The sequence below is a fragment of the Porites lutea genome, chromosome 13 (assembly GCF_958299795.1).
Source record: "Porites lutea chromosome 13, jaPorLute2.1, whole genome shotgun sequence".
Lineage (NCBI taxonomy): Eukaryota > Metazoa > Cnidaria > Anthozoa > Scleractinia > Poritidae > Porites > Porites lutea.
In genome coordinates this window covers 11,750,719-11,822,807 of record NC_133213.1, presented here as the reverse complement: position 1 = coordinate 11,822,807, position 72,089 = coordinate 11,750,719, and the positions used below count along the sequence as shown (strand labels likewise).

The 72,089-nt window shown below is 39.0% G+C and overlaps 2 protein-coding genes across 3 annotated transcripts in view; both read right to left on the bottom strand.

The window, feature by feature from the left end:
- The window catches only part of LOC140922376 (VWFA and cache domain-containing protein 1-like), a 41,960-nt gene extending 31,215 nt beyond the window's left edge, over positions 1–10,745 (bottom strand). Inside the window, exons 1-3 of the mRNA XM_073372367.1 lie at positions 10,587–10,745; positions 8,228–8,812; positions 3,924–4,071 (exon numbers count right to left, since the gene is read on the bottom strand). Of these exons, the coding sequence (XP_073228468.1) occupies positions 3,924–4,071; positions 8,228–8,812; positions 10,587–10,745 (892 nt within the window). The remainder of the gene's footprint in view (positions 1–3,923; positions 4,072–8,227; positions 8,813–10,586) is intronic.
- Positions 10,746–23,313: 12,568 nt separating this feature from the next.
- On the bottom strand, positions 23,314–59,162 carry LOC140923721 (VWFA and cache domain-containing protein 1-like). Of its 2 annotated transcripts, none has more exons than XM_073373794.1 (15): positions 58,953–59,162; positions 40,466–41,050; positions 37,384–37,531; positions 36,133–36,431; positions 35,376–35,511; positions 34,300–34,576; positions 33,729–33,925; positions 33,442–33,522; positions 31,696–32,014; positions 30,507–30,677; positions 29,580–29,920; positions 28,441–28,591; positions 26,701–26,945; positions 25,004–25,143; positions 23,314–24,641 (listed from the first exon to the last, which is right to left on the bottom strand). In XM_073373794.1, exons 1-15 carry the CDS (start codon positions 59,109–59,111, stop codon positions 23,907–23,909), a joined length of 3,984 nt encoding a protein of 1,327 aa, XP_073229895.1. In that variant the 5' UTR covers positions 59,112–59,162; the 3' UTR covers positions 23,314–23,906. The 2 variants fall into 2 exon arrangements, with proteins under 2 accessions (XP_073229895.1, XP_073229894.1); XM_073373793.1 differs by lacking the exon at positions 58,953–59,162 and adding an exon at positions 42,837–43,084.
- Positions 59,163–72,089: the final 12,927 nt, after the last annotated feature.

Sequence of the window (72,089 nt, the reverse complement as noted above, 5' to 3'; positions counted from 1 at the left end):
TTTTTGTTGGAAGATACATTAGCTCCCAACTGTATGGCAGCTCAATGTCTTGGTTTGTTAGCGGATTTAGGCTTAAATATTTTGTGGCGTTTATACTTACTGGATACTTATTAAGTACGCGCATGATTAGAAATCGGATGTGTCCAGAATGGAGAATTCTCATCAATTTTCTTTTGGATTGACGGCGAAAAACTTCTGTCGAGATGGCTGATCTATATGAATAGTGCCTTTGTAGAATAGGCTGTGTCTAGACGACGAGTTCTTATTTCTTTTGACAGACTGTATCTGCATGTCTATTGCATTTTGTTTTTCAAGTCCGTGACTAAGGGTATCAATTTTTAAAAATACGCTGAAAGCAGTCTTTAAAATCTGTTTGAAAATAAATTTGGTTGACTTTTTTTCCTTTGAAGTTTACCATAGGACAGCCGGTTTTTTTAAAACAGCCTGTTTAAGTTAGGTTTGGAAACAGGTTTCCATTTAAATACCTTTTAAATGAGGTTAGTTTGTGAAAATACAGTAAAAACACCTAGTTTTAATCTTGTTTGGAGAGATTTCAAGATGTTCGTCATTTCAAATCACAATTTAAATTGAACTGCCTCTTAAACCTTCTTCAAACATGTTTTAACTATGCTATTTATAAGCTGTTCAAGGTCGTAGACGAGGAAGTATATTGAAAATAGTCTTTAAACATCCTAATTAAAACCTAATTTTGAACTTTACTTGTAAAAACTACTTTTTAAATCTTCGATTTTATGTTCTTCTTTCCAAAATGCAGTTTAAATACGGTATAAAAAGATTTTAGCAACTTGCCAGTACTCTCTTTCCGAAAATATAGTTTAAATACTGTATTTAAAATGTAGTTTTGACAGCAAACATATTTCAAATACAAGGAAAACCTGGGAAAATGTTATAAATATTATTCAAATAGATGTCAAATACAATTCAAACTTTTAACACTATTTTGGTTTTACTCGTGAAATATAATAAAAATACCTCAAATTGTGGTAAAAATAGTTCTTAAATCGTTAAATAGCTTTAAACTACTTCACAAACAGTTTTAAAATACACTTGATTTGGTGCGGGCTATGGACAATTAACCACTATGGTGGCTGAAATATTTTTACTAATCTTTTGTATTTTGGCTCCTATCGCCGAACGAACTCGTTAAAATACAGCATGACTAGTGAAAAAATGCCCTATACTACAGACTTAACTCTTCAGCCAGTTAGCAAAATACTACTTTAACCATTAATATTTCTCGTAATTGTATTTGATAAAAATCCGAACTGGAGGAGAGTATCATCACAGTATGGGATGAGGCGTGGCTCATTCTCACCCCCCGTCGGGATTTTCGCTGGCGCTTGTTTTGGTCGCTTTGTCCCTTTCTTTCCAATTTCTGGGAAAACTCAACCTCGTCCCCAGGGCGCTTTTCCCGGGCTTTTGAGGTGGGGCGGGAAAAGGCCCGGGCATCGGCCGGTCACATGACCACCAAACACCCAGAATTTATGGGTGTACTAAATTAGCATACGATCGCATACGATAAACAAAACATGCCAGATGGCGCGTAGACCAGAGTTCTTATCAGTGCTTCGCCGGGTCGGATTTTCCCTGAGGACCCTGAGTAACGGTAACTTTCCATCGCTTAATTTTAAACCGCTTCAAGTAAAGTGTTTCGAATCTATCCTGAAAGGCCAGGATGTTTTTGGAGTCTTGCCGACTGGATTTGGCAAGTCGATGCTATTTCACGGCTGTACCGTTCTCGCCACGATAAAGAACAACTAAAGTTACTCTTGTAAAAGCAACTAAGCACAAAGCCAACACGGCAACTAATGAGGTTCACGTGGAGAACCGAAATCATGGCCTTGCATGATCACAAAGTCGCAATAAAAAAAAAAGTCCAAACACTGTTTTCTTATTCAAAAGCTATTACCGAGGAAGGGAATACGCGCTCTAGTCAAAAGACTCATATTATCTTCAGAAAAAGACTATGCTGTCAGAGTCTACTGAGTCACAATGCAATAGTAGATAGTTGATGCAGCTGCAGTTTAAGCCTGCACTTCATTCTTATAATTCACATAATTTTGGATCTGCAAAAATCACTGTCCTCGATAATAATTTAACATCCTGCAAAGTAAACTGACGAGCTGGGCCCAGCGTGATACAACATTGCAGAAAAACATTACATTCACGGACTAAAGAAAGTCGCTTAGTTATTCAGATCCAGAAGGCACTTTGGAGAAAATTGGAACCCCTTATTCAGCCGCAATAAAAAGCTTATAACGCCCCAAAAGAGGTCAAAGTGAAGGCTCTTGCATCAGGGGGTAAATCTTGCCGACCAGAAACAAAAACCACAGTAAATCGATATGTGTACCATGACCTCTCAGTGTGAAACAAGCGGCTAAAATCACATCTACTCAGAGAAAAATGTAGAACCTTCCAGAGCATGATCTACCTAGCACAGGAAAAAAACTTATTGGAAAGAGCGGCATTTTGGCATGAGCTAAAAGTTTTGAAGGCCTACCAACCACATCGAAGCTTTCGGTTGGCATATCCTTTAATACAAGTAGACGCTTTGATGGCTGATGCGAAGTCGGTGAAAGTTGAACGCAGCGCTTTATAGAATCGAATATTCTGAGTTTATATAAGACGGCGTATTGTCTAGAGATTGAGCTCTCCGAATAAACTGATCCATTTTGTCTACGAATGTGACGCAACTCCTACATAGCACTGCTAACCTCGTATCGTCCGCAGAAATTTTTATACCACAGCTTTTATAAACTTTTGAACACAAATCGTTAGATGACCCGGCCTTGCAAAATATTCAAAGTATATAGCGACTGTCATGAGAACCGCCATTTAGCCTGCGAACTGGATTTCTTGCAGAAATCTTCGTTGGAGTGGACATACTTTCCGCCATTTCGATTTCGGTAGAATGCATAAATTATTTTCATATGGCCATTTTCTTACTGAATTACCTAAATCAATGAACCAATCAAAATAACGGATCGGCCGGCCGATGCAAGGGCCTTATCCCGCCCCACCTCCAAAGCCAGGGAAAAGCGCCCTGTGGACGAGGTTGGAGAAAACTACAGAGTGTGTGGACAGTCTCCATTTTATCCATTAAGCCAAAGACACGACCGCTAAACTATCGACTACATTTCTTTCATATGTACGGCAGACTACGTTCATGTCCAGCCATGTCGCTTTCTGGTGCAGGTATGCTGATGATCATGATTCCTATTAGGACTGCAACAGTTGGACCTTGATGCCACGACTGGTGATATGACATTGTAAGGAACTAACTACCGTGGAAAGTCTGGTAAGTGGACACCCTCCGGACGTGAAAAAGATGTACGTTACCGGAAAATTTTCCGGCCCGGAGAGCTGCTTTATGTTTGCCGTGTTTGCATTCAAGCTTCAATAATTTGCAAATGACACAATGAAGCTATCAGTTAACCAAGCAAAATTGACGGGTTTGTGAGCTAGGAACTGTGCTACTATTCGACATGTTTTGATTTGAAAATTTGCCTTCCGGCTTAAGAAAAGTTTCCGGGCCTTTGGAGAAACAGGCCCCCCGCCTTTTGAAAGAATCAAGGTTCCATAAGTGGCCACTAAAGATGTAAGGGTTTAAATGGCCGGTTACAAGAGCTTGTAGCCCGCGTAGCAGTCGTTTCCGTTTCCTTTAGGTCTTGATTTACAAGGACGAAAGTCGCGCGAGGAATAAAGAAGCAATAAGGTAAATGCGGGGGACAGGGTCGAGAAAGGGAAGGAAAAGGTTTCCTTCCCTTCCCCGCCCCTCCCCTCCCCTCCCCTCCCACCTCTTACTTCATTGAAATGGAAACGACTGCTAGCAGGCTAGGGAGCTTGGCGGGGTAAAACATGATAGTGAAAATAAATGTTAATAACCATTACAATAGACTTACGTTGTGCAATAAACTTGGATCCATCAATGTAATCCTTCAGGCTTTTTTTATTCTCAGGAACTGCTAGAGCTAACCTCTCACTGAAACAAGACGTGACATCAGAACCACCATCCGTTGAAGCTTCTGTGTTGAAGGAAACTACATTAACCTTAAAGAAAATGTAACCAAAAACCTACCATTTTTATGATCAATGTATAAATGTATCATGGAAGCACCGGCTGATTGATGACAGTTATGTAAGAGTTATTAGATATTCAAAATTCTTTAGAAAATCGATCAAAAAATGAACTGGTCTGCGAAAACGCCGTTGCATGGGCATAAAGGAGTTGCTCGCTCCTTTTTCAAACCAATGTAACTGAGCAGGAGCTGGAGCCTATAACCCGGCCAGAGCGAGCTACTCCCATGTGCCCATGCAAAACCAATAATTTTTCATGGTCTGTTTAACAAATAGATTCTATGTTGCCGTTCGTCTGTTCAGTAATAGATCACAGATGACGTCAAAATGTGGTTAAACAAAGAAGTGTCACACGAGCCGCAGGCGAGTGAGTCACTGATGTTTGAAAATCGCTGCTTTTTAGTGTGAGGCTTCATGATGTTGTTGTGTTCATTCACGAAAGAGAAAACTGGCAGCCAGTGGCAGGACCTGGCAGTGCTTTTTGCCGCCTTCTGTCAAGTCAACTTCCAACATGCTTCGATCACCAGTTGTATTGTATCCCGAGCGGGGTACATTGCTTAATGTATCACGATCGGGATACATTTGATTTTAATCGAGGCCATGTGACCAAGAATGTTTAGTTTAGTTGAGTGAAACTCTAGGAATATAACAATGGCTCATATACCACGATGGCTAAACCAATCAGCGCTCTAGGATTGCATTATCCATGGCCAATGGCTCAGCTTTTAAAAAAAGAGTTTTTGCAGTGATGTGAATGTTACGCGCGCTGGTCGTTACCCATGTTCTGTTAGACTACAGATACATGGATGACGTCACAGGAAACTTGTTTTCTTAGCTCAATTCACATGGTGGGCGGTTTTGAAAATGTTTGTGAGTTTGTGAGCAAGTGAAAGCCTCGAAAAAAGTTTGCAATGAGCTATTTACAGAGACAAAAAATAGAAAATTTTTGAGAAATTGTAAATGCCAAGACTAGGAATGTGTTCGAATAACCAGAACTACTTGCAAAATTAGACATCACGTCTTAAGGGCCGAGTTGACAACCTCATACCTGAATTTTTCGCTGTATCCTTAGTACTGCATTCTCAAAACCATCTCGTTAACATTCTCCACCCTCCTCTCCCATGGCAACAGTTTTCTTCAGTTAAGTAGAACTCTTAGGACCTCCCGAGTCAGCACTGAGGTTGTCAACTCGGCTCTTAAGGTATATGAAACGAGAAAGAAAGCTGATCAAGAAGGAGAGAAACCTTTACATCGACCTAGAGAATGGAGGAGAGAGGAACAAGGCCAAGAAAAAGCGAGGAAGAGGATCAACTGGTACAAGAAAGGCGGAAATGAGGCGGTTATTTTTGTAACAGCCTCACCCAATTCACAGCTACAGAGGAGATACCAGAAAGGAATAAAGCGACAAGGTTTCAAAATCAAAGTGGTAGAAAAACTGAGCTGGAGTTGCGATTAAAAAGTTACTCCAGAGGTCTGATCCGTCTAAATCACGAAAATATAAAAGAGGGGATTTCCCAGTGTGTAGAGGAGATGGAAAAGGAACGTGTGATAGACAGAGCGTGACTTATGACATAAAATGTACCAATTGTAATGACATTTAGATCAGAAAAAAATCAAGGAGCGCGTATACTAGAGGAAAACAACGCATGAAGTCACTGGCCAAAAAGGAAGAGAGGACAACCTTATGGAAACACTGTAAAGAGAAACACAACAGTGAAATGCAGAAATCTGAAATGAACATTCCGGTTCTTACTCCAACGACGCCAGGTTGAGGCAGATATCGGACGGTGTTCTGATCGATCAAGTAGAGGAGGGCTCGTTGATGAACTCTAAGAACGAATGAAATTTTTCCGCGTTCCAAGCGCGGTAGTCGCGCGTGACCACGTGAAATAGAATACACCATGTTGGCTTACATGACACTCGCGAACACGCATACTATTTTAAAGCATCTTACAGGAAAATTTTATTTACTCACGAGGCTCGGAAAGCGAAATGTATTTCGAAGATTTTAAAACTTCTAGAACGTTTTTATTATTTTTGCATTTTACGTTTCTCAGTCAAACGTGCGTCGAATGTGGTAAAGACGTGATGTCTTATTTTGCAAGTAGTTCCAAAAAAAAAAATTAGAAAAACGGAGGGAGAAAAGAGTACTTGACAACTTGAGAATGCCTAAACTGCCAGAAAACGTCACGACACCTAATCGTGTGTCATCGCTACGAGAGACTCGCTGATATGCAAAATATTTTCGGCATTAATCTGTTTTGTGCAAGTGAAGACGTTGAAAAACGTTTCAAAGAAACTTTTTACAAGTAAGATAACGGAAAAAAGAAGAAGAGACGAAAAGCAGCGTTTGCGACAAAAAAAAATGCCTAAAGTAACACAAATCCTAGAACAGTCAAGCGGTACGAGGCAGGTATGTATATCGGTCTTTCTCCTTTTCTGATCTTGGTCAAGAGTCACAACTTGGTCGTTAAGAGTGCACACCATGCAAATGACGTGGTGGTGCTCCTATTTTGTAGTTTTTTCTTTCTAGCGCGTACGATTTTCCGGGAAAGTTCAATGAAAATGAACGTAAAAAACAATTATAACATAACAAAAGTAAATCGCGCGCTCTGATTGGTCAGTTAGCCAATACCATTTGCCCGTGGGTGCATGGCAAGAAACTGAGCTAGCGCGGTAAAATTTAGGCCAAGTCAACAAATCTCCTCTCCTGAAGGTAAAATACACCGACGAAATGCACAGATGAAAAGTGGAAGTTTAAGAAAATACTAAGCTGTCGTTTTAAAGGAAAAAAGACAAAAGATCGAGCGACAAATTTGCCCTGGATGAATTAATCACCGTTTTCCTCGCGGCTAGAATAAATCGGCTGAAGGAAAATCGAGCTAGGGAAGATTTAAGGTACATTTTGTGTGTTTTTTATAGAAGAGAAAGTCTGTTTGAAATGTAAATTTATCAATTAGCATTGTGTTTTTGACTTTTTGGTCAAGCTGATGCTAAATTCAAGCAAATTTTTTTCTTAAACACGCTCAAATTCGAGACAGCTTTGTTGTGAAGTTTTCATCCCATCGATTAAAAATGTTATTTGAGTTTAAAAGGGCACATTACGCTGGAATAAGCGAATTTCATTTGAGTACAGAAACATTTGGATTTTCACATAATTTTTTTCAAAAATAACTTTTGTGTGTATTATTTTGTTCCTCAGTGTTCATTCATAACAGTCGTTCGGAACGGTCGAAAAACAACAGCTTCAGCGCCGGCTGTGTGTCGGGGAACTTCAGGTTCAACTTTGACTTTCATAGCTGGATTTCCCCAGACAGATTTCGATACAAAGCTAGTTAATTTCTTTTTAATTTCTTTTTCAATTTTTCTCATTTCTACTTCACATTTTTTTCAAAAATTGTCACATAAATTAGTTTGATAGTTATTTCATTTATTTAGTTTCAGCTTATTTTTTAGAGTCTTTTTGGTTGGTGTTCATAGTTGCAGCTATAGTTTTCCCTCAAAGTTTTTACCCTAATATTAAGAGCAAGTTGACAGATGCCATTCAGAATAACAACAAAAAAAGTTTTGCAATTTACCTGAAGACGGAGAACAGCTGATTCAGCGAAAGAAAAACTCAAAGGCAATTTTTTGAGAAACATAGAACATGATTTGTTTACGCGCGGGCAGATGGCAGCATACATGAACTCGGACCGATGACTCAACCGAAGGCACATGCAAAATAATGTTTTTCTCTTTTGATTATGTTATAAAATAAATGGTAAACGTTGCAGCTGTGCAACCATGGAGTTATGGATGCACTTGGGAGGTTTGCTAAGCACTCAAGAAGCTAAAGTCGCACTCGGCTATCGCCTTGTACGACTCTTACGCTTCTTTCGTGCTTAGCAACATCCCGCGTGCATCCATAACTCCATGGTTGCATGCTGCACGTTTACCATTTCTTAAATATGCAACATTTTCCCATGGCCTTTTTAACAAATAGATGCCATGTTGCCGTGGGTCTGTTCAGCAGTAGATCACGGAAGACGTCAAAAAAATTGTGAAAACATCAGTGACATCACCTTTAACGACCATGTTGTGGCTCTTGACCAATTAGCGCGCGAGAAATCGCTCAGTGTCGAGGACCCACCTGATCTTTCGGATTCAATGAGAATAACACAGTCTTCGCCGCCTCTTTAGCAATAGTAAATTTTTTTCCAGTCATAGACTCACTGGAATCGATAACCAACACAACATCTTTAGCTTCAGGGGTGGCTGTTTCTACGTAAAATGGTCTGTATCGAGGGTCGTATTTGCCACAAGGCTCTGAATCGTCATGAACTGGAAAACTCGTATGAACTCCTTCCACCGATGCAAAGTACTGCCATTTAATAAAGGGATTTTTTATACGAATGTCTCTCATTTCTCTTAAGATCTCTTCTGCATCTAAATGTCTAGGGTTCGGGGTTGCAGCACCGGAAATCTTCAAACAAATGTTGTTAAGGTCGACTTTGGTGCGGAAAAGTTCGTCGTATTTCAGGGTTGAGTTGTCGATTTGACAGCATTCTTTTGCTGTTGTGGGTTTCGGAGGCTTGGCGAATAAAGCTTCAACTTTATCTTTAAGTCGTTTTGTGACTGCAAATCTTGTTTGGAACTTGTTTCTGATGTTCACAGAAAGGTCTGCCGTGTTTCCTTCTAGTTTTTTCGTCTGATACTGCAGTTGATTAAAATATGTCTGTAACAGAATGACCAGAATTTACATTTGTTAGTTTCAGTACAAAGTCAAAATATCTTGACAACAGAGACAAAACTACAAGGGAAAAATGTTATATTTCGGTATCAACAACATTCTCATGATCGGGAAATCATTGCATCGTTGTAGTAAGTGCAGAAATGCATAACGAATGTGTTAGCTGGCGGAAAAGGTTTCATCTCAGCAGTGAGTAGTCTAATCATAATTGTGCAAAAACCACAACTTCATATATATCTGTATACACAGACACAACTTTACATATATCTGTATCCTGGATGAGTTGGAAATGTCTGCCTGATAACACAACTAGGAAGCGCCTTCGGGATTTCAACCCAGACTACGATGATTGGAGGCCCTAAAACTACAGAATACATTTACGGAAGCAACCTCTAAATTATTGCCTTTCACTTATCAGTTAAAAACGTATTTTCTTAGGTCGCAATTTCGTCCTTCGCGAGCAAATTAAACCACCTCTAAGTTTTTAGCTTACTCTACAGAAAATAAGCAAGCTTTTTGTCTTTTGGTTTACTCTTGATGTTATGACGCGTTCATTTACTATTTCGTAGTTAAGATGACCATATATGGTCGCAGACGGATGATGAGGCCCAGTGTCCTTTTGAGCCAACCAAAAAAACAGGAAATTTAGTATACACAATCCTTTCGAGTTATTTTTACTCATTCACGGTTTAGCTCTAAATTTATTGTGAATTAAACAGAAAATACTTTCGAATCCGATTACTACCAACTCATTTTGCATCATAGCGAACCGTGAACGCTGTGATTCCAATACTTTTGCTCTGATTTCATCCATATTCCAGTTTCTGGCTGAATTATAATCACTCACTTATATCCTTCAATATATTAAAAAAAGGAAACATACTAAAAGTTAGTACTTCCAGAAGGCAAACCAATAAAAGATCCGACACTGATATGGTTTTAGTCAGGCATTTAAAAAATTAAAGATCACCTAAATTTGTTTATCAGGAATTCTGCCAACAGATGTTCGTCCAGCAAGATAAAAGCCCAATACGTTTTAAGGTCGACTGTTGTGTATCTGAGATTTCATATAAATACATAATATATATATTCGCCGACATCGTTTTTCACTGTCACCGTCAATGAAGACGACAACAAGGACTTCAAGAAAGCAATAGGTAAAACAAAAACTCAGCTTGTACACCACGCTTTTCCTTTACATTCCTTTGCCGTGACTTCAAGACTACGACATAAAAATGACTGATTTCACTTTTTATAGAGGACGTAAAAAAACTTACGAAGAAATTTTCTTTCTCTTTCTGAACTTGGATATGGTTCTAAGGAATTCAACTCCCGAATCCAGGAGAGTTCGCCTGCATTTGACAAACGTATTATTAATAAGTTTGTTGAAATATTCGCGAAAGAGATTGAAGAACCCGAATTCACTTTCTAAGCGACGTATACTCTGATGTTTAAGTCTCTATAAAGGTGGTGTGCCGTGTCGAATTGTTTTGTACGCTCAACTCTTAAACCACAAAGCGGAATCAATCTCGAGCTTCCCTTTTGGTATGTCGCAAAATTAATTGTTAATGAACTTCCCACGTATAATCAGCCAGTTTCAGATTTGCACAAGTAATTAACTTTGTCAACTTATCGAATTGAGCTTAACTTTGATTATGTGCAATCATGATGTGTAATACACCTGACAGAAGACTGATCATTGAATATTAAAGTAGCTGAAGATCAATCAAAGCTGAAATTAGCAAAGATGTAGTCTTACTTGAAGGTCATCCACTCCAAGAGCATCATTAGCAAACGATTGCAACTCTCTCCAAATTAAGGTTGGATCTGATAAATTTGTACCGTTCCCCTGGGACACAAAGATGACACAGGTTACGAAAAAAAGAAGAGCAGAAAGCTTTCGTATCTCAGCCGCCATTTCCTTTCGGCTTTATATAAACAAATGCCCAATTCAACCATGCACTTGTTTGCGTCCTGTCATACAGAATGATTCAGCAGACTGACTACTCAAAAGTAAAATTACTGACATGCCTCAATCTTCATGCCCGAATACACACACACTTGCCCAAACAAGTGTCACGGGAGTTTCAAAAGAACAGTCATTATTTCACTAAAAACGTTGATTTCGATTTCCTTGGTTGATGGGGTAGCTGATTTCTGAACTACGCTGTAACAACTGACCAGTTGAAACAACTAATTCAAGTAGTGGTGACTGTTTTAACCATTCTAAACAGGTGAAAATGTCAACCCCCGAAAATGGTCAGAATAACCATGGCTGCATAGTTGTTTTAACCCAACGTTTTAGTTAATGTATGATAGGTCAAAATGACCCTGATGAAAAGTTGGTTTCTACCCAAGATATCAGTTTAAAAAAAATGTAACTATTATATTACGTTCCGCAATATTGTCTTTAAAAAGTATAAAGCTAAGAGTGACTTAGCTTGAGAAAACAGCCGACATTTTGCGACGCCACCATTGCCACGAAAAGTCGGCTGTTTTCTCAGGCTAAGAGTGATCGCTTCTCTTGGGGTTTATTCTCCTCTTTGCTTAGGAAAGTAGTTAATCAGGCCTTATGTCAAGTCGTTTCTAAACAAGTCGATCATTAGTGATATTAACTTTTAAGGGTTTAATCCTAGACGACCCTCAAGCTACCGAGTTTTAACCCTCATCGTGTTTAAATAAAGGTTTTGATTCAGTAATCGACTGATTGATTGATAAAGCCATTCCCATGATCATTCACCGACAAGTCATGAGGTGTTGGTCAATGGCAACCTCTACTCTGCAATACTCAAAGCAAATTGTTCCCGCGCATTTTTTGGTTGCGTGTTATACCCGCCAACAGGGCAGTGCATGATTTGACCTTCACTTACCATGCCGTGATGCTTCCTAAAACCGCAACGTTTAATTGCCAGTGAAAACTGATATGAAAACAAAGGTCAGATTCGACGCTATTTTAAAAATCTAATTAATTTCCAAAAATGGCTGAATCAGAGACTCAAACAAGTTCAGTTCGGCCCATAAAACGGTAAAAGACGGCAGTTTTCTTTAAATCTATTCATGAATTTAACTTCTACAGGGTAACATATGTCACCGATACATCAAGCAGTCAGCGAGATTTGTTCTTGACTTTTACTGCGCTTTACGCAAACAAACTCTAAAGTTCATAAGCCGCCTTCACAATTGCGTTTTTCGTCAATCATAATTACGACCACAAGCAACGAACCTTGAAACACAGAAACACAAAAAACGGATCGAGATCCACCAATCACAAATCACAAACCATGACCTTTTGAACCCGTTAAAGTAAAGTTTTGTTCCCTAAGAGGTCCGTTAACATGATCGACGGCAGCGAAAAACGCAATCGTCAGTTAGCTTTTAAACTTCAAAATTCGCATGTTTGTAAAAAGCGCAGTAACAATGCATTCCGTATTAAACAGTGACTCTCCGCATAATTTTGAAAGATGAACTGATGAAACACATATTATAGGTGCGTAAATTGCCATTTGGCCACGTCATTCAAATCAGACTATCTGTAAAATATCTGTTCGGAGAAGCAGATGTTGCCTAAAATTTTCTTCTGCTTGAGGACGGCTAAAAATTTCCAGATTACCATTCCATTCCTGTACAATTTTCGAAGCTCATTTAATAAATTCCTTATGATTTTCTAAGGTTTAATTTTTTACATTTCAGTACCCAGGTTAGGCTATTTTTCGTAGAAAAAAGGAAACCTAAAATTTTCGAATTCAAAAATGTGATGGAGAGAGGAATCAGTATGATTCCCACTTTCGTAATACGTTTAAATGCATCTAAAATTTTGGGGAAAATAATAGTAAAGCCCTTGTAATTTCGAAAAGACTCAACAAGTTGCCCTACGATGACCGAAAAGATACAAATTTTATAGCGCCGCTTAGAATGCATTTCTAGAGATCGAAAAGTACTCTGGGTAGCCTAAAAAGTGTTTTCAAAGGATAAGGAGGAAACAGTCGTTGGGTGCCCCTGGTAAATTCGACACTGCTGAATCGCTATCAGTCGTTGGCTGCGTTGGCTTGTACTATTCGCAAGCTTTGCTGTTTTGTTTTCAATTCTGTGGTGATATATTCGAAGTCATGACGGATGAATCGAAGTTATCCAGTTCCTTAAGGAAAACAAGTTCGAAGAGTCTGTAGTCGGCGTATTTGAAAGTAAGCGATGGCCTGAGTAAACATGCGTGATCATATAAAATCTGAGATAGAATGTGGTGTTCTAATCCATTTCTTATCCTATGAACATTTCTCAGAAAACGGAGTGGATGGAGAGGGTTTCTTCGAACTTAATACTAAAAACCCGTAAGAGGTTCATTTCGGCATGGACAAAGGAAACTAACATGGTAAGTATTATTGCTGTTCCTCATTTACCTACTTTACAGTATTACAAGGGGGAAATACTAAACAGCTTTTGCGGCATTCATTGCGAACCAGTTTTTAAGTGTTTTGTTTTCCATTCCCTGTTATAAAAAGCTTGAAATAAATTCAGTTATTTCCCGCCGAAACCCAAGGTTGGGTGAGGACGAAGTCATGGCAGATGAAGTTATCCAGTTCCTTAAGGAAAACAAGTTCGAAGAGTCTGTATTTGAAAGTAAGCGATGGCCTGAGTAACCATGCGAGATCACAGTTTTTTTTTCAGATCATAGGAGGGGTGGGGTGAACTCTTTGGTGGAGGTGGAACCGAACCGTTGGCTGGGTTACAAAGCATGACAATGGCGACTTTCTTTCCTTTTTTTAACTCTATAGAAATGGATTTTTTAACTAGGCTCAAAAGTTGCCATTTTTCTCGTTAAGTGTTTAAACTATTACATGTAGAAATAAAGCATTTGTAGGTTTTGCCATATTTATGAATGGTTTCCCATTTTCCTTTTCAGACTTCTGATGTTCACGGCGCTCGTGTTCCCATCGACAGCTGTAATACAACTGAATTGGGGGTCTGATGCCCTTCACGAGTCCTCTGATAAAATTAAGGAATGGGGAGAGGTGAGTACTGATTTTTTATTGAAGCTGGCTAATTAAAAGCCGGAATTAAGCTTGCTCAGTTCTTATTTACAGTGGTGTTCAGTGGCCATCGTACGAAAAGATTTTAGAGGGAACAAAATTAAACATATTATAAAGGTGCATTTATATTAACAGTAACCAATGGGCAGAAAGTGCGGACGGAGAGCTTGGCTCGGCTTTCCATTTCTGTATTCAAGTTAAGTGGTTTGTCATTAGTTTTTTCAGCGCTGGTTTTTTAGTTAGGCTTCCCCTGCTTGCAGCTTGAACTGAAAGTATTGACTATAATGGATAAATTAACCCTCCCTCCGGTCTTACCTTCTTATGCTTAAGGGTTGTTTGGCACGTAAACTTAAAATAATAAAAAACCCTTAAGTCAATTACTATTTATCAATGCAAGGATTTTCTCTCTGACGAATAATTTACATGTCCTTCTTTTGGTTTAATGTGCACAATCCTTTGCTTTTTGTTCACAAATTGCGACAATAAATCAATGCAATGTTTCAATTGGTCAGTAAGGTCAAATTGATAGGAATGCTATTGAACGTTGTGCAAGGTCAGGTCCAAAAAAGCTAACAAAACCTATAACAAAGGGTTTCCCAACCATTCCACTTTAATTAACTATGGTTCGATTGGCAGATTTTGGATATCAGAAGAAGCCCCAGAAAGCGATCTAGTGATAATGCACTGGAGCGTCCAGGAAGTGCTTCCCTGAAGTCTACTCAATGAACAAGTCCTCGAAAAAAAGTGAAAACTGCCTCGTCCAGTTAGACACAAGGGTGTCATTCACCACTTAAGACGCCATCAAAGACTCCAAGATCAAAGTCAGGTTTAGGTGGAAAGAAAAGTCGGTTTGTAATAAGGTTTTAATGATTTTATAACACTACTGAGGTTTAATTTCAAAATGCGGCCGAGTTTTGGAATCTTTTGAGATTTTCGATTTCAAAGGTCTGCGGGCTTAAAATTAGTCGCCAAATACGGGAAAATAGCCCAGTGTCAGAATTGAGCTGACTTTCATAAACAAGCGAATATAATGGCAATCTTCCACTTAAATTTTACAAAACAGATATCTAACAATTTCTCAACGGCATATTTTTTAGATTTAGAGAATAAAATATCATCGAACAAGCACAATTTTGATACGTAATTTGCATAATGCTAAAAAAAACCAATTTCTCGCTAAAACCAAAATCGAATATTCTATATGGGAGAATTCGCCAAATCACCCTAAATCCCGGTTACTCCCCATAGAGATATAGTAGTTCAACATTACCTGAAAGTTAGTCTGGTATTCTTACGAACGCTTCTAAAATAGACTGATTATTTTGATGTTATTTTACCCCCAACAACTGCTAATTGACTCCAGGGTCAATTGACGCGTGAACGTCACCTTAGTTTTACGCGTCGATTTGAGCTCGTTAAAAAAAAAAAACTGACAAGATTCTTTTCATATGTACCCGTTTTAATGAAATTTAACCAATCTTCAAAAGGAGAGGCCGTTCAATGGGTAATTTCTGTTCTTGAGATCTTCTAGATTGGAACAGGGCGTCTACGTCCCGTGACTGCGAAGTCAGAATAACATCAAGAAATAATTCTCGCTCGAATCGTCGTAATGAATCAGCTTTATAGTACCTTACCTGAGATAAAAAGTGCTCCGAGTAGGAAAACATTCTAGCGCAATTTGGAACCTTTACATCACGCAGTGTATTGCTGAGTAGCGACGGTGAGTAAACAAACCCGGTAAAGTATGATACCTCCGATTGCGTTACCACGGAATTACCAATGATCTCCTGCGAAAAATAAGTGCGCGGGAAACCAAAGCTCCCGGGATGTAGCAAATTTATTTTCCTGTATGTATGACTACTTGTTCTTTTATTTTCCTATTTTAAAAGTGGTTAACTAGGATGGTTAGCAAACATGCTGTCCCACTTTTATAAATGGTAAAGTGGGAATGTTCGGTTCCTCTAATTTTACCCCCGGAGTGTTCAAAAGATACATTTGCGACATTTGCACATCGAAGCACGAAAAGCAGTAAATTAAATTTTGAGGGGCTTTAAGGTATGGGCTATCAATGGACTAGTCACGCACTTGTCATAAGGTGCATCGCGTAGAAAATTACAGGCGGGATACCTCTGCTATTGTATTTCCATTAGTGATTTTCCATGCAGGATAAACATTTCGCAAATGCGATAGACTTCTGTTTTTACACCAAAAGTTTTTTTTCGTTAATTGTTATATTGAATCCCAAACTACGTTAAATTTCTTTTGTTGTTAATTGCATCCTTGCAACAACTAAGGATTTAAATTTGCTTTTTACTGCTCGCGCAGTAAAAAGTTATGCAAAAAACTTGAAGGGGATGTGGAGAGGGGGCGTTTTCTTTTGCTTTGACTACTATCTTTAAGCCTGGCACAGGCTACAAAAGACTGTCAAGCTCAGTATACGTCTTCACCACCGAGAGTCACTTGCCCTTAGATGCACAGAGGCCCTCATGCATCGTCTTCCGTTCCTAACGTTTTTTCAAAGAACAGCACCAAAACCAATCAGCGGCCGAAGGCGTAACTGGGGGTAAGCAAACGGACGTCACAGCATATTTTGCAAGACACCTTGTGCCTGTCGGCCCGGGAAGGATTGATTATACTATTAGAATATCAGGGTCAGAATTTGAATACTAGAATAGGAGGGAAGGAAGGAAAGGAAACCGCCGCACACACCTGCTTTGTCTGTTATAAATGTCTCGTTTGAAAGTAAAGCGTTGCAGCTGCTATTCAATTTTTAGGTGTGTGTTGCAAGTGTCGAATTAGTCATAGCATCTGAAAATGTGGCCAAACCTGCCGAAAAGAAATTACTTGTAGCATGATGGGTGCTACAGCTTTGGTATATTCGCGAGCGCGTTTTATCCGCTGCACTAGGGTCGCGATTGTTCTTAACGAAGGGATGGGGTGGGTCAAGTGAATAGTTCGGTGAAAGCTTGCTCTTTTTATGGGTGTGGGTTATATTTGTTCATATCAGGAGTTTAATATCTGCTTGGATAGAGTCGTTGTATAGCTTTTTTTTTCGGGGTTTCGCTGTAAGCTAAACAATGGAAAGTCAATGGTACATTCAGAATGGAATGGTATAGACTCTCATGGTGACAGTGCGACGATTAGATTTCTGGGAAGGTGACAACGATCAAGGCCCCTTTTAGAGTTATAATGTGACGGTCATGATGTGGAAACAGCGAGTCAAATGGCGGATGCCATGCAATCCTTGCGGGTGGGCGCCGTGTACCTGGCCTTAACGTTACCCCGCGGCAGCAGGAAACTCCAGCGTAAGTCGTAAGGTCAGTGATAGCACATAGATATGAGACTGCCAAACGTATGTTCTCTAGTTCTGAATCCCTCACATCTGAACAAATAACGAGTTTCTTTTCTCGTTGGGTCCTCACGCGTTGCCAATCGCATGCACCGGCTGTTTCCGATAAGGACGAGTAGGAGAAGGATGACGGAGAGGTAATTACTGAGGCAGCCTTTGGTGAGCTAAGGAATCACGTGATGGCTAGTGTACCTTCACCCGATCGTGAAAAGAGTTACAATCCTTGACACCTTCCAAAGTATTATCATTTGCAATTACCATTCTAAAGGATATCTACAAGCACTTCATAATCGACACAGAGTACATTACCGTTACAAAGTCAAAACTTGAGAACTTCCTGAAGTAGTATTCTTACTGCCAGATATAAACTGTTTATATGTCGTGAACAAAGGGGAAGCATTATTATCGTAGGTTGCCCTGCTCGCGTACCCTTGTATCCAGAGCTCTCTCGTTCCTGACCTAGCGACAGGTCCTAGCGGTCCTAGTGGGGGATGACTCTGGTAACAGCCATAAAATCATGCGTGAAATGTCATATGCCTAAGAATAAGCTATTGATAGCACAAATTGTTATTGAGGGCGCTAAAGTAATTAAGAACCGTAAACCACTGTAATTTACGCGTGGGTGCACTTTTTAAGAATTCGACAAGCCCCACTGCTACCAGATCCCTGGAAAGTTACAAGCTATGAAGCGTAATAATGACGTTGCGACCAACTGTCTTGCTCTGTTCTTGGTTCTGTCAATCAACAACTCGAGGGGAAGGAGTGTTTTTATGGCTCAAATGGTTGACCGACGGAAAAATAAAAAACCGCAGATTGCCAACGCTACACTGCGACACAATAGCTACGGTTCAATCATGTCCAGATTGTGCAGGGTTTGCTAATGAGACCGTCCCTTTCTTAGCACTTTTTTTTTTACCGGGGACAAATTTCTGGAGAATGCGCCATCATTTTTGGGCTTTAGGAGAGCAAGCTATCGCGGAACGGTATGTGGTCAGTCCGAGATATTCTTCCGAGAGGGTGCCCTACGTGCAAGTTCACCGTGGAGACCACATCGTTTTAATTGAATAACGTCTTTGGATACAATTGTTCTCGTTTACACGGGTTCGTAGATGTTTTACGCTTTTGGCGCTGTGGGATTGTTCCATCGGGGGGCGGGGGGAAGGAGGGGGTAGGAGAGACGTAAGATATCTTAAAGTTTGCAAAGTCCAACAATGTTAGCGCGTCTTTGCTTAGGTTTTTCTAGTCAGTCAAGTGCTTAAGGTGACTCGACCCAGTTTTTTTTGGGGGGTACCATCCTACTTTGAAGCTCTCTGGTATCCCCACCTTTACTTTTATCGTAAGTCTAACACATAGAATGGATAACATATAGATCAATCTACAATATAACATAAAATTTTTGGCGATGGAGGAAATGTCACGGGGTTATAATGCCACGCCCCTTTGAGGTCTGAGTCGAAAATCTGCTGTTGCCAGCATTTTTTCGTGAAAATCTCTCGGCTACACTTAGTGCCCATTAGTGCCTTGCGCTGAACAGAGTTTCACCAAAATCGCAAAGACCGAATTCGAGAAATTCAGCGGTTTCCAAATTTAGGTCATAATTTATGCGAAAATGATAAGTAAACTTTACACGGATTATATCTAATAAACTATGAGATTCATCTCTGTATTTTGGGCATCCTTATAACAGATGGGTCCTTGCAAGTCAGCAAAACAATTTATGGCCTTGTAAATGCGTGCGATTTCGAGCAAAGCAAACATTTAGAAATTATAGTTTTCGCTATTTGTTGACGTTTGTCAGCGTTTAAGAGTCAATCTCACGAAAAAAAGCATTTTCTTAAAAATTCGTACCTTTTTTCCTTCAAATTTTTTCAGGGCCACAATTGATTAACTAACAACCCGGACTCTGAATTTCATGGTCATTGAAAAACTGTGACATTATCTTCTATAAGCCCAAACTTGAGTAAACATTGAAGATTTTTTAGCGTTTTGGCTGAGTTTGTGCTTTGGGAGTTGCTTGGGAGTTGTCTATTGTTTCTAGTCTGTCATTATACAGCATTCTTGTTCAGCACGCGTACAATGACCGCGCTATATGTTATCCATTCTATGTGTTATACTTACGATAAAAGTAAATGTGGGGATACCAGAGAGCTTCAAAGTAGGATGGTACCCCCTTAAAAAACCTGGGTCGAGTCACCTTAACCCAGGCCTTATACGACCAGTTTTTTGTGCCGATAACAGTTTAACGGGATACGAGCCTCATGCAAAAGACAGTAGGAAGGAAGTGGACATCGGAGGGGGGGAAGGGGGTTACCCAGGGCTCAGTTATATAGGGGTGGATATTTCGTAAAATTCTTACACTTGTACTCTTGGACAGGTATGCATTGTTCAAAGTTTAAGACATAGTTGATGTAAATTTATAGTAACAAACTCATTAAAATATACATTAGCAAGATTTCCACGAATCCTATTTTCCGCTGGGGACAATCGTTTATTGCCTGGTCACGCAATCGGAGGTACCATACTTTAGCGGGTTTGTTTACTCACCGTCGCCGCTCAGCAATACACTGCGTGCTGCAAAGGATCCAAATTGCGCTAGAATGTTTTTCTACTCGGCGCACTTTTTATCTCAGCTAAGACACTGTAAAGCTGATTCCTTTACGACGATTCGAGCGAGAATTATATCTTGATGTCATTCTGACTTCGCAGTCACGGGAAAACAGACCTAGACTCTGGTCCGCTCGTAGACGTCATGCTCCAATCTACAAGATCTTAAGAACAGAAATTACCCATTGAGAGGCCTCTCCTTTTAATCCGTTTTTGAAATGTAATTAATCTTCTGAGGTTTGATGGGTAGCTCGATGCCCAGACGCTCACGCAGTGGAATAAGTATGGGAAGTTAGGGCTATAATAAAGTGTCCGCAAGCAGGAATTATTAAGGCAAAAACTTGATTTATAATATATACCTACGGCTTTAGACACTTTCCTTGTATATTTGACTTCCATGTTAAATGTTCATCCAAAATTACGCCAAGAAAAGTAACTTCCTTAACACGATCAATCGAAAAGTTACTAATATTAGAAGCTAAATCAAGTCTTTACCTGTTTTGTCTTGGTCTGAATATTCTTAACATTAATAGATAGCTTATTTGTATAAAACCAACATGTTATCTTTTTCAATTCTAAATTTACAACTTCCATGAGATAGGAAGCATCAGTATGCGAATAAAAGATATTAGTGTCATCAGCAAATAATATAAGCTCTAAGACCTTTTACAAATTGCTTAGATCATTAATATATACTAAGAATAACAAGGGACCTAAGATAGATCCCTGAGGGACTCCGCATGTAATATCTAAAGATGAAGAATTGTAACCATTATATTGCACAAATTGTTTTCGACAAGAAAGATAACTGTTAAACCACTGTAAAGTAATGCCACGTACTCCATAGTGTTCTAATTTCATGATTTGATTTATCAAAGGCCTTAAATGGTTCAATGAGTAGACCTTATTATTATCATGTGCGTTTGTTTTTATAGTTCTTATGAAGTTTCTCACGGTATGAAGTTGGGTTGTCATGGAAACGCTTGTATAACAAGAACGCACTTAAAAGCCGCGTTAAGTCCCGCTTGCTTGGAAATTAGATAGGAAATGAGGGGGCGATTAATTCTGCACGAAACAGGATTTACTCACTAAAGGTTTTTCGTTTCCTACTTTATCGACGGTCGAGTCTTCTTCAGGATATTTACTTTTTATATCGTATTCGACTTTGTACGCGTATTAGCGACGGCCGGAAATAAGTCTGCGATTGCAGGTTATACGCGTGTTAAATACGCGAAAGTTCTTGTTGAACGTGGCGCATCGCACATCATTTCAATGGTCGCCGAAAAGACTCATTTGAATACAATGAAAGACCAGTTAGCCTCGCCATCGAAGTTTTGCTAAGTAACATTCTTCTGTTTTTTTTTTTTTCGAGCACTGAAGTGTTCACTTGTTCCAAAGTAATCAACGCTTTCAAGCGAGAGAATTCGTGGACCGACCCTTTCCGAAAGAGCTCTAAATCACATTAATCTTTGTTAAGCTTTCTTCATGAAACATGCTAGGAACCCCATTTGTGTACTAAATACGAAGAAAAAAGTGGCTCGCAAGCGAGACTAATAATTGTTTTTTTTCTCACAGATTTAAGAAGACCTTCAGTTATCCCTGGTTTACTTAAAATAACATTCCTAAGTTTCACTTTTTTTGCGACGAAAGCAGTTATTGTAAATGGTAGTGTATTGATCAAGGAGACACCGATAAGCGTAATCAGGGTGGTTATATTCAGACAGCTCATCCCAAGTAACTTTTGCAAGCCTATCTTTAAACTTGGCAACATTATTTGCACTTTTGTCTCGAAAAGAAAGCCAAGAAGTTTTGCTATACGTTATTATTTTGATCAAGAAGCAATGTGAAAATAGTAAGACGGTCAGATATATCACAAAACATTTGCCCGATAACAGAGAAGTTGTTTAAATTATATGTAAAAGTATTATCAATTAGCGTAGTCATGTTAGAAGTTAGTCTTGTCGGACTTGTAATCAGTGGATAAACGTTCTTGAATAGATCCGTAATTTCTAAAAATTCTCCAGTTGTTTCAAGACAATGGTCGTTCATATGGTTGTGTTCGTTTGGGATGATCCGGATTAGGATCAGTGACCCGAGAGCACTTGGATCATGGTAGATCAAATGAACCGATGAATCCTTGTCCAGAGAGGACTATGTTATATTTTTTCGATTTCGGCCTATTGATTTCTACAAACAAAGACTCATCACATTCAGTGCAAGAAAAAACTATGTCAGCTCGACATTTAAAATCAAAATTGTCCGCTAAATATAGCCCTACATCCCGACCTGTCCTATCTTTACGTGGATTGTGGACAAAGTTATAACCTGAAATGTCCGTAAGATCTGATGAATCTCGAAGCCAGGTCTGAGTTACTTGCATCAATAAAAGTGAACCTCAACTCTAGACTCTTTGGCAAAGTAGTTTATTTTTTTTGATAAGTACAATGCAATATACAATATTAAAAAACAAAGAATGAGATTACAAAACTAAAATTAAAAAACAGACAAGATACAACTGGTGTACAGGATGTTGCAATAGAAAATGAATAGTTAAATAGATAGATTACAAAATAACCAAATAACAGAAATAACTAAACAAGTCAAGCATGTGTGCTGCTAAAGGCTCAAGGATTCACGGACACTTGAAGGCTCTAGCTATAGATAATTTGTATTTCAGAAAAGCTTTAAAGGCTAAGAAACTATATGGTTCGCTTTCTTTGGCTGCGGTGTAGACATAAAAACGAGCGACTATCAGGCAAAGATTAAGATTCGTAAATCTTAACGTTATTGGTCAAGGACACTGAGGGCGAGTTATTATCGTTCTACCAAGAAATAAAATGGTTCCAGAAGCAGAGGAAACGCTGGCATTCTACAAACAGATGCTGTACGGTCTGCTTCAATTCACACACATGACAGGAGTCACTGTCAGTAATTTTAGCCTTGAATAGTTTGTCGCGAGTGTACAGGATATGATGGTTTATTTTAAACTGAAACATAGAAAGCTTTATGTTTTTTGTGAGCTTGAATGGAAGAACGTATAACGCCGCAATTGTCTGATCTGTGAAGCCAGCCTCAACAAGAAGAACTTCTGATGTAGGTTGTTGGATACATAATACGCGCGTGCTTGCTGGCAAGAGGAAGGAGAGTTCTTAAATGGCTCAACTGACTCATCCCAAACTCCCGGGGGGGGCACTTTAGGAATTTCTGGGTGGGGATGTGCCGCTGGGAGCCTGGAACCCTTAACCTTTACCAGAGCTAGTTAAGCTGAATTTTGCTACCCTATACTAGAGTAAACTCCCCAAATCCCCCTATCCTAGAGTAGCTGTGTACCTAGTCTAGATAAAATCTTCAACCAACTGATCAGTTTCCTGAAAAATGATACCCTATTCTAGAGCCAAACGCTCTGATTTATATACCCTATCCTAGAGTAAACTGCTTGAAAACCATACCCTTCACAGCGGCACATACCTATATAGCCCATATATGGCAGTACCCCCCCCCCCCCCGGGCCCAAACTACCAATGCTTTGGTATTGCGTTACACAAGTTTGGCAAAGTAGTTGATAAGCTATCCAATTACGATGAAGGCTTCCAATATTAAAATGTAGACGCGATAAACAATTATTGTTTTCGCGCAACATTTCTTAAAACCATTTGGCTGTTCTTTGGTCTCTGAGATTGTTTTTGTCTTTCACACTTTGAGTACGATTTCAAGCCTACTGACTATGAAAGAAGTCAAAATATTTTAAAAGCCGTCTCTTTCAGAAACACCTTGGCGATATATAGTACTTATTTAGCGTTAACAACGATACGTTTAAAAAGTATGTAAGGGATTTGTAAGTCTTCACCTGACATGCCATACTGATCAGTGGACCTGAAATGCCTTGTTTGAAGCAGTGAAATTTAGTTCAGCAGTTCAGCAACCACGCTCTGAATGAAAGCAATGCATTGCAGCTAACGCTAAAATGGCCACGCTATAGACCTTGACACTGAAATTTGTTAATTGTCCAGAAAAAAGAAAATGATTTACTGTACTTTCACGGAAATGGGCCATCTACGGCTTTTTGCGAAACCTACAAGCAGGATTTAAGGCACTCTAGGAACTACACTTGAACTACAGTTTGATTACCATCCTTGGAATGGACACATTTGATGTACCCATCAGCGTCGGTGTCATCCTCATTATTTTCTGTTATGAAGTGCTCACTTGTTTCAGAAATGGGTGTTATATTGCTGTATAAAGGTTTTTCTTGGCCAGAAATAGGAAGCATGGAGGGGAAATCAGACCTGTTTTCTGACAAACTGCCATTTGAAGGTCGCCTTACTCTAGGAACAAGAGCTGGTGGGTCAACTCCACGTGAGCCAAAAACCAGTGGCCCTGTATTGGTGAAGCCCGTGACTTGCATTGGACTGTCTTCGGACAGACTTCGGAATGGCCTTCTTGTGCTTGGAATAGGGGGTGGCTCGCTAATGTCAGTTAAACTTCTCAGTCGAGAAGGTATCACATCAAACGGCCTTCTCGTAGTTGGTACAGGTGGTGCTGACGAGGCACTCTGGATGCTTATCTTTCCTTGTTTCTCGGGAACAGCTGGTTCGCGAGGATGACGTAATGGTTGCTGGGGAGCGGGCATATCGACAGCATTCTGACGATGCAACTGAGTCGGCCCTTCTTGTGGTGGTTCTATATCCTCGTAAACTCGAAAAGCAGGGTTAGAAGCGGAAAAAAGCAGGACGTCAGGGACATTAGAAATTCCTGGACTGGATACAGTCGGTTGCATGGATACACTGTCGCCTTTCTTCACAGGTGGCTCTGCAGAGTGCCGACAGCGTTTTGTTACCTATTCAGTTGAGAATAAAAGCAATAAGATTCTCAAATGAATGTATTTATCTGTTCTCTGAAGGTACAACCGTCTATCCTTTACATTCTGAAATTTTACGTACATTCATCAACAGTCTGCCAGAAACTCAGCTTTTTAAAATAATTTTCCAGCAAAGAACTAATTACAAACAGTCTATAAAAACCCGCAGTATAATGTCGACGGTACGGTAGTCACTTTTCCCCACCAAAATGACGCTGGTTCACGCACGCGCACACTAATATAGTGTTGAATTCCTCGAAGTCGTTCTCATGTTAGAATTTAAAGGTCTCTATAATCAGCCCTGTTTTTAACAATTTGATGGAATCAAAAACTTGGCTTACCAAAATAAGTAAGATGATCACCAGTGCTATAACAGGAATGGCACATCCTAAGGCAATTCCAACAGTAGCAGCCGCTGACAATCCACTCTTGTTCTTCGTAGGGGTCACTACCGTTCTCTTGATGCATTTTGCTTTATCAACTAAAAGCGTAAGTAAGCCAATGTATCACTAAGGCTAGCTTCTTATTAAGTTGAATGAAACGGAAGTCTACTTTAAACTTCTCACATGCCTCGCTTTTTATTGGGCTCACTGAAGTGATATTTTGGACTATATTTACACTATACACTGAAGAAGCCCTAAGGGCGAAACTAATGTACTCAATAACAAACAGCGAGGCGAGGAGTTTGAAGTAGAACTCTTTTTCATTCACCTTACTAACGCTAAGTTACTATCTGTCTGGATTTACAAAAAGGTACCTCCAGGATTTTTAAGCAACAGTCTCATTTCAGCCTTGTTCAGTACTTGACCATTTTTTCTGATGATGTTTTCAGTACAAAAAAACCCTAATAAGCGGCAGTAGGCAAAAAAACATTTTTTATTATACTGTTTATATCTTTCCCCAACCTTTCAACCCCTCTCCCCTGCCTATCATTTCCCATAATTCTCTCCGTGTCAATAAACACTATTACATTTGAAATCAGCGCGCGCTGTAGAAGTTGCTTTCCGTGGTCGGTTAATATTCTAAGTTTCTTTTTGGTCGCCTGGAACAAAGTTTTCCCGAAGGCATCATTAAGCGTTATTATGAAGGAACAAGTCTCACGATTGGCAAAGTCTGCCGTCGTCCAATATGTTACCGTATTTCGTCTCATTTTGGCTAAAATGACTGACTGTTTCAGAACGCGAGAGTTATTGAGCGAGAGTAATTTGATGATATTTCGCCCGTATTAAGTGTGGGAACATTGTGCCTAGTTAGTTGTGGATAGTTTTATCTGTGCCGCGAACGTGGTTAATTGTGTGATTTCCTGAAGTTGTTGACAGACAGAATTCAGGTATGTTGTAGTGCTCGCGTTATAAGAATATTGTGTTTAAGCATAAAAACGCTTCGTGAGTGTTTAGTTGAAGTAATTTGTCTTAGACAACTGATTCTGAGCTCAAGAAAAGTTGATTCTAGGTCTGTTTTAGTCTCGCTATCAGCCTCACTCAGAGTTTGAGAAACTGAAAGGTCATAATTTCTGTGCCTTAAAATGTTTTCATTTCATTACAAATCTGTCGCTTTTGCCAAGAGCGACTTTCCGTGTGTTGCTAGCGATTAATTTGTCCTTTTCAAGCCCTACCTGGAGACTTGCAACTGCTTTTTATTCACCTCAAGGGTCAAATTTCCAAAACGCACTTGAAATTTCTACAGGTACCTTTTTATAAATCCAGACAGATATATAAATGCACTTTTTGCACGTTTTTATTTTACTGAATATTTTCTATAGGGAACATAAAGAGTTTTGTGAATCTTCAAAACTATTTCAAGAAAAGTGTCTACTAGGCTTTCGACTTTGCGATATGCTTCGGCGATTCAAACAGGACAAGAATTGAGTCCCTGACATGTAATATGACATAGTAACGTTAAATGCCAATCAATGCATCGCTAAATTTGGTCAATGTTTGCAGTTTTAGATTTATGCAAGATCTTATAGTAAAGACGTAATTACTTAAGGATATGAAACATTAAATGAAAGAAAGGTCTGTCCAGAAAGTGTTCTTACGTTCATAAGTTGCAGACTCTGTTCCTCTGAAACAGCGTTCGGAGCTTGCGCAGTAGGGTTTTTCCAGTTTTCTGCCGTTCTTGTCGTTCCGGCACCAATAACAACTAACTATCCCATCACACCAATGCGAACTGTTTTGTCTCTCGCAATGGGGATCAAAGCATTTGTTAAGACAAATCGTTTTGGGATTTAAAGGATTATTGTTAGGTTGTCCTGAAGGTGCAAATGTTGGGCACAAAGGAAGGCTATACAAAACAAAGTAGAGGAAAGAAATCAGTCAGTTAGTTTCTTACAAAAGGTGATGACTCAACTGCATTTACAACAAGTTATATCTACCTGATAAGCATGAGACATTCTAGCCTTATATCGAAACTTTATAGATACGGCTACAGAACCTATATGACCCGAGTATGATGTACTCAAGCCTTGACATCCAAAACTCTACATATATACCACATAATAGATCTACCCCTGGATGAGGTATTCTAGCCTTGTTTCCAACTAAATCCTTAACTGTTCCTAGGTAATTAACCTTAAATCTTGTGAGTTCACTGCATTTTGACAGCCTCTTCTGTTCCGTCCTAAGTGAAATTCTTATTGTCTGTTGCAGCCAATTATGGGCAATTTGCCTACTTTCGTAAAAAATTGCTCCTTCTGACGACTACAGAAAATACCATAACATACCATATTGCTCTTTGTTTGTCACCCGACATTGTGCATAAGCATTGTCTTCAGTTTTTCTTGGGAATTTTAAAGGCCCCAAGAGAAACTGAAGACAATGCTTATGCAAAATTTTGGGTTTATAAACAAAGAGCAATATGGTATGTTATGGTATTTTCTGTAGTCGTTAATTAGCCATTTATAAGAGCAGATAATATAAGAGACTATGTTGCCATGTTGCTATATTGCTGTTTTAGGTCAAATCTGTGCTGAAATTATTACTTAATGCCTTTACCCATAAATAAAATGCTTCTGTAGAGTATTGAAGAAGATATCAAACTGAAATTTCATCAGGGAGCACTAGCCATAATATTTTTTAGTGATTTTCGCACGCAGGGCATTTGGTCTTGAAAAGGTTGGCCCAACTTTTCAAAGTTTCAATCTCTGTCCATCCTTGCAATCCCTAGCAACTGACAACAGGGAACAGTTTTAATGCCTAAATATCGTCTTAAAATAACAAAACTGGACCATTATTTTTAGAGTTCAATTGATGAGAAGACACTTTTAGCTTTTCAAAAAGATAGCAAATAGTGTGACATAGCCCCTATAACGTGAAGACTTTTAACTGTTAATGTTGTTAGTGATGTATATATTTTACCAGTAGGCTATTGGTTCGATGAAGGTTTCATATTGTAAAGATCTGTTGGTTCCTTTTACAAATAGCAAAAAATCACTTTGTATTTAAATGATAATGTTCATGATAATAATATGCGACCCCTAAAGCAAAAAAAATTTGACCAACATTTTACGTTTTTCGTCTGAATCTGACCAAAGAAGACCTTTCAGGAAACATCCGGTTTTCAGTTCACGCCCTTACTAGGTTTTAGTTGGTGAATTTCGTTCTAATTGGATTGTTTCACTTCGTCGTAATTTTGATTGAATAAAGCAAAGATTACAACTGCTGGTTAATTTTTTGACTCCAAGTCTCATGTTATTGAAAATTACTTTTAAAGCTGCATTTTGGCCAACCAGTAATCACCCTAACTTAATATAAAAGGACTTTGGATTATGTTGACTAACCTGCTGTTTGGAAACTGACTTCGACAATAAAAAAATTCCAGAGTGGAGGTACAGGGACATTCACACTTCAAACCAGTCAATCTGGAGCATTCGTTATCTGAAGAGCACGAGCAGGACGATGAAACACAGAGGGAATCTCGCGCGACAACACCTGTGCAGAGAAGGAAGCCAGGTTGACCTTACTTAATTACATATAAAGGGAGCTATAGTTGGTTACTTAAAAACCCTAAAGGCACCTTAGAATCAAGGAAAATTTTGAAATAATGGTTCAACGGTTGAATCACTCTGCCACTCATACTTCAACTAAATAAGTGCATATCTTTATCTTTCAAAGGTCAAGATTGAAAGGGATCATTGCTGAGCTTTGACAAAAAGTGTGGATCTCAGTACCATGCATGACCAAGCCCTATCAAGGCCGGTTGAAATATCGAGCATGTTTAGATGTTAATGGATCCGTTTGAATGTGCCTGAAAGTTTTAAATCATCAATGTCCAATCCAGTATAATTCTACTGTTCTCTAAAAGGACGTGTATATAACTTGCACCCAGCACTATTTTGTTATGAGATGGACCAACAAAATGACCCAGTTTAAAGCTAGTCCGATGTAAGCAACCATCTTTTGTGCAAAAAAGTGGAACCCTAGATCAATTTTGCAATAAGTGCCTACGCTATCTAATCTTATACTGTTTTAGCAACCTTTTTTAGCTCCGAAGGTCACTTTTTCGTCAATGCAAACTTATGACCAAGTGTTCTTAAACGTCTATTCCGCTGTAGCGCATTCATGCATGTTTTCTCATATAATGAGGGGAATGAACGCCATTTTGAAAACTTTGCTTGACATTTTTAAATCTTACCGTTGTACAACTGTAACAACGTTTTTGCCTAAAATTTTTCTTTTGAATTTGCTTAAGTATCCCTAACTTTGAATTGTAGACACTGAGGCGCTTTGATCATATCTTTGCTATATTTAAGACAAAAACTGATCGAGGTTCGCACGAGCGCTGAATACTTAATTGACTCACGTGCGTGAAATATCACCCCTTCCTCTCCCCATTTCTTTTACAAATAGGTGCCACATTCCTATAACGAGCAATTGGCCCTAAAGTATTATGTTACTAAGATCATATCAGTTGTCTAACCTAAGTAGGCGTTTGTTCCAGGTATTTGACTAAGCTCATATTTGCAGCCCTGGTTTGACTGTAATTGACTGAATCCATCCGGAGGCAAATGAAGTTCATAAAAACTCTGCTCTCTTATACTTTCCACATTTCGACACGTTCTCTTTATTAAGTAGCCATGGTTAATTAAATCAATTGCGATGCTCTTTTCCTTTTGGGTGATATGAACGTGCTCCACTTCGATAGCTTTAGCTGAGGGCAACATGAAATCCGGGTGCATTACGAGAAATCCAGAGTTGTCCATAATGAAACATGAGTACTGCAGTGATTGTGCGCACTTGGGATAAACTGTGGTAAGTAACCTGAAATATGTAATTAAAACTCACTTAATGAACGAGAGGCTCAGTGGCTTTATGGCATATTCCATGGACTCCAATTGCAGATAATAAGATGTGGATTTTGAGCCCTGCCGGGTCATTACGTTGTTTTCTTCTTGGGAAACAGTTTAACTCTGACAGTGCCTCAATTTATCCATGTGTATAAATGGGTACCGGCGAGACGCCTCTTTTCTTTATCTTCAATTCACGTGAGTTCCACTATTTTCTCCAGCACTGTCAAAACAGCTGAGCAACCGCCCCCTTTGCTGTCCCATTTTCTGTTCATATTTGTACAATTGACGTCAGTTTCTTTTATATCGGCTAAAATCTTTCAAAATTGGCCAACACCAGCTCGTTATGAAGAATCAGTCGGGCGAATTTGAGCCAATCAGAAAGGGAGAAAATTTGAATGAATGTTAAAAACTTATTATTATATGAACAAAGTTCAGCAAAAGTATATTTGCGGGATTTCACCACTGACATAAAGAGTTGTAATACATATCAAAGTTTGAAAGCCCCATCAAAAACAATTTTTTGTAAAAAGGTATTCTACACTTATACGATCGGATACCTGTGAAAGTGTCTCAAAGGAAAATCAGCTCCCATTACTCCAAGAACATTATCACTCGACTCTCCATGATACAAAGAACGAGCAGCGGTAATAACTTCCCCGGCTCCTCCCATATCCAGATACGGAGTTGTAAGAGTAAGGTGGCCTGAGTTACTTACTGCAGCGTAATACCTGCAGAGAAGAAAAGAATATCATTCAAACTAGAAATACGTGTTTCGCCAACCCTAGTAGTAGAAGTAGTAGTTTATATTTTGTAGTATTATTTTTTCACCTAATAGTTTTCTAAGGCTGTTATCTCGCAGAGGTTACCACTAACACGCGCCTTCAAAGTGTTTTTCCTTCGGTTCAAACCTGCTGTTTGGTGAACGTCAATCAACCGTTACCATGGTTTTCATGCGTTGGCCAAGAAAAGATTCTTTCCTTGTTTCTTGAGCACTAAGAGGAACATCTGAAACTCCTTTATATCAAGATTACCAGGAGTACTAATTGTTGAGTGTTTGTCGGGGGAAGCTCAAATTAAAGACTTAATTCCATACTGTAGGTTACAACAACATAAGCTTTCTCAATATACGCTCACAATTCGTCTGAGTTCATGCTAGTTCTGGATTTTATTCGATAACATGAAGAATGATATTAAGTAGATCTGCAGGTTTCAAATTCATTTGAATTTCATAGAGGAAACGTTTTTCGCTTGTCCGTGTGATATCTTTCGTTTTTTTTGAGTTTCTACTCCTTGGCAATTCTTCCACGGCTCCCGTGTTTTCATACAATTAAATAAACAACCTGAAAACATTCACGCAAACTGTAGAGGAGTGTTTCGGCTATTTCAATCAGCTCGCACAGACCTCGTTGTTTTAACAATGTAATCCTTCATCTTGATGAATTAGTAAAAACGCCGTCGTCATTCGAAATTATTCTTGTAAGTCTTCTCCCATCATTCAGCGATGAGGGAACCTTCTCAGTCTACATGGGCGCGTGAGAAAACCATGGAAACAGTTGATTGACGTCTACGAAAACACAGCTTTCAACAGAGAGGAAAAATCCTTCACAGTCGAGGGCGCGTGTTTGTGGTAACCGCTGTAATATATCAAGACCAATATGGCAAGGCCGTTCAGAATAACATAAATGTTTTACAAAGAACACTCTGTCTAGCAAAGAGATCTTTCTTTACCGGAAGCCACACCCTTACCAAGGCCTATTTCTGGGGTCATAGCTTTTTCGCTCCACAGCACCAGGAGTCACTCTAAAAACTCCATTGGCTGTTCCAATGTATCGCCAAACCAAGTATTGAGTAAGCTCAGTTTTATCACGTAGCCACAGCTTTTCCGCCTTCCAGGTAGCGATGACGGTGTCACGGATGTCTGGTCTTAACTTCTGATATTCACTCGAAGTAGTTCTTCCCATCATAAAATCATGAAGCTTCTTCACGTCAACTGTGGTTTCGTTCATGCCAATGTATCTGTAAGGATCCATAAATGCCAGTGGGGCAAATTTTACAACGGTTGTATCTAGGGGAACAAAATGAAGGGAACAATTTAACAAATCGACAACAGTTCTACCTCATCATTACGGCATTAGCGGATCAAGTGAGATTGCGCGACCTGCTAGCTTTTCTGAGGATGCTGGCCTTTTTTTACTCTTTCGAGCCTTCTCTTCTTGTAAGATATTTGCAAAGAGATCGAAAACCGCTTGCATTGTCGCCAGCAATGTGTCTTGTATAGTAGGCTGCGGTTAGTCAACCTTTGCTGACTGTGGCGAAATAACAACTTTGGCGTCATTATCGCCCGGACCTTCGCTTGCCGTATCCTGTTTGTCATGCCCTCTCTTTTGCTTTCTCTCGCCTTTGGGCGTTTCAGTCAATTTGCTGCCTCTTGGCTTTGTGACTTTTTGGTGAGAATCATCCCCTTCAGGATTGGGATTTTTTTTCCTTTTTTGCTGCCAATTTCTGGTTCTAGAGACAAGACTTCAGGATTTCCCGCCACGTCTCCTAAATCTATATGTACTATACCGTTGCTTGTGGTTCTAATGATTTCACCGATACAGACAACGTGTGACTTAAAAAGCTCCAAAACTTTGTTCCTCTCGTACGGTACAGCGTCCGTTGGTGTGGTACTCTACCAAATTTCTAACACGGGCAGGAGGGGGGGGGGGAGGTCAAATAAAACCTCCGATCGCTTGGTTGAGCAAGAACAAATTGAACTGAGCTGGCAGGTCGCGCAATCATACGTAATCCTGACTCCATTGATCGGTAGGATAATTTATACATTAGGTTCGGCACATGAAAAGCTCGACGTTTGAAACGAACGCCCCATTTACACAGCAGGAAATTTTTTGTACGGCTCGGATGAAAGTGAAAAAAAAATAGTACTGACTACTCATTTACACGTCCTTTTGTCAACCGTTCTAAGCGATGTGGAATTATGATTTAGTACGGGTAAAAAGCTTAACATCTCGGCCAGCGTACTCGATTGGGCCTAGTGCGCATGCTGTTTCCTCTGTTAAAACATGGTGGACGAAAACTTCAATTAATTCCTTAACATCTTGGTCCGTCCATGCTATCCCACGACATTTTCTTGCAGCTTCTTCCCCCTTTGCGCCATGTTGCGTGAATCTAGGGCCTTCAATTTTTTTCTCCTCCAGCTTTTACTTTCGCGCAATAACTCGATTGGAAAGGCTTCCTAAGCAGGCTACCCAAAGCCCAGTTTGACGTGGGAAAATAAGGACTGACTGGCCCAGAATTTCAGGCTACCGCTGCTTCAATTAAAGGCTTCACGTGATTCAGGCAGAGCCTCGTTTTCCCTTCCTCACTCAAGAAGACAATAAGAGGCTCTGCTCGCAAGGTGCTCACGGATCAAACAAGCTACAAGGTATAAAGGAAATATTGATTCAAACGCCTTACTTACAAGCTATATAACAGTACTTTAATTATACCCACCGCTAGTTACAGTCTTTCCAACATGCAAGCAAGGATGTTGAGGTGGATCCAAGTCTATTCGATGATACTTGAAAGAGTAACCTAAATCAATGGAGGCAAACATACGTTTATGATAATGAACCCTTTAGCACCAGGCTTCGCAACCCTCCTCCCCCCCCCCCCCCCCCCCCCATCACAACTAACAATTAACTGATATCTGGCCTTAAGACTTGGACTTTCCTTAGGGGACAAGAACAGAATTGCGGGACGATGATGAGTTAAACTTGTTAAACTGAAACCATCCTTACCTTTGGGAATTTGTAAAGTGTTTAACACCTCGTTTACATGGGTAACAGGTATAACCACACCAATGGAAAAATCCGTCTTTTCCACAGGAGACCAAAAATAAGATGAATTAATCTGCTTTACTGCCACTCCGTCTTTGACGTCACCTCCTCGAGGTACATACCGTGTGGCTACGAAAGTTGTTGATCCAGATTCACCCCTGTTTGTTTAAAACAGAAGAGTCACCAAAGTCAAAAATAAGTGTAAAGTCAACAAACAAAGATCAACACCAGCCCACCCCAACCTAATCTCCAGGCGAGGAAGGAAAACGAAGACCAGACGTCCTTTAATTCCAGTGTTATGGCGCTCAGAACACAGAGCGTTTTAGCATAAGCAAGCTTCCATGATTACTGAATAGTATCTTTTACGCAAATAAATGCATGAAGATATACACACGTCAGCACGTTGCTGACGTCATGGGACGACATTCACGTCTCTCTCAGCTCACCTTGCCTTGTCTTGTTCATAGTTTAAGGCCACTAACACATAGAAAAAAAGAGCAAATAGCTAAAACGAAAGCACATGCATGCATACCTTGTCATAGAAGCAAACACCTCAAGGAACTGCGAATCAGATTCCAGGGTCCTAATGTCTATGAAAAAAGGGTCATCATACGCTCCAGAAGGTGTTGGCAGAAGAGGATGAATTAAGGTCCTTCCTGTTTTAGCGATCATAAAGGCGTACGTAGTCTGGTCCTGATTAAAGAATAAGATGTCAGATAGAAGGTCCTCCAGGTTGATATCTGTCCCTGCTACGCCAATGAAGTTTCCTGTTTCATCGTAGCATGGAAGAGTGATCGACATCAGAAGACCTGATCACAAGAGAAAAAAAATTCTTCAAGTTCTTAATTCTTCGATCACATATTTTTACCTGTTCTCGCCACCAAATCCCGTATTAGTACAGTTAATTTCACAAGTACTTAACTTCGCGTTTTTGGCGGGGTCTTATTTTCGCGTTTCCTTGAAAGGGGAAATATGAGAAAAGGGCATCAAATTTCGTGATTCAAGTATTGTTGGTCGGAGGAGCATAAGAGATGTCGAGTTAAAGTTTTATTTCTTTCCAAAAATGCGTTTATATTTTCTTATTTTTATCACTGCATTTTGCTTTTTGTTTCTTCTTTAGCTAAGATGGCTAAAAAGCAAGAGTATCTACGATTTATCTTCATGCAACTTCCTGACGGTGCACAATTAATCTTTTGTTTTTTGTTTATAAATTGTGACTGAATAATTTGGTGCTAAGTAGTAATTGGTCAATAAAAACAAAATGAAACCTATTGAAAGTTGTGCAACCATCAAGTTCAAAGGGCTAGTATAACAAAGCGAGAGGCAATAATGTCCCATTTTTAAATGTGTTTATATTACGCGAGGACTATTCGCGGGTCTTTTTGCAATGACGTAAAATCGTCCTCCGAAACATCCTTCAACCTCTAAGAAGCCATCTTAGAAACGTTTCTAGGGCAATTTTGTACTATTACATGTGAAACTATAAATTTTGAATAAAAGCTTGCATTTTGCGCCAAAACTAAGAAGTATCTTTCACCCTATTATATTAGCTATTTAACGTTGTGGTGGTGGGAGAGGGGGAGCGTGGAGTTGAGAGACAAACAATACCTGTTCCAAATCCATCAATGTACGGGACAGACACTACTGGTTGATCCAGCCGCGCTCGAGGAAGAAAATTATAGTATGATACCATCTTAGTTCGCAGCGAGTTAATATCTTCCGTTACTGCAGTGTACTGTCCATGCTAATGAGGAAAAGTGGACAAAAAGCTGTGACTTACAGATTGAGGATCTTCCTGCACCTAATTAAATATTAGCAAACCCTTTAAGGAAAGCTAGTAAGATCAAAAGTGTACGGTTTTTGAACTGAACTATCTTAAGACGATTAATTACGAACGTGACTAGTATAAAAATAAACTAAATGCTTTGGAGCTCAAAACCACCTTAAACCCTTGACGAGAAACTTCTGCTTTCTAGATAAGACACTACGTCCATGACGATAGGTTGCTCTCGCTCTAGTATCATACATCAAGCGATTTTCTTTAAAAAGTAGGATCTCTTATGCTCTAATTTTGCAGAAGTATGTTCATCGCGTTTCAATCGAATTTTGTCAAAAAAATTCGTCACTTTAGAAACGATAAGGGAACTGAAGTCGAAATTCCCCCCTCCCGCAAGTGTTTCTGGGATCATTACAAAGCACTCGCCGGCCGTCAGCTAGCGGAGCTAGGTTTTCTTTAAGTTTTGAAGCCACCGCGTTAAAACGGCTTCAATACAACTGAATCCGTCTGAGATTTGACAAGGAAGCTGCCTTACATGTAAGCGAATTACCCTAGCAGATGTGAAAAGCTGATCTACATGTACTTTACCGTTATATCTCCAACGGACACATTTCGCAGATGACCATACTTTGTTGTATTTTGATTGGCAATGTCTGTGAGGATTTCAGGATTATTCGTGCCAATTCCAAAGGTAAAAATTATGACTGAGTTATTCAGCTCTAAGTTTCTGTCTCTTATCGTTTTGAAGATCAACTCTCTTTTATCTGTTGGATCACCATCCGTGAGAAATAAAATAATTCTCCTCTTAGTTTTGTCAGATTCACCAACAGCAGAAGCTTTCAACAGATCAAAGGCCTTTTGCAATCCCACTTGATAGACAGATGTACCTGAAGAGTCATGAATCAATAAATAGTTAAAGTTAGTTTCGCATAATATGGGGGGGGGGGGGGGGGGGTAGGTAGGTTGCCGACGCGGAAGAGAATACGGTAAACGATGTAATAAACGCCCGGGGCGTCTATCTAATTTTAGGGTTCCAAGCAGAGGTGTTTGATAGATAGGAGGCGTTCATTCTCATAATTGTAACAGGCTCAACAAAAATAAAATGCTTTCGGCAAAAACATCAACGAGCCATCAGTTGATACGTCTAGGCCGTTTAGAGATCCATATTGCTCTTTTAAATCCCGTGGCAGTCTCCATCTTAACCGTAGACAGAACCGCTAAATCAACAACCGGAATCTAGCTTGAGAGGGCAAATGATATACTCTACAGTCATTTATATGAGCAGCAGCCCACGTTTGCCTCCAGCCATGTCGCTGTCCGGTGCAGGTTGCTGATGATCATGATTCCCAGCAGGACAGCAATAGTTGGACCTTGATGCCGCTACTTGTTACATGGCTGCCCAAACATTGTAAGGTACTACAGTGAAACTTCTCGTAAGCGGACAACCTCAGGGCGCGAAAAAGGTGTACGTTATTGGAGCTGGACGCTCAAGAGAATAGTTGTCATAAGTGTCCACTATAGATTTAGGGGTTAACTGGCCGCTTACTGGAGCTTGTAGGCTGCGTAGAAGTCGTTTTCGTTTCCTTTAGGCCTAGCGGGGCAAGCGCAAAAGGACGCGCGACGCGCGAGGAAAAAAAGAGCGGGAGGGGGAGAAAGAAGAAACGGTTTCCTTTCCTTCCCCCCCCACCCTTTCTCTTTTACTTTTTTTCTCTTTTTTTCTTTGCGCTCTTTCGTGCTTGCCCAATGAGCCTAAGGAAACGGAAACGACTGCTACGCAGGCTAGGGAGCTTGCCGAAGTGAAACATGATAGTGAAAAAAACTCATAACTATTAGACTTACGTTGAGCAATAAACTTGGGTCCATCAATGTATTTCTTCAGGCTTCTTTTATTCTCAGGAACTGCTAGAGCTAATCGTTCACTGAAACAAGATGTGACGTCAGAACCACCATCCGTTGAAGCTTCTGTGTTGAAGGAAACTACATTAACCTTGGAGAAAAGTAACCAAAAATATATAAATTTTTATGATCAATGTATTTATGTATCATGGAAGCACCGTATGAAACTATACAATAAAAGAATGATATTTTCAAACGATAATAACAAAAAGAAGTAAATGCGATCAAAACATCAGAAATACTTTTTTTTCTAGTCTCCGATTTTTGATTACTGATATTTGATATTAAAAACTCGCGGGAAACTCGATCTAAAAAAAAAAGTGGTCTATGGAAACGCTGTTACATGGGCACAGGGAAGTTGCTCGCTCTAAATTATGGGCTTCTATTTCAAACCGCCAATGTAACTGAGCAGGAGCTTATAACCTGGAGCGAGCACCTCCCTTGTGCCCATGCAAATATACAACAATTTGTCATGGTCTGTACTCTTATCGATCATAGAAATGACATCAAAATAGTCTAAACTCAAGTGGAACCACAAGCCGTAGCTGAGTGGTTTCACTACATTAAAGTTTTGTTCATTTTGACATTAGTTATATGGTCGATAAAGATATAAACCATGGGAAATTGTTGTAGATTATTTTTTTACAGTACCATTTACAGATTTTTAGGCCGATTTTCAGTTAACTTTCTCAGAAAATGGCGCGCGCAAGAAAAAGAGATGGAAACACCATCACTCGCATCATTTCCATGATCTGCACTCTTATGGACCATGTTGTGGTTCTTGTCCAATTAGCGCGCGTGAAATCGCTCAGTTAGTTGAATAGGTTCCCCTGTTCAAGAAAGGCGATAAAAGTAATAAGAAGAACTACAGACCAGTGACTGTTCTTAATGCTGTTAATAAAATTTTCGAGCAGTTAAAAGTAGGCAAGTTGCATCTAAATTGGAGTCATGTCTCTTAAAATATAAATATAAGACAGACTATTCGGGAATTGGAAATTTGCTATTGACGATGGAAAATATGTGGGAATTATTTCCACTGATACCAGTAAGGCTTTTGACTCTCTGTTGCCTGCTCTGATGACAAAGAAATTAGAAGCTTATAATTTTTTATATGAGTGGGTACAACTGCTACGTTCGTGATTCCAGGATCAGCAAGGCAGGGTCAAACTCCCCACTTCTACAAGTGTATGGCATAACTAAGGGGAGGGATGTCTCCAAGGTTCGTGCTTTGGACCTCTGCTGTGGAACATATTTTAAAATGATCTATACTACAGCATAAACAACTGGGATCTATTTATGTACGTGGACGATCATCAACTATGCACATAATTTATATGAACACTCGCTTACCAAAGTCGTGTCAGCCTTAAACAATGAAGCAGTGATAGTGACTGACTGGTAGAGAAACAATTTACTTCTAGCAAACAAAGATAAGTTTCAAGCAATTTTCATAGCTCCCTGAACTAAAGACACATAGGGGACACGTGTCACTGTCGATCATGAGAATATCGAATGCTTAAACTCTCTGAAATTATTAGGAGTCGTTCTAGATAACAAACTTAATTTTCGTGATTATGTTAAGTTAATGTGCTCCAAAGCTAATTCTAAGACTGGATTTCTGGCAAGGATGAGGAAACTGGTTCAGGGAAGACCAAGTTGCTTCTTTTTAAATCTGTCTTCCTGGGTTGAACTATTGTTCAATTGCATGGTTATGCATAAGAGCATCCGACAAGCGCAAATTGGAAAGAACGCAAGAGAAGCTGGGAATTGCGAGCGGTATTTAAGGACAATACATCAAGTTACGAGACCTTGTTGAAGAAGACAACCCTACCAACATTATATAAGGTGATTTAAGGTGATTTGTTTTCATATGGGGTCGCTGTAACTCTTTCCCAAATTATGCCATTAAATTGTATTATTATTCATTCAAAATATCTCCCCGAATCTGATTGGCTAAAAGCACATGCACAATTCACCATAACCAGTTACGGCTGACCAAATTTGGGAGAATTCTGTGTTTAACGAGGAAATGACGTCAAAAATGCAGCGTTCTTGCAGGTTAAGGCACCGTTAACCGACAGGACCTAGGGACGAGGTTGAGTTGTTTTAGTTGTGAAAACAAAAAATGACGGACATTTCACTCGTTTCAAGAATAAGAAGTAGGCGAAATTATAGCTAAAAACATGGCAAGAACACAACTCAAAGGGCGACATCTGCTATTTGGAGAACATTTGCGGAGCTGAAAAAACCCTAAACGTGCACTATCGAAGGTGAACTTAACATCGATGGAGGTAAGCATGTTTTAGCTTTATTTTTAAACTAGGAATTATTTTGAATGAATAATAAAACAATTATTGAATTCGGCTTTCGTATCTTATGAAGAATTATGGAGATCTCGGAGGGTGTTATCCGCAATAACACCCTCCTCTATCTCCATAATTCTTTATAAGATACTCAGCCTCATTCATTCATTGTTAAATAAACATAATAAACATAAACATAACAGAAGACTGCAAGATTTGGCAATTTTGATGTTTAAAGTTAAGAACGGAATGTCTCCAGAATATATTTCTGAGATGTGTCAAAGATCGGACACTAACTATAATCTACGTAGTTCTGACTTCTGACTACGTAATTCTGACACGATAATTTTTGATAAACATCGTATAAAATATCTTGGTCCGTATCTATGGCGTAAATTACCAATAGCCTTAAGAACGTTAACTGAAATTGAAAAATTTAAGAAGAAAATTAGGAAAAGTGATTTAGCCGGTCACTTGATGGAAGACAAATGTGGGTCGGAATGCACTCTATGTAGTTCTTAAATTTTTCTTCCTTTGTTTACATAGTCTTTTTTCAACTGTTATTATTTTAGTTTATTGCTGTACATATATAGCTAAAGTACCTGACACTTCAATAAAATTTGTCATTATTATTATTGTTATTATTATTATTATTACTATTATTATTATTATTATTATTATTATTATTATTATCATTGTCAAACACGTTTTTGAAGACCCACCTGATCTTTCGGATTCAACGAGTCTAACACCGTCTTTGCTGCTTTTTTAGCAATAGTAAACTTGTTTCCAGTCATAGACGCACTTGAGTCGATAACCAGCACAACATCTTTAGCTTCAGGGGTGGCGGTTTCTACATAAAATGGTCTGTATCGAGGGTCATAGAAGTCACATGGGGCTGTATCGTCAAACACTGGAAAACCTGTATAGACACCCTCCACAGATGCAAAGTACTGCCACTTAATAAAGGGGTTTTTTATATGAATGTCTTTCATTTCTTTTAAAATTTCTTCTGCATCCAAATGTCTAGGGTTTGGGGTTGCAGCACCAGAAATCTTCAAACAAATGTTGTTAAGGTCGACTTTGGTGCGAAAAAGTTCATCGTATTTCAGGGTGGATTTGTCGATATGACAGCATTCTTTTGCTGTCGTGGGTTTCGGAGGCTTGGCGTATAAAGCTTCAACTTTATCTTTAAGTCGTTTTGTGACTGCAAATCTTGTTTGGAACTTGTTTCTGAGGTTCACAGAAAGGTCTGCCGTGTTTCCTTCTAGTTTATTCGTCTGATACTGCAGTTGATTAAAATACGTCTGTAAAAAATAAAATAAAATAAGCAAAATTTTCCTTTGATAGTTTCAGTACGTAGTCAGACAACAGTGACAAAATACAGGGTAAAAATGTTATATTTCGGTATCAACAACATTCTCATGATCAGAGAATCATTCTATTGTTGTAGTCAGTATAGAAATACAAGAAGAATGTTTTAGCTGGCGACAAAGGCTTGATCTCAGTTGTCTAATCATAATTGTGCGAAAACCACAACTTCTTCGATTTTTTAACCACGGTATTAAGACGCTCATGACGCATGCGCACCTCTGCACCCTCTAAATTATTGCATTTGACTTATCAGTTAAGAACTTCTTTTCTTAGGTCGCAATTTGTCCTTTGCGAGAAAAATCAGCTCTAAGTTCTTAGATTACTCAAGAGAAAATAAGCGAGCTGTTTGTCTTTTGGTTTACTCTTGATGTTATGGCGCGTTCATTCACAATATCGTAGTTAATATGACCATATATGGTCCCTTTGAGCCAACCAAAAAAACAGGAAATTTGCTGTAGAGAATCCTTTCGAGTTATGTTTACTCATTAACGGTTTAGTTCTTAATTTAATGTGAATTAAATTGAAAGTATTTTTGAATCCGATTACCACCAACTATGTTTTGCCTCATAGCGGACCGTGAACGCTGTAATTCCAATACTTTCGCCCTGACTTCATTCATATTCCAGTTTCTGGTTGAGTAATAATCACTCACTAATATCCTTCAATATGTTAAAAAAAGGAAACGTATCAGTAAACTTTAAGTTAGTAGTTCTGGAAGGCAAACCATTAAAAGATCCGACGCTGATATGGTTTTAGTCCGAAATCTGAAAAATTAAAGTTCACCTAAATTAGTTTCTCAGGAATTCCGCCGACAGATATTGGTCCAGCTAGATAAAAGCTCAATACGCTTTTAAGGCCGACCGTTGTGTATTTGACATTTCATATAAATACATTACATATATGTTGTAGTTAATTTTTTATGTCAGGTAATTTTTATTTGTCTTTTGTTTTTGGGTATGATAATGTATGCTAATGAAGTTTAAACAAAAGAAAAATAAAAATTACCTGAGATAAAAAATTAACTACAACATATATATTCGCTGACATCCTTTTTTAGTGCTGTCGCCGTTTTCAGTAACAAGAAAGGGGACCTTAAAATCCAACAACGGTGACGACAACAAGGACTACAAGAAAGCAATAGGTTTATACGTAAAACAACAACTCAGCATGTACAGCACACTATTCTTTTACATTCCTTTGTCGTTATGTATATTAATTACTTCAAGGCCACGACGTAAAAATTACTGATTTCCCTTTCAATAGAGGACGTAAAAGCGCTAACGAAGAAAGTTTCTTTCTCTTTCTGAACTTGGATATGGTTCAAAGGAATTCAATTCCAGGATCCAGGAGACTTCGCCTACATTTGACAAATTTATTAAGAAGTCATTTCAAATATTCGCGATGGAGATTAAAAGAACGCGAATTCCTAGCGACGTATACTGTGCCGTGTCGATTTGTTTGGTACGCTAAACGCTAACTCTATAACCACAAAGCGGAATTAATCTCGATCTTCCCTGTTCGTATGTCGCAAAATTAATGTCTAATAAACTTCCCACGTATACTCAGCGTTTCATATTTGAACAAATAATCAACTTTGTCAGCTGACTTATCGATTATGTGCAATCATCATGTATAATACACCTGACAGGAGACTGATCATTGAATATTTCAATAGTGGAAGATCAGTCAAAGCTTAAATTAGTAGAGATGTAGTCTTACTTGAAGGTCATCCACTCCAAGAGCATCATTAGCAAACGACTGCAACTCTCTCCCAATTAAGGTTGGATCTAACAAATTTCCACCGTTCCCCTGGGGCACAAAAATGGCACAGGCTACCAAAAAAAGAACAGCAGAAAGCTTTCGTATCTCAGCCGCCATTTCCTTTTGGCTTTATGCAAAAAAAATTTCCAATTCAACTTGACACTTGTTTGCGTCATGTCATACGGAATGATTCAGCTGAATGACTACTCAAGTAAAATTACTGAGATACAGCAATCTTCACGCCCGAATACACCCACAGTCGCCCTAATAAGTGTCACGGGAGTTTAAAAAAACAGTTATTTCACTAAAAACGTTGATTTCGACTTCCTCGATTTATGGAGTAGCTGATTTCTTATAGACCTTTGATAAGATAAGAAAAACAATAACTGTAAAACAAAGATGCCATTCTGCCTTTCCTTCACCTCTATGCAAACGCTTGACAAATATCATGAAACTGAAGTAGCCTAGCAGCCGCAGCATTTGATCTTGTATACTTCACCCTGTCTGTCCTCCGGTTTGTCTTCCTTGAGGACCTTACGATCCGACAACGGCGACGTCCATGAAAACGTCGCTGAAAAACAGACCGCATCATTTTAAACTTTTTCGCGATTATCCCAATTCGCCCTGTTACTTAAAAGAAGGGTATTTTTGCTGGTGCTGAAGAGAAATGAACGCGCTCAAGTTCGGACAGAGATGGTAGAATTTATCGTCCAAGTAAACTTAAAATTTGGTCATTTCACGTCGTAGTTGTGCAGTGAAGGCAAAGAAATGTACAAAAAAGCGTGATGCACGTGCAGAGTTGTTGTTTTGCTCATTAAACCTATTGTTTTTTGACGTTCCCGTTGCCGTCGTCGTCGTGGTTTCGTAAGGTCCCTATTAGTAAGTAGTCACCGTAAAGTGGTTATCGGTTTGCGTGCAACACCTATATTGTAAGGTTGTTGTGTACGTGCGATAGTTTCAGAGCTGCCCCTGACGTACGGTATAGTCGCGCGCTGTCGTAACAGGGCCAGTGTTGATGTTGGTTTGAGTGTTAGAATCGGTGTTACTGTGAGTGTTCCGTCTGACAAAGTCCATGTTGTAGTTGTTTTTACTAAAAACGTTTTCTGTGGTCAATCTCGTCTTATAGGCTGTCTCGCGAGTCGCAAACCAGTTGTGCTCGTCTCGTCAAAGTCCGTATAGTTGTCGACAAAGAAAAACTGGAGGACAGACAGGGACCAGTATACAAGACAAATGCTGCGACTACCAGGCTACTTACGTTGGTGAAACTGGCAGAAACCTTAGCACGCGTCTGACCAAACACAAACGAGCGACGAGAAGTGGTGACGTCAACAATCACATTGCTAAGCACCATTTACACACGAAACATCAAATCGACTGGGATTGGGACTGTACTACATGTATTACGTATTGTACAGACTACTATCGACTCCAAGAGCCCAGAAGAAAAACCACTAGAGAAGAAAAGTCCGCTAATCCAGGGAATGGCGCCACGCCTGATGCCACTGCTGAATGTTAGATTCGCCAACGAACACACGCAGCCAAAAAAAACCGTCACCTCTGTGTTATCTGAGTTAACTTCGCTTTTGCTTTTCTATTGTCTTTAGTTTGTCTTTCTTTGATTAAGAAAAGACAAACTAAAGACACCAGTTATTATAGGGCATATTAGGTAGCTTTTTTACACTGAAATTATTCTTGAGGCCAATATCAGCTAGTCTTAGGAGTAACACATGAGGTCCCGATTTCAACACTTTTAAAATCCGAGTGTGAAACGTCTTTTTCTTTTTCAGTCGTTTTTATCTTAACAAGTAGCTTTTTTATTTAGTCAAATAATAGAGAAATTAATAGTCAACTTGAAAGTTATTTTCATTGAAAAGGTATAAAAATATATAATTACCTGTTTAGGCGACGAGAAGACACTAAAAGAAGGCTTTAAAGCGAAAGGTGACCCGTTGAATAGGTTAGCAAATGTGCTGGGACTATCAGTCTATATCAAAGTTAATTTAAGGGATTGGATTAAGGCTTTTTTGGGTCGAACGTCTTCGTATGCTCAAGTTTACAAAGTAATAAGACCTACTCTGGGACCTTAAGTCGCCTAAAGGCGACTTCTTAACAGTTGCTCTAAATCATTATAATCGCTAAGAGGTTGAAATTGTCTGGTAGGTATTACTTTTCTATTTCCAGGATTCATTGTTTCTCGTAAAGTGTGTAATAACCCATGTCCAATAATATTAGCCACAGACCCACCCCACTCCCCCCCCCCCCCCCCCCCACAGACACACACACACAAGAAAAAAATCCCACAGTGGCTTAAGGCCCATTAATTTCTTCTTCAGCCCTCTAATTTACACATTGAATTACTTTAGGCAATTTAATACACATAATAAATAGGTGCAAGCAATATAAGAAAAATTGCTCCTGCATTGTTTAAGCAAAAATGACAAAAAAGGTGCACAACTTCAGGTAAAGGTATCTTATTTTCAGAGTAAAAGTGTTGTTCAAAGGCATTCAAAGGTTCAAGTTCCAGCTAAATATATTAAACAGCGCGCAAAGAAAGTTGTGTCTGGGCAAGAGCCCTGGGATACTGGATTTTATGACCGGGTTGGTGAACTTTGTTTTTAACCTGCCCGTATGGCAACTGAAGTTTCTGTAGGGAATTGCCAGAATAGCAAGTTGTGAAGCTGACTTTCTTTACACCCTAAATAAAATATAATTAAAAACGTAAAAGACCCTTTTCTGCTGCCTTATATCTCAATATAACCATTCGAAAAAACAACAGTGAAATTCATTCCAAATAACTAACAACAAAACAGGTAGGTTGCACGGAGATAAAAATCAATTATTGCCGTCACAACATCAATCTTACGTCTGGTAAGTAGGGCAAACAAAATAATGTTTCCTCTGACGGCGTTTTTAAAGAAATAACAATAAAAACAAAAAAATTGTTAATTCTCAATACTTTGTTACGTCAGAAAGTACAGCATGGCAGAAAAAAAAAGATTTTTTCATTCCTTGAGCCAATGACTCACCTATTCTGCCACGTATTTTATTTGAAAGATTTTAGAGGAAACTTAACTGAAAACAAACATAGATATAATGCAACACTGTACGTGCTGTTCCAAGCAGCACAAAATATCACGCTACGTGCTATTAATTAAAATATTTAACAGGCTATAATCTTTTATAGATAAAATCAAGAGCCATGATCTCTTGATAAAAGATATGTTGACCAAATTTTGGTTTTTCACCCTTTAATTACACATCTTTTAATTGAACTAACTACTTGTCAGATTTATTGGCCTTCGACTATTCGAAAAACCTTGTCACATTTTACCCACTTAACAACTTGGAATGAGTGTTTTGCGCTGCGAACTGACTATAACTATAATCTTGGATCGCAACTTTGTCCTTCGCAAGAAGAATCAGCTCAAAATTTTTAGCTTGAAGAGAAAATCATCTAGCTCTTTCTCTCTTGGCTTACCGTAAATGATCGATTAATTCGCTACTCGAATAAGCGTCGCACTTTACTGAAAACAATTTAAGAGCAGTTGTCTGTAAGATTCGAGCTATATTGAAAAGTCGCTGCCACACTATCTCACCGAATTGGCTAAAAATTGGCAACTAGACTTGATTTGGGGTCTTTAATAAGGAATAGGTAACTTTAGGTTCTAATTCCTCCTATTTCGGAAATTATCGATATGGCCGGTTTTTGGGTGCCTTGGACCTGCGCCATATTGGTTAACAGAAGCTGGTTTTGAGCCTTCGACTACAACCCTGTCTTCAAAGCTAATCGTCCTTTGCTGATACACATTGAAAGAACAATCCCTCTTTATTGTATTTTTAGAAACTACTTCGAAATTGATAACGTTTATCGCAACGATCGATTAAACTTTTTGTGGGTATACTTTTTGAATTTTTTACACCCTCAAAATTAACAGAATTTTAAAGGCGTATATCTCTTTTGCCACATCGCATTGAAGCTTGCCACTCTGCCTGAATACTCATTGTTTGTAGTCAAATCCAGTTCGTTAATAAAAAAATTGGGCAAATTTAACGGAGCAGAAACAAAAGTAATGAATGGAAGAGTGTTCTAGCGACTTTGTCAATAATCTTTACTCCGAATACTCGCCAGGTGTTGCCAAAATTACAATCGATAATAGAATTTCTGTCATTAAATCTGAGTGATCTGTGTAATAAAATTAGCCTCTGTAATATAATCGATAACTCTGCTGCGGAAAACAGTATAAAAAAAGGCAGATTGTATAAGGAAAAGGAAAATGAATTTGTTATGTTTATGCTACGACACGTAAACAAAATGCAACCATCACAGTCGAACTGGAATTTTCCTGATTTTCCTCCAGTTCCTTTATCGAAACCAGAGCTTTTAAAATTAACCATAGTAATGAAAATTGAGATGTATTACCTTACTCGACAACAAAGATGCCAGTTTCCACCTTGATCGAAAAAAGTAGTATTTTCCCACGCATATCGCGGGTCGTCACGTTCCTTGCATGGCGTTACAACTCACGTGAAACCGCCTGGTTTCAAACAAGTGAACTGAAGAATCCGTAAAAACCTTAGCCAGGCAATAAATAATGGCAGTTGATATAAGTTATCATTATTGGTGAGCGAGGATGCGATGATAGTTCCAGCTACATGTATTTACAGCGTTTGAAGATTCACTCAAAACTCATGATACATAAGCCCTTGAAATAAACATCATTACTTCCGGTTTTAAAAATTGGGCGTTGGCAAAGTAATGAATATACTCATTCTACCTTGTACAATTTTCAGGTATTTTGTCTCAATCACGAAGCCTGTTTTGAGGGGATTCTTTGTCTTTCCATAAAGGGTTTTTTGATAAACAGAAAAATTGGTTTAATCGGAGGGGTTAAGAAGAATGAGGGATGAGCCCAGGACAACAAAAACCACAGTCACCCCACCGAACGGCTTTAAAACTGTGCGCACATGCCTCACCCGCGGGAAAATTCCAGATTTTCGTTTCCTTGAAAAAGCCTAAAATCGTTAGTCAATGCATGGACAACTCAAGACAGCCCCAATTCAAAATAAAGTAAACAGCACAGAAAATTCAGTTAGCGACCAGAGTGTTTATCCGATATCGCGAACAATAAGGAGTGATTGAAGATGTGTCAGCAGTTTAATGTAAAATCATTTACCATGCTTATAGACATTTCGACAACATAAGTGTACCGATTGACGTAATATCAGTGGTAAAAAACGAACGCTTTTTACTGTCGGACGATGACGTCATCGTACAAAAGGCGTCTTCACTCTGGCATCCTGAATTTCAAACCGTCAAAACCTAATTTTCTCTGCTCGTCAACTCAAAAACGCCTCTGAGGACAAGTAGTGGTAATGTGCTTGTTAGTAAGACGTCCAACATAAGGAAACATTCATAATCAACTTGGTTAATGCATTGATAAAGGGAAACTTTCACCTTTACCCTTTGGGACAGAGTTCAAAAGCGCAAAAGATTTTTATTTCAGTTCTAGCATGTGTTGTCTAGCGATTTGCCTTGAGCTTCTCTAAATTTTCCAGATCAAACAAGCTGTGCCCATCGTACATAATCTTGTTTGGGCTCCCTTGAAAAACTGCACTTCATCAGAAGCCTTCAAGTTCATCCTCCGCCGCGACAACTTCATGATCTATTTTAATGGGTGGTTTTCTGGAACTATCCTATGGCTTGTCCTTTGTGGTGGTCACTGTAGTAGCGAGCACGTTTCAATTTCTCTCCAGCAAAAGTCTCTATCAGGAGCGTAGCCAAGATTTTCCAGGTGTGCGCACAATTTTCAAAACTTGCCCCGGCTAACATCTTACTCAGTTCTCTCGTAACGTTTCCCCATTACATTTACTAATTCTGTTGACTAGGTGAGGTTATGCGTGGATGAAATGGCACTTGCAATCGGTGAGAAAATTAGGTTAAACACTTTACCCCCACACGACTCTCACGTTTTGCTGACGCTTTCTACCTTAGAAGAGAAAAGTGAAGCTTTGCCTTCCCCACTCCGTGTAAAAAAATGTCGTTCGGCTGTTCAATCTACTTTTAGAAAACAACAAATTTCCCAACTTTAATTTTTAATAAAGGTATAAGGGTAGGAATCCAAATAGTTTTCAAATGTTCTTCAAAATGTACGCCATGCAAATGCAGTATTTCACTCATTTTAACACGATGATTGTGAAGTAGTGTCTAGTGAGTACGGGGGCTAATGCTCCATCGCAAAAATCTAAAATTGAAAACAAAAATCTTGTATAACCGAGTAGTACGCATTTTTAGTTTTTTTAATGAGTTGTGAAAAATCACAAATTTGTTTCTTCTTGAATGTATTATACTCTCATCCATTGAGTGTTTTCAGTCTTTCCGATATGCCCGTCGGATAGCGGAAGTTAACGTAAATGATCGATTACCTGAAAAGAAGCTACGATCCTAACTTTCCACCTTCATTTCTTTTCCCTAGCCATAATTTTTTTCCCTCAAGGAATTTTTCTCTGTTTTACATAATAATCGGTCTTGCATCTTATCGATTTTGAGAGCCTAGTCCTGTGCCGTATTCTGATGCGATCTTCTTTATGTAGCTTCCCCCCCATCTAACAGCTCCTTACTGAACAAAAACGGTTTTAATGGAGTCTATTCAAAGAACTAGCCAATATTTTTCCAGCGGTAAGCACGATGTTCCTAATTCCCTCTAGTCCCCGTCTTAGACGCTTTCATGTGCATTGGTTAAATTTTCTTTTCATAAGCTACAATGCTCATAATCGCGCATGCTGATGTCATTCATGCTTAAACTAGGGTATCTAAAAGATAGTAATGCTGCGGCACATTCTGTTGATACTGCATTAGTTAGGCAGTGGGACTTAAAAGACTCGAAAATGACATTGAATGTCCTATTTACATGTTGGAAAGTACTAGAATAATTACTATCAGTCTATACAAAGAACTCGTGGGAACGTTGTTTAAAAAATGATCAAGTGGTTATCAACTCTGGTTTTCCAAAAGTAATTTATCCATATATTTAATATACGGTGTACTATCTTTTCTCTGGAAACACGATACTTTTCTTGCTGTTTATTGCACTTTATCAAGTAACAGTTATTTAGCTATATATTTATAGAAAACAACAACACAAAAAACGGGGGAAAAAAGAAAGAAGGGAAAAAGAGTTCGGTAGGACTCGAACCCGGTACCGTAGGCTCGACGCGACTACACCTCACCACTACACCGCAGAGACTGCCTCCGTAATTTTGGGAAACTTCCGCCGGCAAGATGATCGCCAGCCGCATTAATCGAGCTATTAACAGTAAAAAAACAATGTAAACGCATATTCCATGGCAATGAATGAATGAAAGAACATAATTATGCTTTTCAAAACGCCGATACACGTCCTCGTCTGCAACGTAGGACACAAAACATATGTTTTGTTATCTCGATTTACGCTGTTATTTTGAAGCGAATGGTCAAAATCACATCCATTTTCGGCTCATACAGGTTCTTAAGAATAGCATGGCATGACATTTTCTCACTTTCACATCACCTTCTAGCAAGCTGGAATTTATATATCCCCCGTGTTGAGGAGTCGAAGAGCAAATACTCATCTTCTCGTCAGGTTTAACACCTGGACGAGTCAAAGGCTCTTGAATTGAAATCCAATCCCCAAGTTAACCATCGTACTGATCTGAAAGACTCCTGCGTGTCTTAAATTTGGTAAGACCTCTAACCGTGCTGTAGAAAATTTGCTAAAAAGAAAACTCTGAGTCTGGGCAGCGAACGATGCGAACTTCCCCGTGTTTTTATTTGAGTTGTTCGTGGCGCAATGCACTCTGGTTAAATGCAATGCATTGTGGTAAAAAGTGATGAATTCGAGAATTCGTCGCCCCTTATATATTTCCCTTAAATCCTGATTATGTTGCTGCTCGCTCCCTACGGTCGCTCCGCAGCAAAAATTAAAAATTATTTTATCGAAGAAAGAGTGAATAAAAGGTGTCATGAGGCGTTTGTGATGTTATGAACTACTTGACGCGGTTCTTTTCTTACGGCTTTTGTCCGTTGGTGAAATTGCTACTTGGGTTTTCTTGGATTAAAAAGGGCGGGCTCTTTCTAAACGTGGCGTTGTTTATGGGACCTTAGTATTCATAACAGAATTAGTCGTCATCGGCAAACAACGAAAAAGCTTTTATGTGGTGAGTTACAGTGATGAACCTAGCCTCGAGATGGTCATAATTTTGTCATACCTTCATGCAATTCAGTGTTGGTCTGAGAATTTTTTGTTATGGATGGGGGGAGGGGGCGGTGGGGGTGGGGGTAATGAAAACTGTTAAAGAGTCTTCTACAAATCAAAATAGTTGCAAATGCTTACGGGAGGCCCTACCTATATGATGATTAGAAGGGCAATATTTGGAAAGCTGCATTGTCGTGGAGTTAAGGAGATTTGACTAATCAGCCAATTTCCCAACCTCGTCCCTAGGGCTTTACCCATCTTTTAAAGGAAAAGCCCTAGGGACGAGGTTGCCAATTTCCCGCCAAACATAAGGGCGTGGCCAGTGGCCCCAAAATTGTGTTCGCTAGCCCCGGGTTGGCTCGACTTTTGAGATACGGAGTATGGAGTTATAAACAGTGAGTTCATCATCTATATAGCCTGCTCGTCCCAAAGTGACTGCATTTCCCTTTCCAGAGACCCATCAGTTACTGTATGACCCTCTCGGATCAGATTTTATGTCCGTGATGTAATACTGGTGGTGAGGTCAGTCCACAAGCAGAGTCGTGAAAAACACCGACACTTGAGCCTTCACGTTCAAAACATTCCTGGCTATCGGAAAAAAAATAAAGAGCTTTTAAAAATACTAAAATAAAATGTCATTTCAAATTTCACATTGTCACCGTTCGAAAATTATTGTGAATCAGACCGAATGAAAGTTCACTCAAAGAGGGGGAGGGGGGGTGGTAGTTCTTAACAGTTTCAGTTTGCTAGAAAATTAAAAGTTACGAAAAAATACTGGACGAACTGCAGAATACATGCAAGAATGAGAAAGAAAATAAAAAACAACTTCCTGTTCAAAGTCGGGTGAAACGTTTAATAGCGTCAAGAAGACTGAACTTGATTAAGGTTGTTAATTTCAGTTCCGTTCCAGCGTGCAGTTCATTGTCCTCCTAAAAATAGCTTCGTCTCCCACCGAACATTCCATGTCATATTTTTCGGACTTATCATTCAGTAATGACGGTACAATCAGGTAATTTGACTTGATGAGTTCTTTAATTTCATTTCATGTACTAGTTTTATATCTTACGGTGGAAAGATCTGCCAAACAGTGTACATTAGCAAAGGTATGTTCCTGTTTACACGTGTAATTATCGAATACCATATAATTTGCATAAAACTGCAGTGCACGGTTTGTTTTTATAGCCTTTTGATAAAAATTGACAACGTTTGCGTTATCTTTGTGTGAGAAAATATGTAATTTGTTGCTTTATACAGCGAAATACTACAGAGACTGAATTGTAACTGTGCAGTACACGAGCAGCTCACTATTGGTCTGGCAAATCGAAGAGCGAACTTGAGCTAGTACTGTGTGTAACAAAATTTATAATTTTCATTTTAGCGCAAATTTCAAGCTCTTCGTAAGGTCAGAATCAAAAGATCATCTTTTTACATTAGAAGGGAGGGTTTTTAAGCGATAGATAGGCTGTAACAGGCACGATCAATTTTTAAAGAATTTTCTTTTCAAATATTCACCGAATTTTGTTTGGAAGTTTTAGCGGCCAAGTGGCTGAACCATTGCGCATTCATGCAATTATATTTCTGCTCCGGTGCATTTCCCCAATTATTTTATTCAACAGTCTAACTTACCTATAAACAAACTATGTTTAGTTAAAATGGCTTAGTCTAAATCGTTGTGGCATGGGTGATATTGACCTTCCAATTTCTACCAAATTTGTGTATCTTTTAAGTAACGAAAAAGTGCTGTGAGAAGTTATAGCCGTTCGTAGCTCAGGCTTAACCATTTTCAGATAAGAGTAGGTAAATGAAAGGAGGAAGGATAGTTCTTTGCAACTGTATGAGTCACGATTAAGTTATTTTAATGATAAGGCTAGAATTAATTACTGTAAATCTCCTTCAGTTCACCAACATGGCGGCCCCTCGAGGCCTCGTCAAAACTGTCATTCCTGTATCTTTGAAACCAAAGAGAATTCGAACCTTATAATATGCATTCAGTATTTAGGACACCATTCTAAGACTACTTGCCGAAAATCAGCCAAATCGATGAGGTACCGTGTCAGGCCGAAGTTCGAATTTTACAGAAAATCACTCTTAATAAGCGCCGCTCTCGAATAACAATAATAGCAATCTTTTATTAGGAAACTTTCATCACATCACTGGTTTTCAGAAAGTCCTCACTTAGATTAAAAGTACTAAATTAGACTATATACGGTAAAATGAAAGATACCTAGAAATAAAAATATATATATATAAACTAACTTAAAAACTGATTAAAAAGCTACAATTGAAATACAAAAAGCATTAAATAAAAAACCTGCTAAAAATGCTACGCTTAAAATTCACAATGCCAGGTGCATTTCTAATGTCTTTGTCTAGATTATTCCAATCTTTCAAAGAGTGATAACACACTCCCTGTTTACCCAGGTTTTGGTTGCAAAGGGGTAGTCTAAGAATATTTCTATTTCTTGTGTTATAATCATGAATGAATAAGCGCCGTGGCGCCCATATATTTGGGTATATTTGGGTATTTACAAATTGTTACGGCGCTTGATATAAAGAGATATCAAAACCATATCGCTTGAGAACTAAGACCTCTACCAACTTGTGAGTCGGTGTGCATATTTTACACATAGTTGTGCATGCCTAGTACGCGCCTCACTTAATTCTATTAATTCTTCTATATTCCCTTAGTGTTTTACCCGTAGTTGAGATAAGCGTATGCGCGTCGTCCCTTTAACAGGAAAAATGAAATAAACGCCGCGACGCTTAATCGATCATTTACAGTACCCCATGACGCGCGCGGATGACAAGAGTGTCTCTCTGAGCCGACCAAAAGAAACAGGAAATTTAGTCTTCAAAATCCTTTCGGGTTATTTTTACTCGTTAACTCTTTAAGTCCCAATATCCACATACAAATTCTCCAGGCTGATTTTCATACATTTCCATGAAGATTTAGATGAGAGAATTAAAAGAAATACATTTTCCCTCAGGGCCGAGTTGTTCAAAGCTGAGTTAAGATAACCTACGGTTAGTGAGAGATTTGAATTCAGATATGAAAGCTTAAAAATCATTTCAGTTTTAATTCTTTTTGTGTACAAGTTGATTATTGAAAGCTTTAAATTAACAGAGAAAATTATCCGAGAAAATGCTTTTAAACACAGGAAAAAGGAACCCGGGTTAAATTTAACCTCTGATTAAACGCTAATCGTTCTTCGAGCAACTGGGCCCGGATGCTCGTTTCTCCAACGTCCCGGTAACTTTTCGAACCCGAAATCAAATATTCAAATCGAAATATAAATGATAACAGCGCGGGTCCTAGGGCCCGTTTCTCGAAAGTCCCGATAATTAACTGGCCTGTAAAGCTGTTGTTTACATGCAAGGTAGAGGTTTCAATAGTTTTACATCTAACATGATTAAGCTATCAGTTAATAAAGCAGAACGGAGTAGTTTGCTAGCCAGAACCCGCGCTCTAATTCTTTATATTTCGATTTGAAAATTTGATTTCTGGCCCGAAACGTTACCGGGACTTTCGAGAAACGGGTCCCTGGCTAGCAAACTACTCCATTTTGTTTCATTAACCGATAGTTTTATCATGTTAGATGTAAAACTATTAAATCCTCTTTTTGCATTGGAACCAAAACAGCCTTATGGGCCCGTTAATTATCGGGACTCGTGAGAAACGAGCCCCAGGTGAACATTTTAATAATTGTCACAACCATTCTTGACTTTGGATTGACATTGTTAGGAGAAAATTGATGTTGGTCATTCATTCTAGTTGGGACTTATAGGGTTAAGGCTGGTTTGATTCAAATGTAATGTGAATGAAAATGAAAATATTTCGAATCCGATTACCACCAACTATGTTTTTTCCCATAGCATGAGGGGACACAAAGGGCTTGCACTGTAAGTATCCCGGAGAGCTCCATACAATTCCTTATAATTTTGTTATAAGGAATTGTATGGAGCTTTCGAGGAGACTTTTCTTAATTAGTTTAGGCGCGGCGGATTTTGTCACGTATGATCAGCGCGAGGTGTTTCTCCCGACACCCTTCTGTCAGGAAAATGTCATCATATGAAAGCAAAACAGACACGATCGCGTCGGCGGGCCGAAGCCGGCAAAAATAAAAGGCTTTTCTTCTTCCATTTCAGAGGTCAGTTTTGTTTCGATCTGGTCAAAAATCAGGTTTTTAGGTTGTCGGTAATAAAATATTGCCTTATTCTATTCTCAAGGACCTTTAGAAAACGAGACAAACGAGATAATTGACTAGAGAAAGAAGCGTGAAAACGCTTTTTTGGAAGAAAATTTTTTTTAATTCCCGCAGCGATTTTACGAAATCGCGAAGCGCAATATATTCAGTTTCTTCCAAAGCCGTCATGATTAAGCAGTGTAATGCCATCACAACTAAAAATGAATTTAGTTTGTATCGCAAAAGCCGCGAAAATAGAGCTGAAAAAAAAATGGATCGGAAAAATTAATAAAATCACCAAGAAACCGTCTCGCGGGAGCTTTGTCAAACAAACCGTTGGTACGGTTTATTTAACCTAACCTGGAAAAGGAGACGTCTGCACGCAGAATGCATTTCATCCTACATGTAGTTGTGATTTCCAGAACGGACCTCGGGAGCCTCATTGCCGTAATATCTTCTACATTACAGAAACCACAGCAGAATCGCCCTGCTCGCGTGCTAACTTTCCGCTCCAATAAGTATTATGACTATACAGTACCAGTGAATTGTTTCAAAATTTAAAGCGGCCGAAACTTATTTCCATCAGCGCGTAGTTAGTTAGTTAAGCAATAATAATGCACAGCACTGTAGATAACACGGTTCTGGAATATCTGACGGCTTAGCGTTTTGTTCGTCGCTGCATGCGATTTAATCGCTTATAACCTAACAGAAAATGTAAATGTACCTGAAGGAAATGCCGTGTATTGCCTTACCTTAACGCTGTGATGTGTGTAAATTTGTCTTTTGCTATGGTTTTAGACAATACGACTTCTCCTGACTATCAATTGTGCGTCAAAACAAGCGCGATAATGAAATAGTCGAAGTGCCATGGTGTAGCACTTTATGACAAAGTTTTAACTGGAAAACTTGTTGCCATCTGATGTACACCTGTATAGTCTATGTTTGTAAGCTCTACCTAAAGAATCACTGGGTTACACTGCACCCACGGGTGTGCCACCTAAAGTGCAGCCTATGTTTGTTAGCTCTACCTAAAGAATCACTGGGTTACACTGCACCCATGGGTGTGCCACCTAAAGTGCAGCCTATGTTTGTTAGCTCTACCTAAAGAATCACTGGGTTACACTGCACCCATGGGTGTGCCACCTAAAGTGCAGCCTATGTTTGTTAGCTTTACCTAAAGAATCACTGGGTTACACTGCACCCATGGGTGTGCCACCTAAAGTGCAGCCTATGTTTGTTAGCTCTACCTAAAGAATCACTGGGTTACACTGCACCCATGGGTGTGCCACCTAAAGTGCAGCCTATGTTTGTTAGCTTTACCTAAAGAATCACTGGGTTACACTGCACCCATGGGTGTGCCACCTAAAGTGCAGCCTATGTTTGTTAGCTCTACCTAAAGAATCACTGGGTTACACTGCACCCATGGGTGTGCCACCTAAAGTGCAGCCTATGTTTGTTAGCTCTACCTAAAAAATCACTGGGTTACACTGCACCCATGGGTGTGCCACCTAAAGTGCAGCCTATGTTTGTTAGCTCTACCTAAAGAATCACTGGGTTACACTGCACCCATGGGTGTGCCACCTAAAGTGCAGCCTATGTTTGTTAGCTCTACCTAAGGAATCACTGGGTTACACTGCACCTTTGGGTGTGCCACCTTAAGTGCAGACTATGTTTGTTGGCTCTACCTAAAGAATCACTGGGTTACACTGCACCCATGGGTGTGCCACCTAAAGTGCAGCCTACGTTAACTTTGTTAGCTCTACCTAAAGAATCACTGGCTTACACTGTACTCACGGACGTTTGCCTCGCGCTCTCTTCAAAGACAAAAAAGCTATAGTCTGTTTGGCCAAAAATCAAGCTTTGTTTCCCCCAAAAATTTGACACCATATTAGGGCCCCGAAAGACGTTAAAAGTTCCTCCATAATAGAAGAGTGTTTTGCTAGAGTTTACAAACGTTTGGCTCATGAGTTTCAATATAAAGGTGCAAAAACTTATCAGCATAATTATAGCACACAAACATTGTCATCAAACTCCTGGCATGTAGCCTGAATAAGCCAAGCAAATATGAATAAAGCATATAACAAGAAATATTCGTCAAATGGTCTCGTTAAGTAAATTATGCTTCACTTTGCGAAAGAAATTTATCGCTATTATTCGTGTTACGCATCGAAAAAGCGAGGAGTCATCGCATGACATTAGGTAACAGAGGTAATACTCACGAGTTTCACGAATTCCCATTCCACGATTTTTCGCCGAGTAACAAATTTAAAACTTCAATTCTTACCTTACAGTGGTCGGTTCATTTACCTTACATTTGCCAACACTAATAAACATGAACAAAACGATGAAATCCGGCACTCTTCTTTCAGAAGTAGCAAGCCGCATGAAGTAAAATCCACCGATATGCGCTGCATTCTCACTACAAATATAAACATTTGCCGTGAAGAAAATACGACGAGGAAGAAAAAATGCCAGATCTTCGCCTCGGCAATGTATTCCAGCTACCAAGCCGGCGTATATCCAGAAGGTGGACTCGAGGTGGGACAAACCTTGTGATATTTTAGGAGCCCTTTGCGCGCAAACTAATTTATTCTGGCGCGAAATGAAGATTAAGAAAATGCATCTGAAATCTAATACACGACAAGAAAATTTTCGCACTTTCGAGGAGCGCGACATATTAAATGGGATTAAGTCGGATTAGCTGCCCGCGGAGAAAACATCACTGCGTGGGATGGTACTTCCAGTAAAAAGCCTCTGTGTCCTCTCATGGTACTATTAGTAAACGCTGCAATTCCAATATTTCCTCTCCGATTTCCTTCTATATTCCAGTTTTTGACTGAGTATATACACCGCTCACCAATTTCTGTCAATAATTTACCAAACTTAGCAGTTCCAGAAACAGGCAAACCATTAAAAGATCAACACGGATATGGTTTTGGTTAGGCATGTCAAAACTTAAAGACAACTTATATTTGTTTCTCAGGAATTCCGCCAACAGATATTGGTCCAGCTAAAAAAAGGCCCAATACATTTTTAAGATCGACCGATGTATATCGTTGATTTCATATAATTACAGATTTTATATTATATTCGCCGACTTTGATGGATGGCCGGAATCTTATTTTCGGTCTACTCAGTTTTAAATCCGACGACGGCGACGGCAACGAGCACTCCAAGAAAGCAATAGGTTTATATAAAATACGCAAAACAACCGACGAAGCATGTGCAGCACACTTTTCTTTTACATTATTCCTTTGCGGTCACAGCACGGTTACGACGTAGCCTTACGACGAAATGTACTTTCTTTTTCTGAACTTGGATATCGGTTCGTAAGAATTCTGATGTTTAAGTCTCTATGAAGGTGGTGTGCCGCGTCGATTTGTTTTGCAGTGTACGCTAAACTCTAACACCACAAAGCGGAATTAAAATCGAGTTTTCTTTTCGGCATGTCGCAAAATTAATGTCTAATGAACTTCCCACGTACAGTCTATATTTCGGATTTGCACGAGTAAAGAACTTTGTCGACTTATCGAACTGGGCTAAACTTTGATTATGTCAGTGCAATCAAAGTGTGTAACCCATCTGACAGAAGACTAATCATTGAATATTTTAGTAGTCGAAGATCAGAAAATGCCTAATTAGCAAAGATGTGATCTTACTTGAAGGTCATCCACTCCAAGAGCATCATTGGCAAACGATTGCAACTCTCTCCCAATTAAGGTTGGATCTAACAAATCTCCAGCGCTCTCCTGGGGTACAAAGATGGCACAGGCTACGAAAAAAAGAACAGCGAGAAGCTTTCGTATCTTAGCCGCCATTTCCCTTTGGCTTTGTAAAAACAGATGATATGTCGATCATTCAACCATGCACTTGTTTGCGTCATGTCATGGAGAATGAACATATGGAATGAATCGGCTGACTACTCAAAGTAAAATTACTGAGATACAGCAATCTTCATACCCGAATACACACTCATTTGTCCGAGTAGGTATTCCGGGAATTTCTAAAGAACAGTCATTTCACTAAAAACTTTTTTTTCGATTTCCTCGATTGATGGAGTAGATTTTTTTAAAAACAATTACTGTAAAACAAAGACGCCATTCTGCTTTTCTTTCACCTCTGTGGCAAACGCTTGACAAATAATATGAAACTGAAATAAAACCGCAAAAAAGAGAAAAAAGCCCACGAAACCGCATAGCAAATCGCCGCTAAGATAATACTTAACAATTGTTCCTCGAACCCGAATGGGCTCTGAGTAAATGGGCTATTGACTCAGAGACCATGAGGGCGAGAGGAATAATTGTTAATTAATAAAATCCAACTAATTGGTCAAAAATATCGAGACTAAATAACTTTAGCTAGCAAAACGCGATTCAGCCGCTATAGTTTTGGCTTTCAAAGGCGGCGCTTTTCGCTACTAGTGGGCTATAACATATAGCCTAGTAGTAGTTCAACCAATCAGAACGCAGCTTTGATAATAGACCACTAGTTGGATTTTACTGAATAGATTTAGCCAGTGTTAAAGGCGAAGCTCTGGTTAATAATACTTGCAAACAAAAAAATTTAATTTAAATCGTGTAATGCTAAACAGGGACGACAATGAAAATGGCTTCAAGGCTAACAGATCTAATAAGAAATAAAAACAAATTGCACGTGCAGCACATTTTTTCTTCTAATTAGCACAAAACAAATTTGCACGTGCAGCACGCTTTGTTTTTTCCCTTTCCTGTTGTTTTGCACGACTACAACGCTGTTTTGTACGACTAAAATGTCAGACTTCCTAGTTACACATTATCTTTATGGAGGAATTTTCGTATGTGCGTACCTAATATTTTGTTTCCTGTGTTCTTGTTCGCTTTTATTTTCCACTGCCGCTCATTTTCACCTTGCTGGCCGCTCCTTGCTGGCCACTAGCATTTGTCATTTTCTCATTGCCGCTTTGAATTTCCATGTTTTTCTTCCAACGAAATTCGTCTTCTTTGTTTTCAATAACTCGCTCTAGCTCTTTCTCTGTGATCCACGTGAGTGTAAACATAAAAAATAACGCCGAAAAAGACACGACTTTGTCGTTGTTTTTTCTTTCTAAAAGCCCGGGCGGCCATGTTAAAACCTTGAGTTGCATTTGGGTTGCCATACTTGTTGATTGAGTTATTTTACATTGGTATGCCTGTGGTGCGGACGGACGGTCGGTGTACGGTCACGTGATTACGAAATTTTCTCGGATGGGTAGATTACCACATTTCCTTAGCTATGGGGCTCCACCCTCGCGCACTGCGCGTGGAGCTCCGCTAAAAACGGAATGCACCTCTTGGACCTTACTTGATGGCGCTGTTAACCAGACCGGCTCACCTATCGTCTTCGTGCCTCGCGGCACATAAGGGGTGCTTTCCATTAAACAAACCTGTGGAAGGTCAATACCAGAGTTTAATTTGCCTATTATTGTCGGGGCACTTGGGACAATCCCAAAATGATTAGTTGGCAGAGGTGAATCTTGATGTGGCTCAGATTCATTCCATTCCTTATTATAAAGGAACAGCACGAATCCTCCGACGGGTTCTCGAGTACTAAGGTAGTCTGCTACACAGCCGTTTTTAGTGTCGTCACGCAACGCTCCTCCCCACAAACGGCTGCTGAGAACCGAACTACATTCCGGAGGAGAGTTGCGTGACGACACTAAAAACGGCTGTGTAGCACACTGGTACTAAGGTTGTAGGATGTGACTTGTACCGGGAACTGGTTAACAGTTGAACACTGAGAGTATATCTAGCCGAATTTTTGAAAGCGTGCTTCCAAAAGGCCCAGAATATTCGCACAGAAACCTGGCCAAAGCAGGGTTTCTGTTGACTGCGGTACGAATTTTCATAGGGGGTTTGCTTTCTTGGTTGGTCTCATCGTTAAGCTAACTTGCCATAGGGTGGGAAGGGGCCTCCATGTCAATCCCTAGGGGGGTAAGGGGGTGGGGGGGAGGGGTAGCGTGCTGCAAGAGTCGTATGGTTAGTTAGTCTCTCTGGAGAATCAGTTCACTGATCATGTGTCTGCTTTACGTTGGTCATGCCAAATTCTTTAAATTTTTCAGGCCGATTGGCCAGGGAGAGGGTTCACCTCACCCGTGTGCTCGGCTGCAAGGCCGTGTCAGGTCAGGTGGGGGTGTTGGTGATGTGGCCCTGAATTCTCTGTTTCGGGCTAGCTTAAACCTCATGCTGCCTCTGACATGTAGAGCCTTAAAGGAGCTAAATATGGCCAGGTTGAGAGTGTCTCTTTGATAGACTTAAATGTTTCTTTGCTAATCAGATGGGAGTCACCTTAGAAGGCTTATGGGTAAGAGCTGAGTTTCTGTACAATATTTCCCTTATTTAAGCCAAGTTAAACTGTATGACCTAGAATAGCCAGCTGGTGCGATTTTCATAAATTCGGCTAAATAATAATAATAATAATAATAATAATAATAATAATAATAATGATAATGTCCATTTGACACCCGGGTGAAAGACAAAGAGAAAGAGAAAACTGAGAACTACGAAGACCTGAAGCGGACTTGAAACGGATCTGGAAATTGGCAGGGCATAGTAGTTAATTGGTGCATTAGGAACTGTCTCGAAAGACATAGAAAAGTGGTTAGCAGAGATTGGTGTCAAATGTCGTTTACAGTCTTTGCAGAGAACGTGCTTACTGGGTACAGCCAAAATCCTTCGCAAAGTCTTGGACAACTAAAGTCACGGGCGGTAAGTGACTTGATGTTTAAGGAGGACTCCGCCCAAGCCTGTGTTTACGGAGGATAATAATAATAATAATAATAATAATTATTATTATTATTATTATTATTATTATTATTATCATCATTATTATTATAAAATTATTTTTTTAAAAAAATCATTATTGTTATTATTATTATTATAGGCCATCATTGAGGAAGATAAAAGAAGAAAAGAAACCTATCAGCAGCCTAGTTAAATTACAAAAAGGAGTTTAACTCTGTGCCCATGACCTACAATGAGGGACAAAAGTGTTGACACACTTCCATAAAATGGCCCCTTTTTGCATAGTGGATATACTTATCCCCTTCCCCTGTCTACCCCAACCACTTCCCCCCAAAGTCAATGTTGAATTTTGGACCCTCAAGTCTTTTTTTTACTTCAGACAACATTGATTCGGGGGGTGAGGGGATTTACGGCGTTTAAAAAGAATGAAATAATAAATGAATTAAATATTTGTTAAAAGCACCCGTTTTAAACAAGTGTGTCAACTACTTTTGTCCCTGATTGTAGATATTAAAAAGCCTTGACATCTATAGAGGCAAATTTCAAAGTGGTCCTCTTCCTATTCTCCTCTTCTGTATTGCTCTTGTTCCGCTATCCTCTCTTCTCAACAGCAACAGTTGTGGTTACACTACAAAAACATCTGCTATCAATCACCTATTCTACATGGATGACCTGAAAACATTTGGAAACAAGAACGCTCTTAAAAACGTAAAATCTCGCTTGCTTAGAGATAAAATAGGAAATACGAAGCTCTAAAAGCGTTGACTTGACTCGACCTTGCCTGGAAATAAGATAAGAAATGAGGAGGCAATCAAGTTTTAAGGAGCCTGTGTCGGGCGTGGAAGCCATAGGGACCACACGGAGAAGGAGAAAAAAAATAGAATTTAAAGTTCATAAAAAATACGATTCCACGTTTTTCTTTACCATTGATTCTTGTTAGATTTGTTATTTTTGCGATTTTTGCGATATTTGTAAGTGATTTTCTTACATAATTTTTTCTCAATTTGCGACAATTGCGAAAAAATTTGCTAGCAAATTTTTGCTAACAAGATCGATCCTGGACATAAGTGTTTTTCGCTTACGTCTATGTTATCCCTTTGACGAAATAATTTAATTTTTGAAAAATCTATGTATTTTTCTGTAATTCCAGATGATTCACAGGATCTTTTGAGATCATGACACTAGTCGTTCTGTTTTTTCTACGAAATACTTTTTTGACGTCCTTGATGTTACAGATCATACCTGTTGAAGAAAAGTAAAAAACGAAAAAGACAGAAAAAAAATATTCAGGACACATTTATAGTTGTATTATCTGTCTTAAAATTTGTGCTTGGTAACGTAGACAAAGAATGTTTAAGAGCGGCTCCGCGTAATTAACTGGGCTGCCTGTGGCGCATACCAGTTTATAGAATGAGTTACATTTTTTTCTCGGGGGGGGGGAGGGGGGTGTATTTCTGGGAAGTCGTAGTGGGGGTGCACCGTCCGGCTCTCCTAATCTTTCACTATTTCAGAACAATATCTATAAAGTTAATGTAAGAGAGTACTCCCCCGGGATTTATGTCGTGAAAACGGACAACTTTAAACTCTATGATGGCTTGACAAGAAGTACTTAACCATGTCAAGCGAAGACAGCCATTAAATGACGAAGTGTTTGAAGCTAGCGTACTGCGCTTTTTCATCGTCTCTTTCAAAAGATTCTACGATGAGTACCTTGTGGGGTTTTTCACTATTTCTTGAAGTTTAAGCCTTTGGATGACTTTTTCCCTTCCAAAACGTGATTGCAAATCTCTCTGTGTTTGTGGCTAGAGTGTGTGTGTGTGTGTGTACATCCATTGAATAAAGACGTCTCTCAAGCTATCATTGACACTCTTTTATCAGTGACAGCCAATGTCTCCTTTTATTTTATTGCGATTCTTGCTTTGCGTGTGAAAGGTCATTCCTTACAGGAAAGGAATGCCCTGGGGAATGTGCTCACTGTAGATCACCACGTCAAAGAAATATATAAATAAATATACATATATTCACAAGGACAGTTAGAAAGGCTTTATAACGCAATATCAGACAAAAACAAAACTTAAATTTAATTTGCATTGTTAGTTTTAAGAACCAGAATTGACAGCGTTTTCTAACCTGTAGAACAATAATTTTTGGAATTTCCGGTTAGGTCATATTAGTCACAATATATTTTTTGGTGGTGGTGGGGGAGGGGTGCCAGAAAATAACACTTATTGTCTCTTGGTTAGAATGGCTCACTTGCTTATTTTTATTCATAATGGTGGAATTTGAAAAGGTACTATACAGCCCCGACTTAAAAATGGTACTTATTTTCTTGCTACGAAAGTGTTCCAAAAGGGTACAGGTTCAAATGAGTAAATGTTTAACTATCACACATGAGATGCTATGTCACGCAATCGTCGTCGACAAGCCTGGTGGCCTGAGTGTATGCAGCCAACCTCTCCCCCAGGAAAATTTTCAGCTCAGTTAAAATAGCCTTTTGGCGATTCTTGTTATCAGCTAGACGTGGAAATAGCCAGAAAATGACCTGGCCTCAAACTCAGCCAAAATAAAGCCCTGTGAGCACTAGTTACAAATTGTTGGTGTAAGTCCAATCGATTGAACAAAATTTTTTTAAGGAATTATTTTTTTCTCGAGACCTCTAAAGCCGTCGACATATTCGCTTTTCCCCCGCTTAACGTCAATTAGACGTTTTGGTCAGACCCCCTCCCTCCCCCCCCCCCCCTCCTTAACGTCCACTTGAAATTATGCTGCCCCCCAGAATACTCCCCCCCTGACATGCACTTACGTAAAGATGTCAACGGTACCAACATAATATCATAGGTGACGAATTACTCCTTAATTTTGGCGCGAAATTTCAGCGTTAATTTGTAATTTCACATGTGAAATTACTACATTGCCATGGCAACCCTTCCGTACGTCTCAGTGTCAAGATGACGACGAAGTTTTAAAATGCCGTGAATGAAGATGTCAGGGCACATAAAGACGCTTTAGAAAACCTGAACACACAAGAGAACATCAAGAAGGATTCTTACAGGTATTTTTCCGAAAAAGTCTAAAAACTTCTGAACTTTATAATAGTAGAACAGATATGTGCTTCAATTGTTCACTTTCTGTTAAAAGCATGAAATTTGGCATGATGATAGTTTTCAAGGCCCTAAAAAAGATAGGATATGGTGCCATCGCCAAAAAGTCCATTAAGTGTGAAAAATAAGAGTTTTAAAATGGCGGCCATTTTGAACCGGAAGTGAAATTAACATTTTCTTTAAACGTCCGAATTTTAGCAACTTGGATAAGAAAATTTCAGCAAATGCCTAAGGTAGCTGTTTTTTTTATTTAGAGAGATATTATTTTAACGCAAATTGTCTAAAAAAGTAGAATAGACATGATATGAGTGGCCGCCAGCTAGACCGGAAGTAAAACTACCAGAGTCGGAACTTTTAAGGAATGAGCCTAAACTTCTGTTGTGCCTGCTAATTTTCTTTACTTTAATATTTTCTTTAAATCTAATGTATACACTCAATTTAGTGTTTTCATCATATATAATCCATTACGTACTAAACTTGAGCCTACTTTGGCTATGATACAGAATATCGGAGAAGAACAGATGATATCTCGGTGACCTAATGACTTGATACTTCATGCAGACGAGTGCTTGTAATCGAAAAAAAGAGTTTGTGATTTACCTTTCACGATTGTTACTCTTCTGGGCATAACCCTTCTTACGCGAGCGTACTTGATTAGTTCCACCCTCAACTTTGTAATTACTGACAGTGGTGTGCAGGAGAGTCGCCACTCGCCTCTTAGAGATATCCAGCCCCAATCTTGCAGACTAGGAACCGACATGCTTGGAACCAGTGCCTGCTGACTCCATATTAGGCCAGCATGGTTCGCCGTGCCCTTGAAATGTTTAAGTAATGCAGGCCGCCGGGTCAAAGAAACTACCTTTGGCTTCGTCAGTTGACAGTAAAGAACTACTTTTTCTATCGCATAGAAGAACGTGTAAGCGAAAGCAACTCCGATTATTTCTGGAAGTGACCGGAAGTATTCACCTTGTCACATCCTGTGAATGCATGGAACGGAGAAAGTGCAAGTGCAGCCTTTTTAGTAAATACGTTAGCAATCTCGTAGGTTGCAAGGTAGCGTCGATGTACATTAGTACCAAATATATGATAGGGAAGGTAACTTGGCTTCATGGTAAAGAAGCTTCATGGGTAGTTAGAATGGAGAGTGGACTCAACGAAAATGTCTTGGACACAAAGAACATAGAGACTTAAAAGAAGGGAATCTGCTTTCTAGCTTTCTAGCGAATTGACTTCAAACGATGCAGGGAAAAGACTGGACATCTGGCCCTAGACGACATGCGTTGCTCAATATGCAAGGAATCTAAAATGCACCTGCTTGTTTCGATCTTTACAAAAGAACTAGCTTTTTCCAGTATCTTAGTATAGTTCCTGATACACGTTTACCCCAGGTCTTAGTCTTCAAGCTGTTCTCGGCGCGACATATTTGTCACATACTATATCCAAGAGAATACGTTTTACATGCTCTGTGGATTAACGTAAGTGATGCACATTCGGAAAACGGTTTTTCCTTATTTTCTTGCATGTGGACTTTAACATGATAATCAGTGCTGCTAAGTCCATGATAATTAAATGACATGGGAGTTACATTGAACTCTCACTTCTGTTAAGAGAGGCGCACATTCACTTGATAGTGAAATACAGCTGAATTAAGTAATGATCCAGGTAAGAAGGAGGCAATTTGTTTTGTTGTGGCGCAATACACTTTCCTCACATAGAAATGTTTTCAATTTTACGCAGAGAATGCATAAATCCACAGAAAGGCTGTTTAAGAAAGACAATGTGTTTAAACTCCACTTTTAAAGGGTGTATTTTTGAGTTAAAACATTTCGACCAATCACAAGAGTTGCAAACAATGACCAAGAAATGTTCACAATTTTACATGATCCGCACATACGATTTCTGTGTTACTTTGACTCAGACGAGATTGTGTTATAAGGAAGTTGGATAGAAAAAAAGGGGATTAATATACATGCTGCTTTGCGAAGATTTCGTGAAATTTGATGTTTAAACCAATCAGAACCTTAGTAGAGACAATAGTAAAGTTAGCACCTTTTTGCATTCCGACGTGTTCACTGCGTTTTGGTCCTTTCCTTCATATCTGGACCATTACTTAAACCGCCGCCCGGTTAGCTCCAGGTGGATGTAAACACCGGTCTACTGAGTGGGAAGCCGCGGTTTCAAACCCCGGCCGGACCAATCGTCGATCAGGATTTTTAAATAACTGACGTAAAGTGCTTTCCGATGTCATCTGTAAACGGTCACACTTTCTAGTCTTCTTGGAATTAAAAAAAAACCTGTAGGCCCGGTCTCACGGTCCTTGTTCATATAAAATGCTGTGGTGAGTTAAAGAACCTATACACTGTTTGTAAAGAGTAGGCTGAGTAGGCTGAGTAGGGAACCCATTTACCCATTTTTCCAAACGAATTTCCCGGAAGGTTCTTGAAAATGGTAAATTTTGAAATGAGTAGACGTTATCGTGAAAGCAATTTCAATCCAATATGTACATGCACAGTGTTATTTGTACTCCTCAATAACACAAAATGGTGGAGCTATTATACTTCAAATTACTTTGAAAGCAGTAAAGCATTCTGCATTCTAATTAATAGTGGATCAACTCTTTTACAAATTCTTCAAACTGGTCTCTATACATTTCCCTAAAAGGATAAGTTGAGAGAATTTGATAAAAGATCAAAGTATTTTCTCTTAAGTGATAATTTTGTTAATTCTTAAACCTAATCTCTTGACCTTGTATCAGGGGATATTGTGAGTCAGAAGAAAATTGATGTTGGTCACTATTGGGACTTAAAGGGTTAAAACAAGTAAAAAGAAATCATTTGTTTTTTGCTTGTTTAATTTGTTCGTATGTTTGGCCTTTCCTATGCTTAAAAATGTGAATCATTGTTTCACATTTTTTTTAATTCACTACCGAAATGAATTGCTTTGAGTGAGTTGCATTTTCCATTTTATCCCACTTTTACCTCCGGTTCTTTCATTTAAACCGCTAATTTGTAACACGGTTGACTTTTTCATATGACATAAAAATCCGGCAAAACATAGAACAAGCAATTTTGTCGTCATTTTGACCTTAACATGCTAAATTTCGTGTACTTTCGCTTAGGTGATGTTTACTTCCGGTCAAAATGGCGGCCATTTTAGTAATACTCCAAAAACCGGTTTAACAGGAAAAATTTGCGATGGCACCATATCACATATTAATAGCCACGATTAATTTATATAATAAACAATCTCATCGTTATTTTGGTGTAAAAAAGTGCTTAATTTTGTGTACTTTCGGTTAGATGATATTTACTTCCGGTCAAAATGGCGGCCAGTTTAATTTTCACTCCAAAAACCAGTTAAACAGGAAAAATTTGCGATGGCACCATATCACATATTAATAGTCATAATTAGTTCTGTCATTCCTGAAAATTTGGTGCTTTTAACAAAAAGTGAGCAATCCGGCCCCAAATCTGCACATATCTGCCCCACTATAAGCCAAATTTAAGGTCTAAACATTTGAGAGAGTGGAGTTCTCGATACGATCCAGGATAAACATGTCAAAAATCCAAGATTGCTAACGTAATTCGTCACCCATGATATTAATAGGTAATCAAATGGTATACTCGTGAAATTAGGGAATAATTTCACTTGCGTTTTGTCCAAATCCTAATAATTTCCCGAGTCTTTTCACTCGTCACCATTTATTACACATACTAATTTACTGCTTTTAAAACATGGTAGAAACTTCATATTTTAGTATAGAGTTTAAAAGATCACAATGTACAACGTACAATTTGCTAGTAGTTAGGGAAAGAGTTTAAGAGATCAAAAGTTACACTCCCTTCTTTAATTGGTCCTGCCTTCTATTGAATAATGTCACGAGCGCCGTTCCACACATGACATACGATTTTAATATGAAAATGCATTAGATTGCTTTTGTCCAAAGATGCCCCGCACTAACGTCCACTGCCTTACCCCCTCCCGCCTATACGTCCAGTTGACTTCAAACATTAACCACACAGGACTGCAAAGAACCGCAAAGGAATATGCCAAAGAACGTAGGATCTATAAAGAGCTGATCAGCAAAAATGACAAGTAGAGAGAGAGAGTTATTTATTTCACTGTTTAATTTAAACAGTTTTTTATAAGTAATGTATAACCTCCACCCACTTGTAACCGCTCTGTGGTAGGACAGCAAGTGGTAACGTTTGCGCATGCGTCAAACTTGCTGGGGAGCACTTGTTGACGGGAAATCGTAATGGCCGAAACCCGTTCTGAAGCACTTTCAAGGGAGATTTTTTTGCATACCCAATCGACAACAGACATGTCTTATATATTGGATACTTTGGCTAAGCCGTGTTGAAGTGTCATGTATGGGAGAAGGACCATTTAGGTTCTTAATTTTCGTCCATTTGGCTCCTCTGATGAAGCAGATAAAGCGTTCACGAGGTCGTTTGTTGTGATATGTTGATTTGTTGACATTCAAGCCGTCACGGATTTCTGGGTTATCGTCCACGATCTGCAGAGCTGCCTAACATTTAGGTAAGATATACCCCTTGATTTACTTTGTGAAATGTGGAGCAGCATCATCGAATGTTATGTGTTAAAATTATAGCAGCCTGAATTCAACGTAATTTATGTGACCCTGGTATTTTTGTAGTATTTGACCCTGACCGTACAGCGAGATCCAGTGATATATCCCACACAAGCGACTAAACAGGTTAAACTTCTCTTTCGGTCACTCCGTATTTTCACTTTTAATGGTTAATTCAAAGGGGGGAAGTTCGAGTATTTTGATACTATTTAGCGGCATGAAATCAATAAGCAAATTTCCTACTCTTACAAGTAAGGCCATAGTCGGATGTTTCCTTCCATTTTCGAAAATTTGCTTTTCTGGTTTACATTGGTGCTCTATGGCGATTATTTGTTCTCAGAGATAAAGAGATCGAGGCGGTGGATTGTGAAATATTATTTGCTAAAACTTCGTTAAAGATGGACAAATTTTTCTTGTCCTTTTCAACCTTGTTTTTAGATTTTTCGTTAACATGTAAAAGTATATCCCAACAAAACTTATTTGTAAGAGCATTGTTTCGGAACACTCTTTCATTCTTGAATGTTTGATTTTGCATCCAAGGGGGGGAACACTGATAATCATGCACTGTAAGCTCTCAGATTCACTGACCAGAACCCTCACCATTTGGAAGATTATTTTATTCTGATAATTATTCAATGATGATTTGTTTATACATACAAAATTGGCGCCTAAAAGAATTGTAATGTTATGCTTAAAATGTTTACTTAATGTCTTGAAACATAACTGAAATCAGTATAAAATATGAAAATACACATATGTGCATTCTTTCCCTGCCCTACTATAAAAGTGATTTAATAAGTGTGATTTAATGCATTTTCATATGACCATTACAATGTTACTCCCACTTTGACACTAGCACAAGTTCAAGCACAAAACAATTCTTGCCCTTGTTCACCTTTGCACTTGCTGGACTGCCATTTCTGTTTGAAGTACAGACACCACTGGACATGAAATCCCTGTATTTGATTCCTTACATTGGCATCCACATAAGAATTAGCTTCATCAGATACAATGTATTTGTACCCTTACAAAAATCATAAATGTTATTATTCCTTTTCTATCCAAAAGATTTCTTTCCTTTTTGAATATAAATTCGTATCCATGACACTTGACAAATCCTGAAAAAATATCTAAAGGGGTATCGCTAGTTGTGGGCAACAACTAAATGCCATAGGGGTAACTTTTCACTCTCCGATAGAAATAGATCTTTTGATACTCTGGGTCTCATATATTCAGTGTTTGTGCACATGAATTTAGGAGCACTTGGCTTGCCAATGTCGGTTTGGCTGTGTATACACTGTAGTAGCGTATATAGTCATATATCATAGGCTGCACAAGTTGCAATTAATTTTATGTAAAATTGCCCCTGAAACAGTCTCATTGATGCTCCTGGTGTCGCAAGATGACAAGTTATGAAAAATTTCATTTGCCTTTTTCCTGTTGCAGGAGCTCCCTATGAGATGCTCAGCACTAAACCTGGGTTCTGTCACTCCATCCATCTGTCAAGGGTCTGTCACTCCATCCTGAACTGGGTCAAATAGCCTTGGTGCCCCAGAAGACACACAGACAAGCTTTAATTTTAATGAGTCATACATTGGCTCACTTGAAGCTACCATAAAGTCAGACTTTATAAATATCAGGCTTTAAGATCCTTATGTTCTCCTCATGTTGAAATTGAATGAAAAGGAAAAGTTAGAGCTAATTTTCTCTCATTTTCAATTTTTTAATCTTAGCCCAGATATGAGCTAGTCAAGGGAGCTAGGCCTTATTAGTTATATCTTAAATAATTAACACATGTGGAGTAGAAAATACCAACAACAAAATTTATGAAAAGCAAAAATGAGTGCGAGCATGGAAGTATCAGAAGCAGAAAGTTCACTTCAATGTCTCAGAGAGAAAATGCAGTTTTAGATATGACTATGATCTTTACTGTTTTAAGTATTTTCACTGTTGTGTGCATATTTGCAATTTTCTAGTATGTAGAAGTGTGGGGAGTAAAGGGAAGGATTTTTCATGGTTAGGGTTACCTCAATAAAAAACATCTGCAATATGAAACATCTTGTACCACACTCCTGTTTTGGCTCATCTAATTCTTTATTTTAGAAGTATAAGGGGCATCTTGGAGTCAAGAGCCTCCATATTACAAAATTCTGCCTACACCCCTGAATAAGTTAAGGCATCGTATAGATTTAATAGATGTCATTTCTTGATTTTGGGTCTTCAGTTTTATATCATCTAGTCAAAAAAGGAAACATACAATTTCATAGCCCTGGGTGGGATATCTTTGAAATTTTATCAGTCGCAGAATTACGGCACTGCACCTGCTTTGGCCACGGGTGGTTA

Bases quoted from the DNA above. Each gene is read 5' to 3' on its own strand.
- LOC140923721 (XM_073373794.1), bottom strand. From the start codon at position 59,111: ATGGCGGCTAAGATACGAAAGCTTCTCGCTGTTCTTTTTTTCGTAGCC. The intron at 41,051-58,952 runs GTAAGATCACAT...TATTTTTTACAG, and splicing joins TTGGAGTGGATGACCTTCAA to ACGTATTTTAATCAACTGCA. The intron at 33,523-33,728 runs GTAAGGATGGTT...CCATTGATTTAG, and splicing joins CACTTTACAAATTCCCAAAG to GTTACTCTTTCAAGTATCAT.